This window comes from Amborella trichopoda, chromosome 8 (assembly GCF_054954075.1).
Source record: "Amborella trichopoda isolate Santa Cruz 75 chromosome 8, AtrichopodaSantaCruz75HAP2 v2.0, whole genome shotgun sequence".
Taxonomy (NCBI): domain Eukaryota; kingdom Viridiplantae; phylum Streptophyta; class Magnoliopsida; order Amborellales; family Amborellaceae; genus Amborella; species Amborella trichopoda.
The window spans coordinates 19,991,052-20,063,140 of record NC_142343.1 but is presented as its reverse complement, the minus strand read 5'-3'; the positions used below and the strand labels follow the sequence as shown (position 1 = coordinate 20,063,140).

General features: G+C 39.2%; 3 long non-coding RNA genes across 5 annotated transcripts; all 3 read left to right on the top strand.

The window, feature by feature from the left end:
- Positions 1–17,971: 17,971 nt before the first annotated feature.
- Positions 17,972–71,417, top strand: LOC148780943 (uncharacterized). Of its 2 annotated transcripts, none has more exons than XR_016061557.1 (2): positions 17,972–18,702; positions 71,007–71,417. It is a non-coding gene; the product is annotated as an uncharacterized LOC148780943 (long non-coding RNA). The 2 variants fall into 2 exon arrangements; XR_016061558.1 differs by lacking the exon at positions 71,007–71,417 and adding an exon at positions 46,472–46,671 and having other exon boundaries at positions 18,202–18,702.
- LOC148780945 (uncharacterized) lies at positions 19,850–26,017 on the top strand. 2 transcript variants are annotated; one of them, XR_016061555.1, is made up of 2 exons: positions 19,850–20,120; positions 25,386–26,017. It is a non-coding gene; the product is annotated as an uncharacterized LOC148780945 (long non-coding RNA). The 2 variants fall into 2 exon arrangements; XR_016061556.1 differs by having other exon boundaries at positions 19,851–20,120; positions 25,475–26,017.
- Positions 27,541–32,610, top strand: LOC148780944 (uncharacterized). Its single transcript, XR_016061559.1, has 3 exons — positions 27,541–27,622; positions 30,803–31,623; positions 31,700–32,610. It is a non-coding gene; the product is annotated as an uncharacterized LOC148780944 (long non-coding RNA).
- Positions 71,418–72,089: the final 672 nt, after the last annotated feature.

Genomic DNA, 72,089 nt, shown 5'->3' with positions numbered 1-72,089 from the left:
CAGCGCCGGCTGTGTTCTCTATGATCCAGCGTCAGCTATGTTTTCAATGACTTAACATCGGTTGTGTTCTCAAAGATCCAGTGCCAACTGCGTTTTCAAAAATTAGCGACCGCTATGCCTAGCGCCGACTGTGTTCTCAAGTTTAACTGCCACGTGTGTTGCCATTGCGCATGCTAGTGTGTTGCCACTGCGCATGCTAGTGCCATGTGTGTTTTCTCCGCCTGTGCTAAACGCCGCATGTGTCAATGCTTCTACTTCTCAAGTCCACCGTCATGCGTGTTACGTTCCCCATGCTAGTGCTGCATATGTTCTAGTGCTACACGTGCTAGAACCTGGTCATCGTTGTGTGTGTCCTATCACTATCCCTAATGGAGTTGCACCCAGACCATGCCTCATGTTCTCCAGTAGAGTTGCACTCAGGCCGTGACTCATGTTCTCCAGTGGAGTTGCACCTAGGCCATGACCTGTCATCCCCAATGGAGTCAGGAGGGAGCCACTATCCCTCTTCCCTAGAAGGAGTCACACACCCGTACTACAGCCCATTATCCCCAGTGGAGTTAGGAACATTCTTACCCCTTCAACCCCAGTGGGACTATTTCTCACCAAGTCCTTATTATTTTACTGTCTTATCCCTAAAAGGAGTTGGATTACCTTTAATAAGCTTATGGAGTCTCACTTTTTACCCCTTGGGAGTCACACTCACACCCTAATCCCTAGCAAAGTCTACTTCTGTTAGCCACTCCCCGTAGGGCCACCATCTCAACTTAAGCCCTCTGCTTGTGTATGGCTTATCCTACTTTATCCCTAGGGAAATAGATTACCATCCACAGATCTATTCCCCATGGCGCTTCACCTACATGGCGACCCACACAATGGTTTGTACTGTATGACCTTAAAGTGCATAGCCTCGGTCCATGTTGCATGACCCTAAATTGCACAGCCATGGTCCAAACCATATAACCTTAAACTGCATAGCCTTGGTTCATGCTACGTAACCTTAAACTGCATAGCCTTGGTCCGTGCTGCATGACTCTAAATTGTACAGCTATGGTCTGAACTATATGTCCTTAAACTGTTGTGCACGACCCAAAATTGCATGGTCCTAGATGAATGACTTTAAACTGCACAGCCCTGGTCCAAGCTATACAACCTGAAACCATAGTGCATGTCACGGCCGCATGATGATAAAAATCTTAACACCACGGTCTGAACTATATGATGTTAAACTGTAGCGAAGGTCTAGTTGCATTACCCAAAACCGCATGGTCTTTGAAGTATAACTCTAAACTGCATAACCACGGTCCAAGCCATATGACCTTAAACCAAAGTGCACGTCCCGGTCATATGACAACAAACTGCTTGCACAGGTCCTGGAGGCATGTCCTTAAACACTCTCCCACTCACGCACACACCCCCTACGTGCATTTTCACGCACATCTTCTCTAACTAACCCGTCCATGTGCGTGCACCACCTTCATAATTCCCCAGTGAATCCGTTCATTACCATTTATCATTCCCTAGTGAGTTTCACCCATGCTCACAAAACAACAAGCCATCCTGGCATCCATACTCCCCGTCAGCTAGTGGGTCACCACTTTTCACCCACCATTCATTCGTCATCCCATTCGTAGGTAGCCTCATGCCATCTCCCCAAAGTGAGTCAAAACCACTACCATACTCCCTCCATGGCCTCAATAGCTGCCATTCATCACCACCATGGTCTAGCTGTATGACCTTAGACTGTAGTGCATGTCCTAGCTGCATGACGTTAAAAGGCTTCGCACAGGTCTCGAAGGCGACCTTAAACATGCCCTCACAAAAAAACGCAAAGAGAGAAAATAACTGATATGGTGTATACCTGAACAAGGGAGCGCCATGAGTAAAAATGACGGATGAGCATGGTCACAAACCATGAGTAAGAGAGTTCTGTAAATAAAAAATCTAGGCACGGTGAAAACCCCAAAGGGCACCATGAGTAAATATGGAAGATAAAGGGGGACATGGCCAAAAGGTCATGGGTAAACGAGCCCCAAATAAAAGAAAGTTGATGAAAACCGTTTCTACGGTGCCACTTCCCAAGACCAAGTGAAAAGCCACAAAGGGCGCTTGAACTAATAAATAAGTTGATGCAGCACTCGCCTCAACAGGCGGCTTCAGCCCACATTCAAAGAAAAATCCCTGGTGTCATAATGCTTGGACCAAAAAATACGATCTTCAAGGAAAAGATTCCGGCAGCTTCAGTCCATTCGCAAAAAAAAACAAAAACAAAAGACTCGAAGGACAGAAAACTCGCCAAGAAGTCAAAACAAGTCTCATGAAGAAGAGCATGATTATCATGAGGTCGCTAACGCACTCCAAGATGTTGAAGACGCCTGAAGAAGGTTAAGTCATCCATGACTTTGGACTTGTTATGCAGAAATTAAGATTGAGTCCTCATGGATCACCTCGGACAAAGAAGAGAGGTAACTTGATTGTTGAAATTGTTAGCAGTAGGCCGGCGTTATACCAAAGTCGGTCACCTCGATAAATTGAGGTACCCTACCAGCTAAGGAATATCTATTGCACAACTCAAACGGATGCCAACCAAATGCCCTTCAGCAGACCATTCAAAACAAACAACAAAACAAACAAACCCAGATTAAATGGGAAGAATTCCCTTCAGCACGACATTCGACTGCCAGACGGGCCTGATTCTGACCAACAAGGTCCATACAAAATCCTCAACTTTTAGAATCACAAACAGTCTATGCGAGGGTGAGGACTTTGATAGGATCCCTCAAAATAGCCTCTTCTCCCCCAAAAGTTCCACTGATGGACCTGTATATTGCATCCAAACGTTTGAGCATCTTAGTTACAACATGGCGTGGAGCTCCTCGGCATTCACGTCGTCCTGTGGCTAAGAAGAAAAAAGTACTAAAGCCGAAGAAAATTTTTCGAATGTTGTCCTTCTCGCTTCTCACGAAGCACAACATTTGGCGAGGCAAGCTGTTTGAACACATTTTTCAGCACCTTGAGTCCTCGATGGGAAATAAAAAGAGAAGTTGGTCAATAAATCCTCGACATACAATGAAATTCCTGACAGTCTCATATTTGCCCCATAATGGGTCAAAATATTCATAGGTACACCAAGAGGCCACTTGCCAAGTTTCATCACAATCCAACATGCCTAAGGCAGCATAGACAAAGAAACAATTTCGAAAAAATCGACCTTTAGCACCCTGAAACGGACCCCATAACTAGAACTCTATTTTTGATATATCAAACAACTATGGGACGACCACCATTAGATATGGCAAGCTCAAAAACCCCTATGGGTCAAGTTTCGGCTTAATCGGGGGTTCTAGGTCAAAGTTATGGGTGATGCATTAAAAAGGGGTAGGCTGCACACTATTCTAGTGCTGCCTCCCTGCATCAAATCACTATTAATGGTGACTATGTGCACAGTCCTTAGCAACAACTTCGAAGACCCGCATCTCACTCATTCCAAGTCAGATCCCACTGAAATTTTGTGAACCCATTTATCTCATCAAGACGAGCATTTCGATATGTGGCAAAACCCATGATGATACCCGAGAAGGGAGAAAAATGGAAAGAAGTTGACCATTCATGAAGATAGTTGTAGAAAATTTAGCAGCGACAGGCCTCACTCAAGCGACCATATCACGACGCTCGCGTACCAGATCAACGTATAACCAATTGCAGTATATGCGTAAGGTCCAAGGCTATGTCTAGTCCAAACATCGTGTACGATGAACAGTTGGATTCGGCACAAGAAGGCGTCAAAGTTGCTGTAGATTCTGGCCGCTGGATTTTTAGATTTCCGCCAAAAACCCAAGATGACGAAATCTTCATCCGAACAAGAAATCGAGCTGCGTTTGTTGCAACATGATCATGACGACATGCTCAATGAAATTCAGCAAAGAAATCGAAGAAAAACATTAAGAAATAAGCACACTATTGATCAGAAGTTTTCAAGATCTATACAAATTTCGAGTCGCATGATCGTGGTCTAAAAACATGATCTGTGGCTCGAAGTTGGTATCAAATCAATCGTCATGACGAGACTGACAAGCAATCATCTTTCGGTCAAACGGACGTTGGAGCAACCTCGAATCATCCATGGAAGATCATGCAAGTTCTAGGGCAGCATAGGGATTGATTTGGAATTTCATCTATTATTGGGCTGAGGCAAAACAGTCCTTTTGCACCCATTTTTAGAATTTCTTTTAATTCAATTAAATTATAATTATCATCAATTTAAACTAGTTTTTGGGTGTACACCTATGTTTGGGCCCAATTCTATAAATACATGCTCAACACAATTGTTAAAGAACCCTTGATTTTTCAATCTCATCAATAAAATTTGAGAGTTTTCACATTGAAATTATGGGCACGTCTTGGAGAGAGAGAGAGAGAGAGGAGAGAGAAAAAAGGTCTGATACCCTTTAGTGAAGGTAATTTTCTCTCTCCTCCTCTCATCTTTCTTTCTCTCTCCTCTCGCTTATCTCTTTTTCTCTCCTCTCATCTATCTCTCTCTCTCCTCTCTTTTATCTCTTTCTCTCTCCTCATCTTTATCTCTCTCTTTCTCTCTCCTCATCTCTCTCTCTCTTTCTCTCTCCTCTTATCTATATATCCCTTTCTTTTATCTTCTCCGATCTTTATTCATTTTCCTTCTCTCTCTTTATCTTTCCTATCTTTTTCCTCTCTTTCCATCTCTCTCTCTGTTCTCTCCCTTCTCGGTACATGCATGGCAGAGTCCATCGCCTGACATGATGGATTCTTTCTTCAAGGACATAAACAGTGAGCTAGGCCTTAACCTAAGTGGCAGGCTGAGCCTCTGTCAAAGTTCCCTCATCTCCCCTTGTGTCATGGACAGTGGAAGCTCATCGACGTCCACATTTTCTCTCACTTCTTAATCCCCTGTCATGGACGATGGAAGCTCATTGTTGTCCATGCTTTCTCTTTTTTCTTATTTCTCTGTCATGGACGGCGGATGCTCATCACCGTCCATGTTTTCTCTCTCTTCTTACTCCTTTGTCATGGACGACGGATGCTCATCATCGTCTATGTCTTCTCGCTCTTCTTATTCCTCTATCATGGATGGCGGCTACTCATCGTTGTTCATGCTTTTTCTCTCTTCTTACTCCTCTATTATGGACGGTAGATGCTCATCACTGTCCATGTTTTCTCTCTCTTCTTATTCCTCTGTCATGGACGGTGGATGCTCATCGTCATCCATGTTTTCTCTCTCTTCTCGCTACTTCGTCATGGACAACGGATGCTCACACCATCCATGTTTTCTCTCTCTTCTTAATCCTCTATCATGGATGACAGAAGGTCATCATCGTCCATATTCTCTCTCCTTTTATTCCTCTGTCATGGACGGCGAATGCTCATCGTCGTCCATGTTTTCTCTCTTCTCAGTCCTCTGTCATAGACGGTGGATGCTCATCGTTGTCCATATTTTCTCTCTTCTTAATCCTTTGTCATGGACGGCGGAAGCTCTTCTCTGTCCATGTTCCCCTTCTCTCTCTCTTTCTCCCTCTTCTTTCTTTCCCTTCTTTCTTTCTTCTTCCCCCTTTCTCTACTCTCACGCTGCTCTTCTCTTTTTCTTTTCCTCTCTCTCTCTTTCCTTTCTTTCTCTCACATGCATGGCATCGATAGTACTGTGCATGCCATCCCCTCTCTCTTTCTTATCTCTTTTCTTTCTTCTTCCCTTCTCGTTTTACCAAGGGAGGCTAAGTCAAACACGATGTTAGTCTCATTGTCTAGTCGTATTGTTGTTGTGTCGGTCTTAGTTACCGTGCATACCTTACTGCCACGATAGGCTAGCCATAGTACCAGGCTGGTCTGTGATCGTTCTGTCGTCTAATAGCATTATCGTTGTGCTGGTTTGGTTACCATTCCCTTCTTGCTACGCAGCTGGGTCAATCACTTGCTGGTCTAGCTACCGTATTAATCTAGCCACCAAGTCAAATTCTTATCTTCCCCATCCCTCTATTCTATCTCTTTCTTCTCCTTTCATCTATCCTCTTACCCTTTTTCTTCTTTTGAATGTGCATGCCTACGTGCATTCGCCCAAAGACAAGGAGGGATCACTTAACCCACTCATGTGTGTGTGTTTGAAGAAATAAGAGAGTACAGGCTAAGGGAGGTGATTCCAAACTAGTTGTAGGACTGAGGGGCTTTCCATCATGATTTACGAGGGCGTCCGCGTGAGTCAACTCAAGTGAGTCATGGACTCAGGTGAGGTGTGACCCTGAGATATACCTACCCTTGTCTCCTAACAATGTTCTTGAGAGAGCGATCTCAAGTCCCGGGTTCCACCAAAACCCGAGACACATGCCACCTAGTCATCCCGTCCCGGAGGGTGAGATCGAGGCACCTAACCACCTCATACCCAGCACATGTGAACCATAGATTAACTCGAAAAAACATCCCCAAAATGGTTCACTGCAAAAAATAAAAGCCTCACGCACGGTATCTGTTACCCCAGTGAGCCTTCCGCAGATATAATCCCTCTGTCCTATGCATTGTCAAGGAGGAGGATTTCTCTAATAAAAAAAGAAAGAAAGAAAGGAAGCTGAGCCTGATGAACATCAGATGAGGATAATCATGAGCAAAAATGAGAGCTTCAAGCAGACATAACTACGAAGCTATGGGTAAGATCGCCAAAAAACAAAAAAATGGGCTGGTGAAAACCTGCAAGGGCACCATGAGTAAAAATGACAAGCAGGCATGGCCATGAGTAAGAGTGTCTTGAAAATAAGAAAACCGGGCATGGTGAATACCTGAAAGGGCACCGTGACTAAAAACATAAATCAAAGGTGGACGTGACCTCGAAGTCACGGGTAAAAGAGTCCCAGTAAAAAGAAGTTGGTGAAAATTATTCTTATGGCCTCGCTTCTTTCCAGTTCAAGTGAAAACCCAAAAGGGCACTTGGGTTAATAAATAGGTTGATGCAGCTTTCAACCAAAGGCGACTTCAACCGATCACATCAAAAGTTTAATGGTTTAGGAATCAATACCCCTCGTGGGTATCTTACCACCAAAACCAAAAAGTGCTTAAGAAAATCCTACAGCTTGGGTTTAACTTGAGCAAAAACCCTAGCTTGAACGAAAACTCCATGAAGATCGGAAAATCATGAAGATGGCAAGTCAAAATAGCCATTTGTGGAAGAGATTCTTCAATCCAAGACGTCAACAAAAAAAAAAAAAAGAAAAACAGGAAGAACCTGTTGACAGCTCGAGAGAGAAGTTCTTATAAGGCATCCATTGTCGACAGGTTTAGACTTTAGAACAGGCTATCAAGATACCCCTGATTAAGCCCGATACATCAGCTGTAAGCCCCCAAAGAGACACCCCATGTGCCATCAGTCCAAATCCTGGTGAAGTAGTTTTGCACCACATTAAGGGTTCCCCTCGATTGTCTATCCAAACCAGCATAGACATACCCAAGGTTCAGTGTACATGAGGAAGGAAGCCCTTAAGCAAGGCCCCCCACCACTAGCCCTTCAAAAGATGGATTAAAAAAGTTCAGTGTAAACGAGTAAGGAAGCCCTTAAACAAGGCCCCCCACCACTAGCTCTTAAAAAAACTAAAAATTTTTGACGGATTGAGAAGGAAGTCTCCAAGCTAGGCCGCCGACTGCCAGACATATCTGGATTATGATAACAATGGAAAGGAAACCCTTAAGCAAGGACCCCAGTTGTTGAAACAAAAAACACCAGCTAGATTGGGGCAAAGCCCACTAAGGGAACCCACTAGCTGAACCATTAGGAGACCTTGTTGACATGGAATGGTAAGCCCTTCATGCGGCACCCTATCTGTACGCTCTCTCAGAAAACAGATTTCAATAGTATTGGCAAGGAAGCCCTTAAGCAAGGCCCCCGATCAATAGAATCCACTTCGGTCACCCCTTCAGAAAAAATCTTCGTATGGTCTCCCCCTCAAGGATTGATCGAGAAGAAAAAGATTATTAAGATGCAATAGAGGCATCGTAGTAATGAATGGAAAGATGAACTTCAACGACGAATTTTGTTCTGAAAGCTGCAGTTCTCACTTATCTCGAAGAGAGGAATTCGACGAGGAAAGTTGTTATACATCATTTTTGACGTACTTTTATTCCCAAGTTGTGTAAGTAGAAAGCCAGTAACAACCTGGTCTTGTTGATACCCAAGACACCGCCAGACCATGGGAACACTTCAAAATAAGCCTAAAACTAGGGAACCTCTAAAAAATTATTGAAACGAAATCAAAAGGCATGAAACGGGTAGTTTAGGATGCCCAAAGGACACTCACAAAGTTTCTTCATATTTCGATAAGTTTTGATATGATCAGGACGAAACGCGGCTCTCAAATCCAGCTCCTATCATGCTAAAAAGGGACCTTATAACTACAACCCAATTTTTGGGGTTTCAAAACAATGTTAGACTACCCTCATTAGATTAAGAACGTCACAAAAACTCCAAGGACAAAATTTGGTCTCAATCGGACCTTCCAAGACTATTCTGTACCTAAATTACCATAAATAGGTAGGTTTCACACTATTACGGTGGGGCCTCAGTGAACTAGTTGCCATTTTTGGAAACTTCATTTTTACTCATCGGGATGATTTTAGTGTGCTCATAGATCGCTCTTTCAGAATCAGAACAAGCTCAAATTCGGACACAAGCTAGGTCTTGATGACCTGGTCATTTTTACATATGGCATGCGTCATGGTGCGCCCGAGATGAGAAAGTTTCTAGAGAGAAGGTGAGCATGAAACCATAAAAATCAAAATTTTAAAAGAAGACATCCCATACTTTGTGAAGCAATAACTTGAGATCCGTAAGTCGGATCGGCACGAAATCGGAAACGTTGCGACCGCATCGCGAAGGACTACAAATTTGGTATAGCTGTAATCTTCAGTTAAAGCTTGCATAGTACCAATTTTAAGGTTGAAGATGACAAGGGTTTCCCGGTAGCCGAAATCCCATTTTCTGGTGACTTCCCAATTTGGGGATATTGTCAAACGAAAACCAAATTAGACGAAATTTGGTGCAAAATGATTGTGACAATGGCTCCTTTAATTTGTGATCAAATGAGGACTAGAAACATCGTGAATCGCACTAGATCGGTGGTTGAAGTTTATTGATTTGGTCGGATTTTCGCCCATTCATGAAAAATTTGTTTCAAGGCGATCAAATGGCATCAAAATGTTCGTGATAGATCAAGCATTGATTCTACAATGATCTATCGCCCAAATCACCACCGTAAGCATCCAAAAATGCTCCCAAAGTCTAGCAATAGCAAGAGGCCCCTCCTGTAGGGATGATTTTGTCATTTACTTGAAAAAACTAAGGGCTATTTTGCTAATTTTGTAAAAACAGGATTTTACTTTAATTCCATTAAATTATAATTTTCTACAATTTGGCTTAGTTTTAAACATTCCACCCACGTTTTGTGGTTCCTCAATATAAGTGAGCTTAAGCCATTTATAAACCTAAGTTGAGAAGTGTAATAAAAATGGGGTTTTTGCCCCTTCAAGTTTTTTATTGTATATAGCTTCCAACTTCAAGAGAGAAGAGAGAGAAAACTTTACCACCTTGGGTAATTGCCCTTGGACCTCACACATCCAACTCTCAACTTCCAAACCTATCACTTTTAACTCCCAACTTCCAAACCTACCACTTCCTACTCCCAACTTCCAAACCTCTCACTTCCAACTCCCAACTTCCAAACCTCTCACTTCCAACTCCCAACTTCCAAACCTACCTCTTCTGACTCCCAACTTCCAAACCTTCTACTTCCAAACCTCTTATTTCAAACTCCCAACTTCCCAACCCCCCCACATTCAATTCCCAACTCCCTAGAACCTTAAAGTTCTTATTACCTAGAACCTTAAACATTCTACTCCCTAGTCTTCCCAACTTCCTACACCTAAACTCATACACTACCCTAACCCACTTAGGTCTATTTATCTTAGACTTAGACCCCAACCTTAACCGCAAAGGTCAAGACATCTTTCTAAGGAGCGCTCAAAGGGATCTTCAAAGGCATGCACGAATCCAAGCTGGCTTAGGTCCAATCTCTCTCTACTTATTCCTTCTTCTCTCTCTCTATCTTTTATTTCTCTCATCTCTTATAAATCTACTTCTCTCATACTCTATCTATCTTTTTAAACTTGGACAGATCTCACAAATCTCTTCAGAAGTGATTTCGCGATAGTCTAAATTTGCAAACTACACTCTCCAGCTTCGGAGCTGATTTCTAAACAGCCTAGAACTACGAACCTCACTTTCTAGAATCCTCCAGAGTACTCTTGACTTTCGCCTCGAAGTCTAGGGACCTTTCTGACGTTCTCAGTTACCTCTTTAAAGATGTCTGAGTTTTGAGATGTCTGCTCTTTCTTATATTCTCATTCCTTTCTCATAGCATCTTTTATTTCTCTATTCATCTTCTTCTCAATTACCCATTTAGGGGGCCCATACGAAAGTGAGCTCACGATAGTCTGGAACTGCAGACTTCACTCTCAAGCTTCGGAGGTGATTTCTCGACAATCTAAAACTACAAACCACACTCTCCTAAATCCCCTGGGATACTTATGGCCGCCAAGCCCAGTATCTTTCTTGTCTCCGGTCATACCTCTTAGGAGGGGTGACACCGGAAGGCTGCCCAATTCCGGAGCCTTTAATTTCTCTCTTCTTTCTTTTTTATTCTTTTCTCTCTTTGTATCTTTGCATCGTCTTTCCCATGCAGTCTCAGAACTGCAGCATCTGTTGTCTTGTCTTTCTCTGAGCCCCTTTCTCTCTTTTTTATGTGTTAAAGTCTCAAAGCCGCAACATTTGTTGTCCAGTCTCTCTCTTAGCACCCCTTCTCTCTTTTCTACGTGTTAAAGTTTCTCAGAGCAGTGGCACCTACGGTTCGATCTCTCTTCTGCACCCTTTCTCTTTTTCACACGTTAAAGTCTTGAAGCCACGGCACTTGCAGTCCCGTCTCTCTCTTTGTGCCCCTTCTCTCTTTTCAGTGCATGAAAGTCTCGGAGCCGCAGCGCCTGCAGTCCCGTCTCTCTCTCAGCGCCGTTCTCTCTTTTCTGCTCGTTAAAGTCTCGAAGCCACAACACCTGCAATCCCATCTCTCTTTGCGCTCTTCTCTTCCTTCATCGCATGTTAAGTCTCGTAGTCGCAGCACCTACGGACCCATCTCTCTCTTCGTGCTCTTCGCTCTTTTCCGCATGTTAAAGTCTCGGAGCTGCAGTACCTGCGGTCTTGACTCTCACTGCGCTCTTCTCTTCCCCATAGCAACCCGGAACCACCAATCAACTTCTCCTTTCCCTTCTCTATGTCTTCTTCTCTATTCATTATCATCCCCTCTAACCCTTGGACTAGACCCCCAAATCCACCATGTAACTATCATTAGGAGGAGAACTCAAAAGGTATATCCTGAAGGTTTTTTAGTATGTGGATCCAAGTACTGCGCAAGAAAGCGAGGGAGCCAAATTCAAACCGCACTGCAAGGACAACCGGAGGGGTTTCGAGATGATCTAAGAGGGCGAATTTCCCGAATGCATGCCCCAAACCCAACACAACAAGGAAGGTGTTGTAGCCCTTCTTTATCAATTAAAATCTTTTTCTTTGTTGGTTCCTATCTGCACCACAAGCACACGTAGGCACACACACGTTAGCCCCACAATTGTTTGAGAGAGGATTCCTATGACCATATCGGGCTGACCCAAGAAGACGAGAAATCAAATCCAACCACATCTCGTGATCATACATCGTTTGAGGGGAATGTAAACTTTGAGACCATCTATTTTTGGTACAGAAAAGTATAAAAAGATAACATTTACTTTTAGTACAAGGAGGTCCAATCATTTTTGTCCTTTAGATTCCAAATCCAGTGGTAGTGAGCATGTCATCAACTAGTCTTGAAGTTCAAAAAAAAAAAATTCTTAAAGTTTGTGACACATCCTAAGCCATCCAGTTTGACATCTAATGGCTAGGAGTTATTGTGACCTCATTATATAAAAGATAAATAATCTCATAGTATGCAATTTCTTTTTAATACAATAAAGTCACAATCATCTTTAACTATTAGATTTGAAATTTATACACTAAGAACAATGCAAAAAGTTAAATAAATTTTTTATTGAGCACTATGGTTACAATGGCACACGAGAAATTTTTTATTGAGCACTGTGAGCTCCTTGTGTATTATATATATTCCACGAGAAAATATGAATTGTTCTTCACGTATAGGCATTTTCTTCTATAAATATGTAACCATTGATCAGAAAAAAAAAAAAAGGATAAAAGAAAGGATGAGTTTATTTTTAGATCTTGTGAACAGGTCTTTTATGGTGGACTCCCTTGCAGATCTTGAGGGAGGTATATTCTTTTCTTTCCTTCTTTTTTTTTAATGATAAATTGCTGATTTTATTAATCAAATAACAGTTACATAGTCATAAAAGAGATCAAATCATCAACACCTATTAAATTTGGAAAAGAAACTCCCTGATTGCAAGCATGTCTACCACATCATTAGCTTCTTTATAGATATGTGTAAGAAAGATCTCCATAGAGTCACAAACGTCCAAAATTTCAAGTTTGTTCTTAGGTTCCAATATATTATTTGCTCCTTTTTACACCAACTAATCACTTTAAGTGAATCCCCCTCTACAAACAAATTTCTCCAACCTGTTTTTCTATGAAAATCTTTGAATCCTTGAATAGAGAAAGAAGTTTTGCCTGAGTTCCAATAACACACCCACACAGTCCCATGTAACAAAAGATCATATTCCCATTTAGATTTCTAAAAACTCCAATTCCTACAGGTTCTAGATCCCTTCAAGTCCCATCAAAATTCAATTTAACGCTTCCTGGTAAAGGAGGAGTCCATCTTCCTTTAGGTCTAGTCTTTAAGAATCTTTGATTGACTAAATTTACCAAATTCACCGCCACATCCACTTTTAAAATACCCCAGCCTTCTTTGGATACCAAAAACCAACTCCAAAGTGTATAGAAAATCTTACTTTTGAGCATATCACTGTCCAATAGAATGTCTTGAAAGGTTTTGTTGTTTCTTTCCTTCCAAATTTCCAAATCGTCCTACCCGCCTTAGGAAAACCATGCAGATTGAACTGCTCAATACCGTCTTTGTAGCTCCTTGGTTGCATCATTACAACCCCCATCATGCAAAAGGCTTATTCCTAAATATTTGAAGCAAATGGGTAGTATAAATACAAATGATCACCGATTTTCTCTTCTTCTTTATATATTAAACAAATATTAACAAGAATTTTACCTCTTTTTTAAAAAAATTATCAATAGTTAGGGCCTTTTTACATTTCTCAAATGATATATCGTCATTTTACTTTCAGGTTTTAGTTTTCTAATTTAGTTATTTTATTTTCCCTTCTTCCCTCATTAATTGGTATCAGAGCTATTCCCCACATCAACAATATCATAATTAAAGTGGCCCTCTATCAACTTAGTGTTTTGGTCATAAACATTGACGGTCCATAGAAATTCTAATGTTTGATGATACACTTTCTCATAAATAACGTAAAAATCATATATAAAGATATCCATTTTGTATTGGAAAAAGTTATTTAAGACCACAACTGAACTCTCTTTAAAAATTGAGGATGGGAAAACAGGGAAAACAATCAAATTGATTATATCAACCTCGATAATTGTGGATCTAAAAGAAAAAAATAATGGATGTTTTTTTAACCCCTAAAAATAGTGTCTATTGTTAAACATTATTTGTAAGCCACATTTTAGGAGGTTATGCGATATTCTTTCTATAATGGTTTTATCCTATTGGCACATACAAGGTAAAAACGTGAGGAGGTTGAAGGCTTTATTCTAAAGTGATATTCTCATGTGGTCCCCACATGAGATATGATAAGGATAAATAAGGTGATCAAAGATTCCACCATATATATCCTAGAGAGAGAACACACCATAAAAGGGCCTCACATGGGTGGGTTGTGTTTGCTCTTGGGTTTAAACCAAAGCCACATCTTTGGGTAATTTTTTGGCATGTAGCTCTCTTATATCATTTCTTTGGACTGATTATTCTCGGTGTATTAAAAAATACAAGTTATCATTCTCTGAAAGAGAAAAAGAAAAGAGAGCAAGTTTGCAAGTTTTTTTTATTTATACACAAACATATCGGCTTTCGCTTATTTTTTTGTGTCTCATATATTTGCATTCCACTGCGTGCATCCGCATTCGTACGAGAACGCTCTAATTGGGTGAGTCCAACAGTGTTCACAGGTCCAACAGATCCACATGATTTTTAGAGCTTTAAATTTGTCGGTCAAAGAAGGAAGTAGATTTTCAAGTCATTAAAGTGATTTCCAATGCCAAAACTTCATTGTTTTGTGAGGTTTTGAGTTGTTATGTTGCATTATTATACCATACCCTTTCGTGTCCTAAGGATTCTATACTACACAAACAATGCGTAAGTAACTATTAACCAAACCATCGATTTAACTTCTCCGCATTCTTGACGTAAATTAATTTCTCCTTATTTACATTTTTTTTTTTTTTTTTTGTTGGGAGTTGTTGCCTGAGTAGTTGTTGAATAATCTACCCATTACAATGGGAGGTACAAACGTAATTTGGTAAGTCTAACTTTGTACATCCCATTATAAGAGTACATCTCCTTGTTTCCTCCCCCTTCTTTTTTTTTTTTCTTGCTCATCCTTTATTTCTCCATCTTTCTTTCTTTTGTGTTTGCCTTTAGATGTAAACCTCTTTTGTAATCTTCCATTTACTCAATGAAGTCACCGTTGACAGCCATTGTCGGTAGTTCATACTCTTATAATGGCATGTGCAAATCTGATTTGGTCAGTGAATGTGCCAAATTAGGACGTTTAAATAACATTTCGGTTAAATCTAAAATTAGGTTAGGTGGTGAAAATTTAGAAGAGAAATGTGAAGCATGTTTAAAATCAAAAATAACTAGAATGTCTTTCCCTCTATTAAATGGAATTTTGAATTTTTTAAATTTGTGCATAGTGATATTGGTGATTTAAATAGGCGTGCAGTTTGTATGGAGCTGAGGCCCTAACAATCAAAGTAAAGTGCACATTTAAATAGTCTTGAAAAATGTGGTTTTAATATTGAAAATATTTGTGATGGCCTTAAAATATATTTTTATCTTTAATTATAAAATTTAAAGCTTATAAAATAATGTAGATCGAGCAAATTATGAAAATTTGAAAATCTTGAAAATTGATGGTCTAAAAATGCGTTACAAGATGCACTATTTCTAAAACTTGAAATCTATTTTTTTCTTATGTCCATGTATCTTGATGTCAAGATCGTCAATTTGAGAATATTTGGGCATCAAAACAATGTCTTCTAGTGAAATTTTTTAGGTGGGCTCTAATTTGATTGTTTAGAGCCTCCGCTCTATATAAATTTTTTCCTTTAAATAATATTGTTATGGTAAACAATTTTTTTTTGACAATATTACTGAAATTTTATTCATCAAAAGAAATAGATATGATTGTCATGACAATTAGATCATTGGAAACAATAATAGAATCCAAATAAATTCCAAGCTTGGCCATCCCATCTGCCAAATCATTACCTCTCTATAAACATGATAAAAAGATAAAACCACTCCTTGGCACAAATTTATAACTTCAGTCCAGATTGATAATAATCTAGATTGTTACAAGAGGTGGTAAAAAAAAATCTGTAACTTCTATTGATGAGCTATCTCAATACACAGTGTATATTTGTTAAGGTATAACAATGAAGCTTTTGAAAAGTTTAAAACAAGTTGATAATCAACTTATAGAACAATTAAAATTTTAAGAAGTGAATGGATAATAAATATCAAAATTTGAAAAGTCTAAAACAAGTTGATAGTCAACTTGATAGAAAAATTAAAAATTCTAAGAAGTGATTGAGAATAAATATCAAATGAGTTTTCTAGTTTTGTGACAAGAATGGTATTATTCACCAAATAACTACTCCTTATACCGCTCAATAAAATAATTTAGCAAAGAAGAAAAATAAAAGTTTGTAAGAAATGATTAATACAATGATTATTACTTATGGTTCGTTTGTCCAGAAGTGAAACATTACATTCTGCGTGTTTTGTTATTAAGGGGATGCCTTGTAAGAAAGTAGGAAATAATCCATATAAATTTTGGCTTAATAAGAAATCATCGTTAAGTTTCCTCAAACTATGGGGATGCTTAGCGCATGCAAAAAATCTGGCGATATAAATATATATATATATATATAAAGAAACTAGGACACTATACTTGTAGATGTGAATTTAAAGGATTGAACAAGTTATAATACCATTGTTGAAAATCTAGATGTTGAGTTTTTTCATAATTCCATCTCAACTAGTCAAAGCGAACTATAAAATTTAATTAAACTATGAACAAATTGCGAACATGATAGTTATGATGAGCCTTTAAATGAAATGTATATGGTTGTAGAACCAATAATAAATAAGAGAGCAAAAAATAATCCATTATATACTTTTGGTTGTAGAACGAAGAATAAACAAGAGACCAAAAATAATCCATTATATACTTTTGATAGAGATTTTTATATCCACAAAATAAAAGTAACCAAAACAAGGTACTAGAAAATATCCCAATAGTCTTAATTAGGGAGGATGATTCCACTACATTAAATAAATCATTAACTAACATTAATAAACCTTTGAAAGTGGTTGATTTGTCCTCATGTTCCAAATTAATTGGATGTAAATTGATATTTAGAAAAAAAATTTAAAAGTAAATAGTCCATGAATAAGACTAGGTTAGTGGAAAAGGGATTTCGACAAAAGTTAGGCAAATGCACATTTTGCTAGTGTGTACATTGTAACTGCTGCCTATAATTACTGCAGCTGAACATCTACTTGCTTACCAAATGGATATTAAATGTGCATTCTTCAATGGTGAATTAAATGAAGAAATTTATACAAAATAACCTAAACGTCAATCCATAAAAATAAAACCAGTAAGTTAGTTAAATCTCTTTATGAATAAAATATGTATTCAAGTAATTGCATAACATAGTTGACAAAGTATTATTAAGTGACTAAAGTATTATTAAGTGCCTAAAGTCGCAATGAGGTAGATGAATTTTGGTGAGAGTAACGTGATACTCGATATCATGATAGTTGGGAAATATTATGTGTCAAGTGTTAGCACAATCTCACTGTATAGAAAAGATGCTCAAAAATTTGAACACAATGCTTGTAAGCCAACCTATACACCAATAAGTCCAAATATAAGGTAGCACAATGCTTGTATAGAGATGGATTTGTTGATCCAGTATGACCCTGGAGTCATCAATAAAGTTTTGAGATCTAAAGGTAATTTTGATCCTTAGTGATTTTCAATCCTTAGCGGAGCTTCATATACTTAATCCCCATTGGGAATATATTACGATATACCCTTGCATTCAAAATTCAAAACCAAAAACTCAAGCCTACCATGGGAACAAACAACCCTTGTCCATTTGGGCTTCAATTTTGAAACTCAATTGTTCCCATGGAGCTACACTCAAACATACCTTGCTGCCGCACCATTTTTGATGGTCCATCTTCCTTAGTGGGTTCCAGACCCAAAACTATATATATATATATATATATATATATAGCGAAAATACTAAAAATAGTAATATATGTATATAATAATGATAATAAAAAATAAAATACTATATAAAAAACTAATTTTGGATGATAGTTCATTGTGGCAGTAATATACTATAAGGATCATTTATTTTTTTAACATTCCTTAAAATATTTCAAAAACCACGATGTTAATACAAATTAAGATGGTTCAATTTTATTTGGGTGGACCATAGGTTCAACATAGATTTGCTTTTAACTTGATCCTTATCACCTCCTACGTGGCTTACTATAACGCCCCTTTTAATTTTCTTTTGACCTCTTTTGATGAAGTAATACAAAAGTCTCTCTGCTCCCATCCTTTTTGGTTTCTCTTTCTAAATTGTGTGCCCTTTCCCCTTGTTTCTCTCTCTTTTCGTCCTCGAGTGCAGGAATAGCAGGTGACGAGCAGGATGGGGCTTTCTTCTCTAAGTATTAACCCATGGATTATAGCATACGGACACGTCGGTTGCTGTCCTCAGTTTTGAATGTTTTCCTCCATTAAAGTGGTAGATCTCCCTCACCTCAGCGTGCTGTCCACTTACTCTAGCTGAGTTACAAAATTGTTGCATATCTCCAAGTGTAAGAATTCCTATAAGAAAGTCATCACTATCAACTATAAGTGCACAAGGTTGCCTCTCTATTAGCATGAGAGATATTGTTTCTGTGGACAAGGATTGATATATATCTTATTCTCATCGCTTGTACAATAGAGATTCTCTCCGCAAAATTTATTACTTCACTACTGAAGTCCTCTACACAGAGTGAACTCTCAAGTCGCATAGGTCCGAAATAGATGAAACTTGTGTAGAAGTAAAACAGAGGTCAAGGGATCATCACAACCAGGAATCCTTTTTAAGGATTTGAGCACTGTCCTACGAGATGTTGTGATTTGTTATGACGGAACAGTTAGAAATGTTTGCAGCAGTCTTCTCGTTCAATTTGAGTATGGAGGGAACCATAAAACTGTTGATCTCTGCCTCAGCCGGTAAACAAGTTGGTGTTCCTCTTCTTGGGGTAATCACGTCTATACCCAATTCGTCAAAAGCCGGAAGGGTTATAGGTATGTAACCTCATTGTCTTGAAAAATAATTTTTTTAATAAAATTATGATATTTTGTATATCATTTTTATCAGTGTTATGCGTAAATGATTTCATTTTTTTATAAAGTAGAACTGGTAATTCTTTTTTTAGTAAAATTGTGAGATTTCCTTCTATTGTTTTGAATATTCAAAATCTGTAAAATTCATGTGTGAATGACTGCATTTTCTTGAAAAATGGTCATCTGAAAAATGGTATTATTGCTTTCAATAAAATTGTGATGTTTCTGTTTACTATTATGAATTTTTAGATGCCATAAGTTCTATATGTAGGTGACTTCATGTTTTCATTATTTTGAAAAACTAATATTACTGCCAGGGATATTTAGGTATTTAATTGTAATATTTCCAGCATAAATATTAGTTATGGTAAGTGGCTTCAATTTCCCTGATACAGAAATATTTTTGCATTGAATTGTAATATTTCTGGTACCAAAATGTTTACATATTTCTGTATGCATTCCAGCATAAATGTCAGGTGCGATTATTGGCAACTGTTATGCACAATTGATATGTACAAGTGTTAATGTTTCTTGACATATATTTGTGGACACTCCATTTTAAATATGGTAAATTCTGTGGTTTCTTGAACCCTTAGGACCACACTTAACCTAGTAAACCCAAATCTATAGTTCACATAGCCCACCTAGTGATCTGGAACCAGTTTGCCTACCCGGAACCCTGCAGAAACCCTGTTTGACCTCGATTTCTGTAAATGCTCTGTTTTACCAAAAAAAGCATTTAAAAAAGTAAAAATATCCGTTTTGACCCAAGTTTTCTTTGAGAGCTTCACAAGAGGCTGAGGAACGCACCTAAGAAAAAAAATTTCGATTTGGAGCATTTTTTGGTTGTGCGGTATGGGGCGTGCCGCCCAGCCATTGGCTACAAATCTCATGCCACTCGGGCGACACGACCCGTGCCGCCCAGTCCAGATCGCTTATCTTCATTTTACTTGGGTAGCATGCCTTGTGCCACCCAAATCTGCCTCCCCAAAATGGTATCTTTGACTGGGGGGATTTGTTTGTTGCGTGAGTTGATTCTCCCTAACAAATTTGGCCCCCTTTTGAGGATCTTTTGGGGGATAATTTAAAGGGGGACAGAGAAAGAAACTGTGAGGAGGCTTGAGAAGAGAGTAACAACCCTAGAGATAGAGATGAGAAACCCTAGAGAGCTGCATGAGATAAAGATCTGAGAGAAAAAACTCACAGAGAAAACCCTATATAACCTAAGCCTAGAATCCTTGTTCTAAGCCATTTTCCAGGGCACAACTACCACCAAAGATTTGCTGATTGATATCTGAATCAGAAGGGCAAAAGGAACCGATTCTGATATGGGCGAGCCCTCGAGGGCTCGGGAATCCTGGGCCAACCGGCTCGTTCCGGTATTTTCTCTTCTCTTCTTCCTTTCTTCTTTTACTATTCTCATATCATTTCTATTTTATTTTGATCTAAATATTGTTTTGAAAATCGTGTTTTGAAATGCTTTGGATCACGCTGGTTCCGCCACAGATCTGAGAGCAGATCTGCTTGTTCTGGGCAGATCTGATCTCATATCTGAATTCGATTGTTCTCACTTTCTCTACCATTGGTTTTTCATTTCATTTTATCAGTTTAAAGTGTCAGATCATAGTGATCTACATCTTCAGATCGTCCTAATTTTGCGCTGTAAACAGTTTGGCGCCCACCATGGGGCATCATCAAGCATGATCCGAGCATAAAAATTTCAAAAAAATCAAAATCTTTTGAAACTTTGTAGGCATGTTCTAGGTATCATTTTGTGATTGTTCCTAAGACAAAGCTTTCAATGCAAAGCACTCTAGTACAAACAAGTACTTGCAAGTTCCAATAATATTGCACAAGCAAACCTTGAGGATGAAGACTCCTAAACCCTACAGGTTCCCAATAGAACCAACTCAAAAAGATGTAGGAGGGTGACATGAATGGAAAACTGAAGTGATTTTGACGAACCCTGGAAAATGTCGAGGCCCCTCCAAGATGGAAACCCGGCAAGAATCTAGAGAACTCTTCATGAATCCGTGAAGCATAGGATGAAAGCTCCAAAGGTAAAAAGACAACTTCAAGACTTTTTAGTTCTCACAATCTCACAAGAAAACCCTTTCATCATCTTTGGGTAAAACATAATAAACAAAATAACCACCAAAGGGGCCACAAGTGACAAAACTGTAAGGCCCATCCCTTGCAAAAATGTTGTTTCAATTTGATTGTTAAAATCATCCATTTTCAAAAGCTTTTTACTTTTATAAGGGACTTCCTCCATCACTACAATAGGCTAACCTATTAGTCACGCTGGCCTCACTCTCGAAGCCAACTTCCTATGCTTGTTATGAAGGCTTGGAACTAGCTAGACACTCCATGGTTATATGAGTATAACTACCAACTATCACATATCAGAGATGGGCGAACATCGCCAATGACGATATTGGGTAGTCTAGGAGCGTTTTTCTCTCAACTGGATCCCCTGAGGCAAAATGGGGCAAGCTCATCCCTGTGTGTGCGTGCAAGACAAAACCCTACAACTAGGGAACTGAATGTGTAAAAATTCAGCTTAAAGAGGTGTGTGCGACGAAGGTGTCTTATTTTGTATCATTGATCAATTGCACACATGCAAGTTAAAAACAAAAAGGCCCCAACAAGGGTAACAACAACAATAGAGAAAAAGAAAGATCAATCAAAACAAAAAGTAAAATTCTGATCCTGATTTCATTAATTGAAATGGGCTTATTACAGGCTTTCATGCCATCAAATTTGGTATTGTGACTAAAGTTCCTATTGTCCCCACGGACATTAACAAAACTACAAAAAATAATGGTGATCGTGAGATCAACCCATTTTCAAAATATATAAAAAAAAAAAAAGAGAGAAGAAAAATAAAAAAAAAGAAAACGGGGTTTTATTTTAAGGGGGTGTGACACAATCTTTCTCCCCTAAGTGGGGTAAATAAAAAAACAATTTTTTGTTTTTTTTTGGGTGACACTTAGTGTCACCCAGGCTACACCATTGGTGTCGCCCATGATCTTTTTCTTCTTTGTTATCTTTTGATAAAAAAAATATTGGCGGCACTCCTCGTGTCGCCCATCCATGAGTAGCACAAGACGTGCTACCCAAAAACCTCATTTAAAAAAAAAAAATATATATTCGCCCGCACTCCTAGTGCTGCTTGGGCGACATGATCCATGTCGCCCAACCCTGAGTGGCACAAGACGTGCCACCCAAAAACCTCATTTAAATAATAATAATAATAATAATAAAATATTGGCAGCACGCGTCTGCTGCCCGGGCAACACAGTCCATGTCACCCAACGCTACCCAAAAACCTAATTTTTTTAAAAAAAAATTATTATTGCATGTCGCTCGGGCAACACAGTTCGTGTCGCCCAACCTTGGGCGGCACGAGACGTGCAGCCCAAAAACCTCATTTAAAAAAAAACAAATATTTTATTGGCAGCACGCCTCGTGCAGCCCGGGCGACACGGTCCGTGTCGCCCAAAAACCTCATATATATATATATATATATATATATATATATATATATATATATATATATATATATATATTGGCGGCACGCCTCGTGCCGCTCGGGCGACATGGTCCGTGTCACCCAACCCAGGGCAACATGAGACTTCCTCCTAAAAACCTCACTTAAAATGACTTTTTGAAATAAACTGTCTTCAAATGATTTTGAAGGACATTGGTTTCGGACATTCTGTCAGATGCTCCATAGTGGCAGGAGCCTAAATTGCCAACCAACTTTCCAAAAAATTTCAAAAAAAAAAAGAAAAATTCAAAGAAAAAATAACGCTCCGCGGTGGCATGAGCCTAAACTGCCCAACCAAGTTTCCAAAATTTCATAAAAAATAAATACTCCTCGGTGGCATGAGCCTAAACTGCCAACCAAAGTCCGATTCAGGGCCCAACCACCATGTTTCAATGAAAAATTTCAAACTCCTATGACGTTAAAGAGCCGAGACAGGAAAAATATGAAACTCGTGCGAGGTTAAAGAGCAGAGAAAGGAAAAACGTCAAACTCGTGTGACGTTAAAGAGCCGAGACATGAAAAACGTCAAACTTGTGCAACGTTAAAGAGCCGAGACTAGAAAAACCTCAAACTTGTGCGACGTTAAAGAGCCGAGACTGGTAACGTCTAGCCCCGTAGGATGTAAAATGTCGGATCTGTTCAGGGCACAACCACCCTGTTCAATGTCTTCAGGGCACAACCACAGTGTTCAATTGTCTAGCCACGTATGACGCAAAAGTTCGGGCATATCCAGTTCAACGTCAAACTCATGCGATGTAAAAGAGCTGAGACAGGTAACGTCTAGCCCCATATGACATAAATTTCGGATGTGTTTAGGGCACAACCGCCTTGTTCAATGTGTTCAAGGCACAACCACCTTGTTCAGACGTTTATCCTTGTATGACGTAAAAGGGTCGGGTGTATGGTCCATCGCTGCATGATGCTAAACTGCTTAGAGGACTCTATGGTTGCAGGATTTAAAACTACTTGCCAACTTGTTTTTTCAAAATATCTTTCTCTTTTCAAAATTTTCACTATATGTTAGTGATTTCAAAAACTTTAATTCCTTTTTTAAAATCATAGTCTTTCCCTGCTCCGGGTTCTATTTCAAAATATCCCTAGACTTTCAAATTTTCTAAGAAGTATTTTAAAACGAAGGAGCTTAGACACCCGTATATGATGATCACCACGTTTGCCGCGATAGTCGCGTTGCTGCCTCATCTCTCACTTCGAATTCGGCCAGACAAGTCTCTTCCTATAGAAAGTCTTTCCCTATAGGCAGCCTTAGGAAACCCTAAGGAGATCAAAGAAAATGTCAGGGATAAAAATTTCAAATTGTAAAACCCTTGAAGTTAAGTGGCATGGCCAAAAAATCCAACTCGAGTTTTAAGCTTGTGTAACTCATCGACATCTCACGCCGAAAACCCTAAGAGGAAAAAGCCCTAGGTGGGTGAGTTCGGTGTCCCCTAACCACGTGATTTCGGGATGAAATTTAAAAAGTCTGCTTTATCTTTGACGTTTACCTGCCCCTCAAGGGACAAAAAATGCCATAGTGTCTACTGCTTTGCCACTCAACTATCCCCCGAAGGACATGGAATGCCAAAGAGGGGCAACTGTAGATGCCGCATTTTAAATCTGGAAAATTATGTGGTTTCTTGAACCCTTAGGACCACACTTAACCTAGTAAATCCAAATCCGTAGTTCACAAAGCCCACCTTGTGATCCGGAACCAGTTTACCTACCTGAAACCCTGTAGAAACCTTGTCTTGACCCAGATTTTTGTAAATGCCCTATTTTACCCAAATAATCATTAAAATTAGTAAAAAAATCTGTTTTGATCCAAAGTGTCTTTGAGAGCTTCACAAGAGGCCATGGAACACACCTGAAAATAAAAATTTTGATTTGGAGCATTTTTTGTTTGTGCAATAAGGGGCGTGCCGCCCAGGTGCCGCTTAGCCTTGGGCGACACAGAGCGTGCCACCCAGCCAATGGTGGCACATCTCGTGCTGCCTAGGCGACACAATCTGTGCTGCCCAGTCTATATCAATTTTTTTCATCTTACCCCGTGCCGCCCAAATCCGCATCCCCAAAATGGTATCTTTGACTGGGGGGATTTGTTTATTGTGTGAGTTGATTCTCCCCAACAAATTTGGTCCCCTTTTGAGGTTCTTTCTGAGGACCATTTAGAGGGGGATGGAGAGAGAAACTGGAGGAGGCTTGAGACGAGAGAAAAACCCTAGAGATAGAGATGAGAAACCCTAGAGAGCTGCAGAAGATAGAGGTCTGAGAGAAAAACTCAGAGCGAAAACCCTATCTAACCTAAGTCTAAAATCCTAGTTCTAAGCCAATTTCCTGGGCACAACTACCACAAGAGATTTGCTGATCGATATCTTAATTGGAAGGGCAAAAGGAACCGGTTCTGATACGAGCGAGCCCTCAAGGGCTCGGGAATTCCGGGTCAATCGACCCGGTCCAGTATTTTCTCTTATCTTCTTCCTTTTCATCTTTTATTGTTTTCGTATCATTTCTATTTTATTTTGATCTAAATATTGTTTTAAAAATCATGTTTTGAAATTCTTTGGATCACGCTGGCTCCGCCACAGATCTAAGAGCAGATCTGCTCGTTTCTGACCAGATCTGAATTCTATTGTTCTCACTTTCTCTACCATTGCTTTTTCATTTCATTCTTATCAGTTCAAAGTGTCAGATTAGAGTGATCTACATCCACAGATCGCTCTGATTTTACGTTGTAAACAATATTACATTGATATATAACCTGCAATTGACATAATAATGTCCTTTAATTTATATGCATAATTATTAGACATAGTGACGCCACTCGTTACTATGTCTTTAACATAGACCTGGTTACGCTCTTGTGATTACATATGAGACATGCTTGTGATGAGATATGAGTGATAAGATATGTGTGCACAATAATAAAATACGTGTATATTATAACATGCTTCTGATAAGATATGTGTCTGCATGGTAACATGCTACCGATGAGATATGTATGCATGGAAACCTGCTTATGATAAGATGTGGGTACATGGCAATATGCTTATGATGAGATTTGTGGCAATATGCTTCTGATGAGATATGTGTGCAGGGTAACATGCTATGTGTTATGTGCATGGGCACCTACTGTGTGAATGATGGTGTTGCCAGCTAAGATCTCATGCTATGTGAAATGTGTAGGGGCACCTACTGTGTGAATGATGGTGCTGGCAGCTGCCTGATGGGAATGATACCTACTGTGTGAATGATGGTGCCTACAGCTACGATCTTCCCCTGACTTTTCATGATAGGACAAGAGTTAGGATGTGAGTGTTTGGGACGATCTCACCCCTAAATCTTTGGCACTACGCATTGTATCCTCCTTTGGTAGTGTAACGCTCTCTCATCAGAAGGGCACTTGAGAGGTTCGCGTCTTGCAAGGCCACCGCCTATCAAAAATCCCCAAAGCGCATTGGGGACTGTGTGTGTGTGTGTGAAAGCATCATGCAGTGGGCCATCCACTTATCATTGTCTTCCCTCTTGAGAGATGATAGAAATCCTAAGTAATGGGATTGGCTTGGCCTGATGAATTGGGCTTCTACTTAAGGAGTAGGTGAATTAGGGAGTGAGTTGGTTAATGCCTGCTCATGCTGTTGTGAATGCTTATCGTCGGACTTCTGTTGTTGTGAATGCTTATCACCGGACTTATATTGTTGTGAATGCACATCGTAGGACTTCTGTTATTGTGAATGCTTATTGCAAGATTTCTGTGGTTGTTAATGCCTATTTGATGATATCTGATACATAATGTTGATCTTAATATGAATCGTGCGCATATGGTATATCACGCTTATTTTCTTTGTCTAATAAGGAATACAACATATGTGTAAGATCGGAAATGAACGTATATAGAATTGGGCCCAAACATGGGTGGACGCCCAAAAACTACCTAGAATTGAAGATAATTACATCTTAATTGAATTAAAAATGGGTGCAAAATGATTGTTTTGCCCTTGCCTAACAATGTGTAGAATTTTAGAACAGTCTCTGCTACTGCCCGAGAACTTGCGTGATTTTTCATGACTGATCCGTGGTTGTTCTGATGCTTGTTTGACTCGAAAGACGATTATTTTCTTGTGGGGCTCGGCATAGCGATCGATTTGATACCAATTTCGACCCATGAATCATGTTTTTAAGCCATGATCATGAAACTTAAATTTTGGATGAATCTTGAAAACTTTGGATCGATTGTGTGCTCGTTCCTTGATGTGTCTTCGTGATTTCTTCACTGAATCACAGTAAGCATGTTGTTACGATCACATCGCAACAAACATAGCTCGATTTCGCATCTGGATGAAGATTTGTTGTCTTTGAGTTGTTGACCGAAATCTTGAAATCCGGTAGCCATAATTTACAGCAGCTTTGACACTTCCGTGTGTGAAATCCAACCGTTCATCGTACACGAGGTTCGAACTAGAGATGACCACAAACCTTACGCACATAATGTAATTGGTTTTGTGCCGATCGGGTATGCGAGAGTCGTGATTTGGCCGTCGGAGTGCGACGTTCTGCTGCTGAATTTTCTGCAACTTTCTTCACGGATCAGCAACTTCTCTCTAGTTTTTCTCCCTGCTCAGGCATCGTCACAGGGCATACCACCTATCAAAATGCTCGTCTCTACGAGACGAACACACTCACCAAATTTGAGCGCGATCCGACTAGGATCGAATGAGATATATGCCCCAAAATTCACTGCCCATGACTGTGAAAACAACTACTTTTAATGGTCTTTTGGTGCAGGGTAGCCACACGGGAATAGTGTGCAGCCTGCCCCTTTTCGGTATTTACCCATAACTTTGTCCTGGAGTGCCTTATTAAGCCGAAACTTAAACCATAAGGCTTTTCGACTGTGCCGGATCCAATGGTAATGGTCCCACAGTTGTTTGATGCATCAAAAATATAGTTCTAGTTATGGGGTTTAGGGTGCTAGAGGTCAATTTTTTCGAAATTATTTCTTTGTGTTCACTGCCTTAAATATGTCTGATCGCGATGAAACTTGACAGGTGGCCTTTTGGAGTACTTATGAAGATCTGGACCAATTCTAGGGCAATTCTGAGGCATCAAAATTTCTACTTATTCTGTAGGCTTTATTGACCTGCTTACTCTTTATTACACATCAAGGACCAAGGTGCGGAAAAATATGTTCAAACAATGGCATTGGTTCTCTCTCTCTCTTCACTTCACCCACAGTGTTACCCCTCTCTTATCAGACTCCTACCGACGTGCGTGTTTCCATGGCTGGAAAATCGTGGTCCTTACAAATCTACTTTGGGATGTTGGTTTACTAAGGTAGCTTCTTTTCTCGTTTTTCTCCTTTTGCTCATCTCTATCTCTCTTTCGTTCTCCTCTTTCTCATCTCTATCTCGCCCTATCACTATCCTCTTGCTCATCTCTATATGTCTTTTTCTCTCCTCTTTCTCATCTCTATCTCCCTTTCTCTCTCCTCTTTCTCATCTCTCTCTTCTTCTCATCTTTATCTCTCTCCCAGCTCTCCTTCTAAACACAACCAGCGATGCTAGCGCGTACTGTGTCTTTTTTATTCTCTCTCTTCTCCATTTAAAATAGTCAGTGAAGCTTAGCACCGACTACATCTTCTCTCTCTTCTCTATCTAAAACAGTTGGCGAAGCCTAGCGCTGATTGCATTTTCTCTCTCTTCTCTATCTAAAATAATCGGTGAAGCCTAGCACCAACTTGTTTACAATGCAAAATCAAAGCGATCTGCAGATGTAGATCACTCTGATCTGATACTTTAAACTGATAAAAATCAAATGAAAAACAAGTGGTAGAGAAAGTGTGAACAATCGAATTCATATTTGAGGCCAGATCTGCCCAGAAATGAGAAGATCTGCTCTCAAGTTTGTGGTGGAGCTAGCTTGATCAAAAACATTTAAAATATGATTTTTCAATCAAAACAAATCAAAATCAGATCAAAACAAAATAAATGCAATAAAAGAAATATAAATGAAGGGAGAATGAGTACCGGACTGGGCTGGATGGCCCGGGACTCTCGAGCCCTTGAGGGCTCGCTCGTATCAAAGCCGGTTCCTCTTGCCCTTCTGGTCCATATGTCGATCAGCAAGTCTCTGGTGGTAGTAGGGTGGTTGTGCTCGGGAAATGGCTTTGAACTAGGGATCTCAGGCTTAGGTTTGGTTTGGGTTTTCTCTCTGATTTTTTCTCTCAAATTTCTAACTTTTGTAGCTCTCTAGGGGTTTTCATCTCTATTCCTAGGTTTTTTTCTCTCTAAAGTCTCAATCCCCTCAAATGACCATGAAAAGAGGTCTTATGGGGGTCTAAACTCATTGGGAAGGATAAGCACGCGTAACAAGAAAATCCTCGATCAAAAAGTCAAAGTTTGAGGGTCCTGGATTTGGGCGGCACGGGTAATGTCGCCTGGGCGGAACAGGGGGTGTCGCTTGAGCGGCACGGGGCGTGTCGCTAGGGCAGCATGGGTCGTGTCGCCAGGGCAGCACGCCCCATGTCGCCCACACCAAAACTTGTCGAATTTGAGGTTTTTCTTTTCAGGTGTGTTCCTCAGCCTCTTGTGAAACTCTTAGAGAAAATTTGGATTAAAACGATTTCTTTTACCATTTTTAATGATTTTTTTGGTAAACCAGGGTTTCGGTAGGGTTCCGGGCAGGCAATCTGGTTCCAGATCATAGGGTAGGCTATGTGAACTATGGATTTGGGTTTACTAGGTTATGTGTGGTCTTAAGAGTTTGGAAAAATATAGAATTTACCAGATTTAAAATGGGGTGTCTACAATTGCCCCTCTTTAGCACTCCCTGTCCTTCGGGGGACAGGTGAGTGGCAAAGAAGTAGACACTCTGGCGTTCCCTGTCCTTCGGGGGGGAGGTGAACATCAAAGATTTCTTCCTGAGGTCAGAGGGCATACCAATTATCACTCCAAGTCATTGCGCTCCCCGAGCTCACCTACCTAGGGCATTTTTCCTCTTATGGTTTTCGTGCGTGAGATGTTGGTGAGTTACACAAGCTTGAAACTCAAGTTGGATTTTCTGGCCATACCACTTAACTTCAGGCATTTTGCAATTTAAAATTTTTAACCCTGGCATTTTCTTTGATGTCCTTATGGTTTCCTAAGGTTGCTTATAGGGAAAGGCTTTCTATAGAAAGAGACTTGTCTGCCCGAATCCGAAGTGAGAGATGAGGCAGCAACGCGGCGATCACAACAAATGCGGTATTCATCATATATGGGTGTCCACGCTCCTTCATTTTAGACAATGTTTTAGAAAATTTGAAAGTAGGGGAAGATTTGAAAATAGAACCTGGAGCAGGGACCAGTTACGATTTTAACAAAGAAGATAAAGTTTTCGAAATCACAGACATATAGTGAAAATTTTGAAAAGAGAAAGATATTTTGAAAAACAAAGTTGTTAGTGGTTTTAACCCCTGCAACCATAGAGTCCTCTAAGCAGTTTAACATCATGCAGTGATGGACCATACACCCAACCCTTTTACGTCATACGGGGATAATCATTTGAATAAGGTGGTTGTGCCTTGAACACATTGAACAGGATGGTTGTGCCTTGAACACATCCGACATTTTACGTCATACGAGGCTAGACGTTACCTGTCTCGGCTCTTTTACGTCGCACAAGTTTGACGTTGAACTGGATATACCCGACCTTTAGTGTCATACGGGGCTAGACGTTTGAATAGGGTGGTTGTGCCCTGAACACATTGAACAAGCTGGTTGTGCCCTGAACACATCTGACATTTTACATCATACGGGACTAGATGTTATCTATCTCAGCTCTTTAGCGTAGAATGAGTTTGGCGTTTTTCCTATCTCGGCTCTTTAACGTCGCACGAGTTTGATGTTTTTCCTGTCTCGGCTCTTTAACGTCTCACGAGTTTGACGTTTTTCCATTGAAATAGGGTGGTTGTGCCCTAGATCGGACTTTGGTTAGCAGCTTAGGCTCATGCCACCGAGGAGTGTAAAAACAGTTTATTTGAAAATAGTTTATTTCAAAAATTCATTTTATAAAAAAGATGACTTTTTATTATTAAAATGTCCTGGGTCAGACCGGGACAATTTTTGAAAAACATTTGAGAGGCACGTGATGTGCCACCCACCAAAAAAAAAAAAAAAAAAATTATTTTTTTGGTAATGGGATAAAAAAAAAGATTTCTCAAAAAAAAGTGGGCGACATGGATTGTGTTGCCTGGGCGGAACAAGGCGTGTCGCATGTGTCTAGGTATGGAATTGGGTAACACTAGGCGTGTCGCCAAGACCTCAGACCCTCAAATTTTTTTTTTTTTTCTTGATTTGAGGGTGATCTAAACCGCTGTTGGTGAAATGGATAACCATAGGACACGTTTTGGGTAGGATTTCATTTCTTTTCTATAAAATCACTCCCTTCCCATTCTTCTCTCATCTTCCAAACTCAATTTTCTTTCTCCCATCTTCATCTTCCTCCTTCTTCATCATATCCCCTCTGATTTTACAGGTTTTTCTTTCCCTCATCTTCAAGTTTTCATGGCTCCTTGGAATGACAACACGATCTCAAAGGGTAAGGGGAAGGTTTTCGAACGGGTTGACAACGGAAGAGAGGAGGAGGATTCCCCCCTTTTTCCTAAGGTTAAGCACTTCCTTGAAGGTCTACCCTCTCATATCTTGCAGGGCCTTTGATCGGGTGAGGTTCGTCGATGCGTCAATGGCGTTCCTATCATCGGACCCTGGTTTTGAGATTGGTTTCTTTCCGCTCGGCAGTGGCTTGAGCTCATGGCCATTCTGGCTTCAATTTCGATGATGGACATCCTGAACATGGCCTCTTTCCATGTGAACTTTCCACTCCTTGAAGCTCTTGCTGAGAGGTTCAACTATCAGATGAACACTTTCTTTCTTCGTACAGGCGAGACAACTCCAACTTTAGAGAAAGTTGCTAGGATTTCTGGCTTGAAATTGGCCGAGATTGCATATCAACCCTCCACTGCCACTGACGACCGCTCTATCATGGATGCGCGACTGTTAGGGGCTGCTTATTCTTCTCGTGGTCAATGGGTTGATATGGAGTTGCTTGTCCAGAATCGCGAGCAATCTCGAGCCGCCGAACATATCCGTATCTTTCTATTTGTATTGTTGGGCTTCGTTCTCTTTTCGAGTGGTCGTAAGATGGTTCGCAGTTCCCTTATTCCTTTAGAACATGCTTTCTGGGAACGAGCGGGTTACACTATTGTTCCGAACATGTTGGCGGGCATATACCAAGGTCTTCATGACAAGGTCACGCGAGGTGACTGATTTATTGAGGGCAGTGTAATGATTTTGCAGGTATATTTTTTAACATAATTTTATTTATTTTCCCCCAGGAACTCGGTTTTGAGGACAGTCCCCTGATTTTCTGCAGATTTGAGCTTACAAACACGTCGTTGTTGTCCGGCCTCCTAGATCAACGATGGCTATATATGCTGCTCTGGGACTGGCATATGTCAATGACACCTCTCGACCCCAAGATGCCAATTATTATTGTAGGATTCTTGACGAGTTGTCATCATTCGATTGGGTGATCAGGGGTCTTGAAAATGTGTCTCTATTGCTTCTTGTTATGGGGCATTCATGCCTTATTCTGGCAGGGCAGGACTTCACAGAGGGGTACCTCCCTCAGAGGGTGCTTCGCCAGTTTCGCCTTACTAAGAAGTATTCCTCTCCAGGAGAGGCGATCGATCGTCGCCCTATCTTTCCACTTCGTCGAGATTCTTCCACTCTTCTAGTCAAGGCAAGTTTGTTGCAGAAGGGAAAGAAGTCCTTTTCTAGAGAGGGGCTGGCTAAGCAAGACAGACCCACAACTACTTTGAACTATGATTCTTAATGGGAACGTGTCTGCTGTCTTCCACTATGCCCTAAATTTTTGAGACTTCGTTGTGAGTCTTCTACTTCAGCTCAAGATCTAGTGCCCCATCGGAAAGATAGCGCCTCTTGTTCTAATAAACGAATCAAATCAAATGAGGACGTATCTGACATTAGTTTGGAAGATGCTAAAGCTGAATTGATCAGATGGGTAGCTTTCGTGGCGGAACTCAAGGAGAAGGACGTTGATCCGAAGCTGAAGACTGAATAGCCAAACATATTGTCTTTTCTTTTTTTTATTTTTATATTTTTGGCATGAATAATTTGATCTCATGATCAACACTATTTTTAAGTAGTTTTGTTGATGTTTATTAGGACAATAGGAATTTCGGTCTCAAGATCAGATTTGATCATGAGAATGCATGTAATGAAGCCATTTTCAAGGGATGAATAAAATAAAAAATTCTGACCTATCCAGAATTTTTTTTTACATTCTGATTGATTTCTTAGAATTTTGGAATCCTCTTTTATTTTTCAAAATTTTATAAAAAATTTTTTGATTACAATGGGGTGGGCGGCACGAGGCGTGCCCCCATATATATATATATATATATATATATATATATATATATATATATATATATATATATATATATATATATATATATATATATATATAATTTGTTATTTTTGTTAAAAAAAAAATAGGGTGGCACAAGGCGTGCTGCCCAATGGGCGAAATGGACCATGTCGCCTAGGCGACATGAGAAGTGCTACCCATATATATATATATATATATATATATATATATATATATATATATATATATATATATATATACATTTTTTTCTTTTTTCTTTTTGGTAAAACAAAAATAGGGTGGCACGAGGCGTGCTACCTAGTGGGCGACATGGACCATGTCGCCCAGGCTGCATGAGATGTGCTACCCATATATATATGTGTGTGTGTGTATATATATATATATATATATATATATATATATATATATATATATATATATATATATATATATATATATATATATATATATATTATTTATTTATTTTTTATTATAACAAAAATTGGGCAGCACTAGGCATACCGCCCATGTATGTATATATATATATATATATATATATATATATATATATATATATATTTATATATATATATATATATATATATTTATATGTGTGTGTGTGTGTGTGTTCTTTTTTAAAGCAAGTTTTTGGGTGGCATGTCTCGTGCCTCTCAGGGTTGGGACTACTCTGGAACTTCATACATAGATATTGCTTCGATTTTTATTCTACCCAGGCTTCTTTCTCTTGCTCGATATCCTTCGTCTTTTTTTTTTTTTTCCGTGTGAGATTGATTCATCGAAGTAGAGGGGAACATGTTATTTGCACACACTTTTTAAACTGAATTTTTTTTTTGTTTACAGACTCAGCCCCCTAGTTGTAGGGTTTTTGTTTCGAATTCCTAGCTTTTGTGTCATCGCATGTAGACACAGGGACAAGTTTGCCTCATTTTGCCTCAAGGGATCCAGTCGAGAGAAAAATTCTCCCAGACTAGCCAATTTCGTCATTGGTGAGTTCACCCATCTCTGATATGTGGTAGTTGGTAGTTATACTCATACAACCATGGAGTGCCTGACTAGTTTCAAGCCTTCATAATAGGCGTAGGAAGTTGGCTTCGATAACAAGGCAAGATTGACTAACAGTTTAGCCTCTTGTAGTGACGGAGGAAATCCCTTATAAAAGGAGAAAGCTTTTGAAAATGGATGATTTTAACAATCAAATTGAAATAACATTTTCAAAAGGGATAGGCATTACAGTTTTGCGACCTATGGCCCCTTTGGTGGTCGTTTTCTTCGTTATATTCTACCCAAAAATGATGAAAGGATTCCCTTGCGGGATCGTGAGAACTCAGAAGTCCCGAAGTTGTCTTTTTACCTTTGGAGCTTTCATCCTTTGCTTTGCATATCCATGAAGAGTCCTCTGGATTCTTGTTGGGCTTCCATCTTGGAGGGTCTCGATGTTTTTCAGGATTCGTCAAAATCACTTCGGTTTTCATTCGTGTCACCCTACATCTTTATGAGTTGGTTCTGTTGTGAACCTGCAGGGTGTCTTCATCCTCAGGGTTTGCTTGTGTAATATTATTGGAACTTGCAAGTACTTGTTTGTACTTGAGTGCTTTGCATTAAAAGCTCCTTCTTGGAGATCTTTTTATTCCTTTTACTTGTGGTGCCTTTTTAGGTATTCACGACGTCCATTTTTTTATTTTTTTATTTTTTTTATTTTTCTTTGTGATACCTTTTCAGGTTTTCATCACGTTTTTTAGCCCATTACGGGTAGTATTTTCTGAGATACATTGCATTAATGGGGTCATTGAGTTCATACCCCTCCTGATTTTTTATCTCATAAGAATGCCTACATGCACTCTGGTAACCATGAATGGCCCCTCCCAATTAGGTTTTTGGTGATTTTATTCCAATGATATCAAGACCCCACAAGGTGAAGGGCCTCAGGGGCGGCGTTGAGTTGAGTGATACGGACGGTGCATAGATGAGGTCTCAATAGAGTTGACATTTGGGACACCTCTTAACAAACTTCCAGCAGTCTTCAGCCATGGTGATTCAATAATAGCCTTGGCACCTGATTTTCTTAGCTAAAGCGGCTGCCCCAGAATGACCTCCTTCATTGTGCAACTCTGTTAGTACTTGGTCAATTTTTGGTTGGTCGAGGCACCATAGAATGATGTCATTGAAGGATTTCTTGAACAAGAGGTCACCTCTTACTAAGAATCCCATTGAAAACCTTCCAAGGGCTTTTTTATCCTTTTTGATGGATCCTTCAGGGTATTAACCATCTTTGAGCAGGGACAGAACATCATGGAGCCATGGTTTTTCCTTATCTAGCGCATCTGAAGCCACATAGACACTTCGCCATCGTTCTCATTTTCTTGCTCTATTTCTTTTTTGATCCTTGCTGGGAAGGGTCATGTTTGTTCCTGATGTAGAATGGGAGCGTGGTGATTTCTGGGGGAATATGGACTATTGAGGCAAGCGTTGCAAGGGTGTCGGCGAACTGCTTATTTTCCCTAGTCACATGCTGGAAGGTGATTTTCTTAAAATATGGGATCATCTTTTCCACCTTTTCTTGATAAGGTTTAAGCTTTTCTTCTTTCACCTTCCAGATCCCTTGAAGTTTGTTTATGACGAGTAAGGAGTCACCAATCACTCGTATTTGTTGGATTTTCATTCCCATGGCGTTCTCGAGCCCAGATATCAAGGCTTCATATTCAACAATGTTATTGGTACTTGAGAAATTCAACTTAATGGCTGTTGGCATTACAATATTCTCAGGTGAGCATACTATGACTCTTATACCTGACCCGTATTCGTTATTTGCACCGTCGAAGTATAGCTCCCAAATCGAGTCCTCAATTGTGAAGAGGTTCTCATCGGGAGATTTGTGTTATTGAGAATATTGTCTGGTAGTGCGTGTTCAGCTAAGTGGTCAGCAATGGTTGGTACTTTAACCGATTTTTGAGTGACATACTCGATCTCGAACTCGCTCAATAACATTCTCCATTTCGCCAAACGTCCTTTGAGGACTGGCCTCTCCAATATGTACTTGAGTGGGTCAATTTTTTATATGAGCTTGACTGAATGAGGTAAGACATAATGTCTTGGTTTCTGCATGGCCCAAACAAGTATTAAGCAGTGTTTCTCCACATCCGTGTATCTTGTCTCATAGTCGACCATGGTTTTGCTGATATAGTATATCATTTGTTCTTTTTCATGGTCGTTATATTGTCCTAATATTGCCCCCGTGGTCTTGTCCTTCACTTACATGTATAGGAATAGGGGTTTATCTGGACAAGGAGGACTAAGGATGGGAGGTTATGTGAGGTACTCCTTGATTTGATCGAATGCTTCGTGGCATTCACTGTCAAATATGAATGGGGTGTCATTCTTATGAAGTCTATTAAATGGTGCGCACTATCCGCTAGTTGTGAAATGAAACACCTTATGGCTTCTATGCGACCTTGAGGCCCACCGATTTCTCTGATGTTCTGGGGATGAGGCATTTCAGTGATGGCTCGTATTTTGGACTGGTCCACCGCAATACCTCTTTGGCTTACTATAAAGCCTAGTAATTTTCCAGATTCAACTCCAGAGGCACATTTTTGTGGGTTGAGTTTGAGTTGATGTTTTTGGAGTCTTTCGAAAATGGTTCTCAGGTTGGTGAGATGATCAGACCTGGTCTTTGACTTGACCAGAATGTCGTCGACATAGTCTTCCATAATGGTATGCATTAGATCGTTGAAGTTGCTAGTCATTGCCCGTTGATAAGTTTCTCCGGTAGTTTTAGAGCATGACTTTGTAGCAATAGGTTCCCCATTGTGTTATGAATGAAGTCTTAGTTTGGTCTTCTTCTTCCATGAGGATCTGGTTGTAATCAGAGAAGCCGTCCATGAGTGATAGCTTCTCCTGCCCTGCAGTGTTGTCGACCAAGGCATCTATGATTGGTAACGGGAAGTTGTCCTTTGGACATGCCTTGTTGTGGTCTCGGTAGGGTTAACTGACACGGTTCGAAGTCATCTAGGCTTTTGCCTATCTATTTCACCGTTTTCATAGGGCATATATTCAGGGACACCCCATTATCAACCAGCACTCTCCTTATCTCATATCCTTTCATGAAAATTGTGATATGAAGAGGTTGGATGTGAAAGCGATTGACATTAGATGTCATCGGCCGTGAATATAATTGGCATTGGTGCCATTAGTTGGTTGATCATCCTGCACATCTCATCCGATTATGTGTTACTCAGGATGTGGGTCTTAGCAAGAACCATTTCAATTGCACTCTATGTGCCGGAGAATTCGTAAGCAGCTCCAAGATAGAGATTTGAGTCTGGATCTTCCCGAGATGAGCCAGTATATCATAGGTGGTTGCGGATCCTTGAGTTCTTTTATTAGGTTCATGATCCGCAACCCCAGCTGGTGGTTTGGCTGTTGAAGTGGCTCCCATTCTTTCCTCAAGAGTGTCCACCATCAATTGGATGGGTTTGAACACTCGACCTCTTCAAGTTAAGGAATCAACTTCGTCATCCTAGAGCTCGATAGGGTCAGCCCTAGTGAGAGTAATGGGAGACCTCGAGGTGTTGGCCCCATATTTGGAAGATGATCCCTTTTCATTAGCTTTGACCATGTCAATCTCGAGGGCATCATCTTCATCATACTCGTCCCACTTAGAAGGATCATCAGAGTCTGGGGATGAAGAGTTTCCTCTAAGAAGACTCAAAAGATCTTCTTCAACTTCTTGGATATGATGATCACAAGCAATTATGAATTGGTTGGGATCATCTTCTTCGTCTCTGTTTTCAATCATGTGAATGATAACCTCCTCCTTTGAGTTACTCCGACCTCTTATTTCTTCAGTCGTTGCTGCCGTATTTTTTGGGAGACGGTTTGTGAAGATACCCATCTTTTGATTAGGTTCTTCAACATGTTGATTTCTAGGTCCGACAGTGATGTCGCCCTTATTAATCAACCCTTTAATCACCCGCTTCAAGTAGAAGTAGTTTTGGGTATCATGGGCATGGTTTCTATGCCACCTACACCATCTGTTCTTATCCTTAACCTCAAATGGTGGTTCAGATGGTGGCAGGAGTTGAACCATGTTTTTCTTCAAGAGTAACTCCAGCACTTTTTCTAATGGGTCTTTGAGAGGAGTGAAGTTGTCCTCTCGCCTTTGATTGTTATTTTGAGTGTTAGCTTTAAGCTGACCCCTTCTATTTTGATTATTATTATTGTGCTGGGTGGCTGAAACCTGAGCCGGTCTGTTAATGACACTTTCATTAACTTGACCGAAAGCTTTCCCCTTGCCATTGCTCTTATTTTATACTAGGAAGTCATGATGGGTTTGTTATCAGGCCAAGTATTGAGGGGTGTCCGTCTCGCCCTTTAATGTCACGCCACCCGCTTGATCATGGAATCAAAAGAGTGGAGGATAAGTCCCTGACTAAAGAAGGTCCTGCATTCAGGAGCTGCATTTTCTAAGGCCATGGAGATTTTAGTTGGGTCTGTAAGTGGACATTCGATGACCCACATCGCCGCCTCGCGGAATCGACAGATAAAATCCTTGAAGGATTTTCTTGGGTTTTCTTTGGCTGCACTGAGCTCGCCTAGGGAAAGAGATCTTGGTTTCGACCCACGGTAATGAGATATGAACTAGTTGAACATTTCATCTGGAGTTATGTGTAGTTGAATGGTCATTATTCTCTGATGCCAGTTTAAAGCCTCACCAGTCAAAGTTTGTGAAAACAAGGCCTTCCACTGGTTAGGCCCGTCTCGTAAGGCTCGGACGGAGAGGAGGTACGCGTTGATGTGAATAACCGAGTCACTCTTCCCATTGAATTTTTTTTTAAACTATGGGATGATAAACCCAGGGGGAAGGTCTTCCATGCCTCCAAGGGTCTCATGAACATAGGCCTTTGGGGGTAGGATTTCATGCAACCCATCTTTACAAGCATATGTTGTATCGCTTTAAGGTGCCTTCTTGTTAGGTATTCGGTATGGGAGTAGGCCCACCGGTCGGTGGGTTCCCAAGCACAAACTGATGAGTCAAGACATGGGGTAGATGTTGGCATGCTTGGGTTTGTGGTGGATGACCTGCGGTTACCGGAACGGTTTGATACATTTTTCCTTAAGGGGTGTACTGACCCATAGGCATCGCCACCGGTTGCAAAAAATACACTGCTGGTTGGACTAGATACACAGGAGGGACCGATTGAAGAATCGGCTGACTAGGCTGTGCTATGGGTTGACCTATGCTATTAGGTTGGTTTTGGATCGACCCATGAACTGGGGCATGAACTATGTAACTTAAGTCAACTAGACTTTTGCGAGTAGCCTGGATGCTTATCTCGCCTAAGGGTTGGTCTAGATTGACGCCTTGGCTGCGTACAATATTCAAGACATCGTGGGCTTTACTACGGTGGCACGAGGTTGGGTTAGATCCACTAGACCTAGATGGTTATTTATTTTGAAACCCCTGGGCCCCAGGGTTATCTTAGTGTGACTTCTAGGCATCATTAGATACAGTGTGAACTTCTTTCCTCACATGGCTTCTTCTTTGGTTGCCTAAGGTCACACGTCTCCTACTGTGGCTACGTAAGGTTCCCTGTAGGATAATGCCCGGCCGGACCCCTTGGCTATTCAATGTTTTTCAAGCGGAGCAAACTTTTTGAACCATACAGAGCTTAGGGTTAGGAGTGGATCCCTAAGACTCAGCTTCTAATTGAAGACCTGAACGATGGATAATGGATTAACCCGATTTCTGTTCGTAATCCCAAGGGATTACGACATACTGGTCCCCAGGTTTAGGAAGGTTCTATTTAGAGTCAGCCGTGGAGCGTTCATCATAATTGCCTTGGGTGATTGACATAGTGATCGCCCTTGGCAGGGTTCTAGAATAGGACTTAGGTAAGATCTAGACTCGACGGCCTAGGGTAGACGTAACCTGACTCTAGGGGCCAACCTTGAGTGACAACTAGGCTAAAATTAGCTTGGAATCTAGACTCAACGGGTTTTGGTTTAGACTCTGAACTAGGGAAAGCCCAATCCAACCCTAGAGGTAACTCTAAGCATAGACCTATACTAGATACTAGACAATGATCTATACAAGGTAAGTCCGAGTCTCGGCTCAGGACAAGAGTGGGTCTAAGTTCGGACCTGGGTGCAAACCTGGTCCAGAATTGGATTGAGCTGGGTGCAAGCCTAGGCTTGAACCTAGAGGGTTATTAAAATTAGACCGAGTGTGGACCCAGACTGAATCAAAGTTGGTTTAGGCACGAGCCCTTGGCTCAAACTAAAAAGGGGCCTAAGGTCAGACTAAGGCGAAACGTAGTTCAGACCTGGGCTAGACTGGGTACAAGTTTGAACCTGGACTCAAAGAGCTCAGACTAAAAGCAGATTCAGTCTGAGACTCAAGATCAATAAGCAAGCAAACACACGAAAACGTTTGACCTAGTATAGTACTATAGGTAGGCTTGGCTTGAGAGTGGGTTCCTAACTACTGAAATGCGGCTAGGTTGATTTAGGTCATGGCCTCCTGTTATAGGATTTTACCAGGTCCTACTATACGCGGAGTTTCTTTGAGGCAAAGGATTATGGAGGAGCATTCACAGTTAAAGTTACACGAATCTCAGCTGCCCGACTCTCAAAGCAGGGTTCCCCTCACGCCGTTAACGTGGATTTTGGGGGTTTCAAAAAATTTGTTTTCTGATTTTCTGGGATTCCTGATCGATGCGTGCTAGGAGTGTGTAAAGACACACGCAATAAAAAATAATTTCAAGCACATAAGCACACAATGCAAAGAAAGAAAATAAGTGGGCACTCGGCACTGATCGTGCTTAGCAATGCGCGCTTTGAGGTAAGCAACCCCTAAGAAGGTAAAGTCAGAACAATGAGACCAGGCACAGTCTATGCTAAATCAAGCACGGCCCAGGTCGAGGATGACTCGAACGGGACATGGTTCAGGGAGGGTGCGAGCAGCCCTCGATGTATTATTTTTTTTATTTTTTAATTTGTTTTTATCTTTTTGAAGTTTGATGAAACACAGTTAAACTAAGCGTGGTGAAAGCAAGAAAAACATGGTTTTAGTCAAAATTAACAAACCAAAATAAAAAAAGAAAAAGTCAGGAGTAGGAAAGATTTATCTGAAGCAAAATAATTTTTATATTTTTAAAAATTTATTTTAAGCCAAAAATTGGTGAACAAGCACAAAAAAGGCTCTAGAACAGGCCTGTGGGGTCCTAGAAATTTTTTAGCACCTCTGTGATAGGGCGACACAGGTTGTGTTGCCCAAAACTTTTTTATTTTTATTTTTATCTTGTTGATCTTGATGAAATAAGGCTACTGAAACTTGCAAAAGCAGAAAAATCAAACTTTTTGATTAAATAAAATTAAAAAAAGTGAAACAGAAGAACAATAGAAAGAACAGACCTGTATCAAGCAAAATATTTTTTTGGTATTCTTAAAAATTTTATTTTGCTCTGAGAATTTTGTGAACAGCCACAAAGGAGACCCAGAACCCATTCTGCAAAATTTCAAAAAAAATCTGACTTGGGCAACGAGGGGCACCAGAGAGCGTGTCGCCTTGGACCTAGGCGGCACGACCCGTGTCGCCTGGGTGGCATGCTTAGTGTCACCAAAAAAATTTATTTTTTTACATCTTTTATATTCCTTTTCTTGTAGATATTGATAAAATAAGCTTACTCGACAGGAGGGGATTGCAGATTTAACAGAAAAATATTTTTTTTGCATTTTAAAATATTTTATTTTAACACGAAAAGCTGGTAGAATTCACAAAATCGTACCTAGAACATGTTCGAAAAGTTTCAAAAGATTCTAAAATTTTTGAAAATTTGATGCTCGGATCACACTCGATACGCCCCACGGTTGGTGTCAAACTGTTTACAGCGCAAAATTGAAGCGATCTACTGATGTAGATCACTCTGATCTGACACTTAAACTGATAAAAATGAAAAGGAAAACAAGTGGTAGAGAAAGTGGGAAAAATCGAATTCAGATTTGAGGCTAGATCTGCTAAAAAATGAGCAAATCTGCTCACGTATCTGTGGCTAAGCCAACTTGATCAAAAGCATTTAAAATATGATTTTTCAATAAAAAAAAATCAAAATCAGAACAAAAGAAAATAAATTTAATAAAATAAAAAGAAATGAAAGGAGAATGAGTACTGGACCGGGCCGGATGGCCTGGGACTCTTGAGCCATTGAGGGCTTGCCCGTATCAGAACTAATTCCTCTTGTCCTTCTAGTCCAAATGTCGATCGCCAAGTCTCTGGTGGTAGTAGGGTGGTGGTGCCCTGGAAATGGCTTAGAACTAGGGCTCTAAGGCTTAGGTTAGGCTAGGGTTTTCTCTCTGAGTTTTTCTCTCAAATTTCTATCTTCTGTAGCTCTCTAGGGTTTTTCATCTGTATCCCTATTTTTCTCTCTAAAGTCTCGATCCCCTCAAATGACCATGAAAATAGGTCTTATGGAGATCCAAACTCGTTGGGAAGGATAAGCACGCGTAACAAGCAAATCCCCCGTCAAAAGTCAAAGTTTGAGGGTCCCGGATCTGAGCGGCACGCCTTGTGTCACCTAAAACAAAACTTGTCAAATTTGAGTTTTTTATTTTCAAGTGTGTTCCTCAGCCTCTTGTGAAACTCTTAGAGAAAATTTGGGTCAAAATGGATTTTTTACTATTTTTAATGATTTTTTGGTAAAACAGGGCATATACATAAATCTAAGTCAAAACAGGGTTTCTGTAGGGTTTCGAGCAGGCAAACTATTTCCGGATCACAAGGTAGGCTATGTGAACTATGGATTTGGATTTACAAGGTTAAACGTGGTCCTAAGCATTCAAAAAACAATAGAATTTGCCAGATTTAAACTTGGGTGTCTACACGATTGCATATTCTCTCTTCTCTGTCTAAAACAATCGACGAATCTTAGCGCCGACTGTATCTTCTCTCTCTTCTTTGTTAAAAAACATTGGTGAAGCCTAACGCCGACTGCATCTTCTCTCTCTTCTTGGTCTAAAACAGTCAATGAGCCTAGCGTCGACTACATCTTCTCTCTCTTCTCTATCTAAAACAGTTAGCGAAGCCTAGCTCCAACTGCATCCTCTCTCTCTTCTCATTCCAACCAAGTCGATGAGGCCCAGCACCGACTGTGTCTTCTCTTTCTCTTCTTAAACACAACCGACGAAGCCTAGCACCGACTATCTCCTTTTTCTCTCTTCTGTTACCAACCCAACTGGAGATTCCCAGTGCCGACTGTGTCTTCTCTCTCCTCAGTTCTTAAGCATAGCCGACAAAGCCTAGTGCCGACTGTGTCCATTTCTCTCTTCTCTTTCCAACCCAGCCAGTGACACCTAGCACCGACTGTGTCCTTCCTTCTCTTCCTCTTTCAACATAGGCAATGATGACTAGGGCCGACTGTGTCTTTCACCCTCTTTTCTCCTTCCTTCTCTATTCTTTCACACTCTTCTCCTTCTTTCTTTCTCTTCCTCTCTTTCTTTCTCTAATATTTCTTATTCTCTTACTTCTTACTCTCTCTTTATGATTTCCATTCTTTCTGTTATCCTTTCGTTTGATTAAGAAGGGTTGAGATTAGCCTCTTATGGTAGTTCTGTCGTTTAGCCGTAATATTGGCATGCCAGAATTACTGCGCCTGCTTTATCGCCACGATAGACTAACCATCGTGTCTAGTGATTCAGTATCGGTATTGACGTCTACTAATAATCTTGTAGAGCCGGTCTAAGTTATCGAGCCCATTTTACTACCACGTTAGGCTAATTACTCACCAGCTTAATCATTGTGTTGATCTCCCCACTTGGTCAAATTCTTCTTTCCCCCATATTTCTTCTCTCGTTATTTCCTTCTTCTTTTGAATGTGAACGCTTGTGTAAGTTCACCCAAAAGACCAGGTGAGGTCCACTGACCCACCTGTCTTATAACCTTTGCCATATATGTGTGATTGCAGAAAACAGGAGAATACAAGCCAAGAGAGGCGATTCCGAACCAATTTTTGTACTAGGGGGATTTCTTCATGATCTAAGAGAGCGCACACGCAAGCTAGCCTGAGTAAGTCCCGAACCCACCTTAAATTCCTCTCTCATCGGCTGGTAATACCTGCCCTTGTTTTCGAATAAGGTTCCCGAGAGAGCGATATTAAAAAGTCCCCGGCCTCCCCGAAACCCGAGACACGTGCCGCCCGATCATCCAAATCCGGAGGGTGAGATCGAGGCACTTGACCAGCCGCAAGTGAAGAGTAACGTCGTGCATGAAAGGTCAGCACCGCGTGTGAAGCTAGGAAAGGGTCTTGTTGTCGGTGAAGTAAAGAGGCATCACTGTCTATAAAGAGAGAGGCATCGCCATGCGTGAAAGAGAGAGCAATGTCGTGGGTGTAACGTCGTGCATGAAAAAGGGGGAAAAGGCAGTGCCGTGAGTGTATGAGAAGAAGAAGAATTTCACAAGCACCAGTACGATGAAGCAAAATGGACTAACGTCGTGTGTGAAGTGTCGGGTGTGCAACGTTGTGTGTGTCACTATCGTGCATGGTTAGTGAATGCCACCTGCTAAGTGCATGCAACCACACATGCCACTTGTCCAGTTGCATGTGTGGTGTTTGCCACCTGTCGCCACTTAGATTGCCACCGCAACCACAGGTTACATAAGCCCCTCCCCTCTCACTATCGTGCCACTTCATTTTCTTCCTCATCTCTCTCTTTAAGACAAAACTTGAAGAAGCTCACTACCTCACTGTTGGAGTAGCCATTGTTGGAGTTGAAGAAGGATGGTAAAGGAGGATTTGAGGGCGCCATTGTTGTTTGTGTAAGTGGATTTACTACCCTTTGCACCAAGCTTATAGGAGCATGAAATTGAATGCATACAAATGTGAAATATGTGATAAAGAACAAATGTGTGTTAGTGGTTTATATATCATTCTACTGAAATGATGCAACTGTTTTATGGATAGTTTGATGTTAAGAATGAATTTATGACTTTCAAAAAATTTATGGGAACAAGCTTATGTATGCATAAATCAAAATTGAGCTGATTTTATGTTTCTATCTGCTGTAAATTGGAAGTCCTTAGATGACCTTTGAGGCACTCTCTGTGCACATTGTAAAATCGCAGGAACTTTTGCGTTCTTGTACCAAGCCTTTGAATAGTCAAACAAGCTCCAAATGACCCCAAATCACTGCTTTTGGAAAGATATCTGTGTCTACTAAAATGTTCATGTTTGAATCTTGCTCAAATTCTTGGTGAATGAAGAATTATGCTTCAAAATGTGCATGTAGGTCACTATTGACATATTTAGTAAATTTTCAGAACTGATGTCCCTATTGTCATGAATTTTGACTGACCAAATAGACTCTGTTTTCTTAGAAATCATGCCAATTGAAAAATCTATGAGTATTATTGAAATCACATATTAAACAAATTTCAAAATTCGTTCTAGATTGAAAGTTATGAAATTAATGTGAAGGTATGTCATTGTGGATAGTTTTCAATGAAACTAAGAACCATCACTTTAGTTGGCACGGACTTTTGAATAACCAAATGGGGTCCATATGCTTTCAACTTAACTTTTTGGAAAGATACATGTTTAAACTTAAACTTTGGTTTTGGAATGACTTTGAAATACTTTATGAATTGATAGTTACAACTGCGTTAAGTGAGACATGTCACTATCTCAGATACACCAAAGGAAACAGATGGTGAACCCCAATTGCGTTGCAATTTTGAAGGTTACAACGAAGTCCAATGGCTTTTAAGCCACCCCCATTTGAAAGATATGTGTGTCTAGTATAAAATTCGTCTTGGAACAATCTACGAAATTTAAATGAATCGAAATTTACGACCCTCTTTATGGTCGGATGTCACTACTTGAAACGACAGAAAATGTGAATTGTGATACTAAAATTGAGATATTGTTACTGTCATACTAAGATACTGTCACTTTCATATTAAGATATTGTTACTGTCATACTAAGATAATGTTATCGTCATAATGTGATACTCACACTGTGATCATGCAAATGTGATAATGTGATACTGGGATACTGATCACTACGCAATGGGACACCCATTGGTGGTTGAATACTGCTTAGTCGGCAAATTATTGACTGTACCTCGACTCCAATGATAGGAATGGGGTTGGGAAGGGGAATTGGAAATAGGATGGGTCGCTTCCCCCCAAATGTTATGGGCACTATGTATTGGGACACCCAATGATAGTGCAACACTCTCTCTCTAGAAGGGCATAAGGAGAGGGCCACTGCTTATCGAATATCCCCAAAGGGTGTTGGGGACTTGTGTGTGTGAGGGCATTATGAAGTAGGACACCCACTTGTCATTATCCGCCCTACAGGATTGACTTGACTTGAGCAATGAAACTTCTATTTCAGGAGTAGGTTTCTCTAGCTTTCACTGCGTGAAACTGTAAACTGTTAGCCTTACTATTTGCTTAAAATGAAATAATGTATGATTTATGCATTGCATGTTCCCTGTAATTGAATTGTGTTTATCCTTATACTGTGAGAGTATTAAAGGACATAATAGAGGAAACATTTTTTTGATATCTCTGTATATTAGTGAGCACTATTAATTGTTAGTACCGTTTATAGAGTTGGAATTTGACTGTAGTTGTTTACTGGGCTGTTAGCTCTGTAAATCTTCTTATTGGGTTGATAGCTCATTCTATTTTATTTCCTTGACTGTAGAGTAATAGTCTCTAACCTGAATAGCAGGAAGCTAACTTGTGTGCCAGGAGTCTGAAGCTTGGAGTTTGAAGAAAGGATTCTATAGAAGCATTTCATATGGGGTGTTTGGTGGCTGTACCAATGAAGTGTTTTACGTAATTCTGTATTTTGTGGGTCAGTAGTGCCTTAAAACCCATTATAAAAGCATTTTTGGATAATGATGTTAATGGATGGCTATGCGTTTGGATTTATATATGTCTTAATGTTTGGATTTTAGCTTTATTTTGTGGTTTTCTCTTGGTTCTTTTTTTTTTTTTTTTTATGCGTTGAGCCACTCCCACCTGTGTGACGCTTGCGACCTCCGGTCGCGATTTCGCACTCTGTTGCCCTCCGGAAAGGTACGGTAGGGGTCAAGGGGCAAGGTCGTGCCAATTACAGTATCAAAGGAACCAGGATAGGATACTTGGCCTAGGAAATTTTAGAAGTGTCTTTAGCATAATTCCTTGATAGGCTAGTAACTGGGTGCATGTGTTTTAGGTCAAAGATGCCGAGGACTCATGCCAACAATGTGAGTTCCAACAACGAGAACACTGAGGCCTTCGGTGAATTCTGTAGGACTCTTGAGGCCATGAAACAAATGATGAAGGAATCGATTCCGACCCCATCTACCCCTGCCCCCGATCAGAGTGATAGTGGTTTGATAGAGAGATTCAGGAGGCTGACACCTCCGACTTTCGTGGGGCATGGGGGAGTGAATAAAGAAGAGAGATGGAGAAGACAGGTGGAGAAGATCTTTGAAGTCTTAAATTGTACAAATGAACAAAAAGTGAGACTAAGCACTTTCGTTCTTGAAGGAGAAGCTGAGCACTGGTGGAGCTCAGTTAAGCAGTCCTTGGAGAGGGCAGGAACTGTAGCCACTTGGGAGAACTTCTTGGAAGAATTTATGAGAACTATTTTACTGACTCTGTAAGGGAAAGAAAGAAACTGGAATTCATAGAGCTACAACAGGGAAGGATGTCCATGAAGCAGTACACGACAAAGTTTGTTGAGCTGTCGAGGTTCGCGCCACACATTATGGACACTGAGACGAGGACAGTAAGTAAATTTGAGAGGGTTCGTCGACCCGATATATGAGGAAGGATCATTTTAGGAAATCTCAAGACTTTCTCTCCACCGGTGGACCTTGTTTTAAAAATAGAGAGAGCTTGCGAAGACTTTTGCTTGAGGAAAGAAGGGTGATTGAGGGCCGCGCAGTCTGGGAATTTTAAGAAGAAAGCCCGACCACCTCCAAGCAAAGAATTCAGAGGTAGGAGTGATCAGGGCGGTGTCAAGATTCAGAGGACTTTCTCGGGAGATGTAAGGGGTAATCGCTGCCTAGTCTGCCCTCATTATGGTCTGAGTAACCATATGGCAGCCGAGTGCTTCAGGAAGACCAGGGCTTGTTTCCGGTGTGGCAAGCCAGGCCATCTAGTAAAAGACTGTCCAGTTAATGGACCAGAGAACCGGCCAAGGACCCAAGGTCGGGGTTTTCTCTTTGACAGAACAAGAGACTAAGGCGTCGACCTCTGTTATTCGAGGTGCGCTTTATGTTTGTGGAATTGAAGCAAGAATCTTCCCCTTCTTTTGTTGCACCACACTTTGCATGCCACCTGAATGCTAAGCCTGCACAACTTGATTGGACTTTGATAGTGTGTATACCTATGGGAGAATATATAGAAACTAACATAGTGTTTAAAAACTGTGGGGTTATACTTGAGGGGCACATTTTACCTATAGACCCGATACTCTTAGACATCCAAGACTTTGACATTATCTTGGGAATGGACTGGTTTTCAATCCATTATGCTACAGTGAGCTTCCATGATAAAACTGTCATTTTTAGATGCTCGAACCAACCTGAAATGAGTTTTATGGGTATCAAGGATGTTTCCCCTCTACACATCATGTCAGCCCTTCAGGTTTCCTGCCTGTTGGCCAAGAGATGTATGGGATACTTGGCTTACGTAGTAGAAAATCAGGATGTTCACGCCAAGTTAGAAGAGATACCGGTGGTGAGAGAATATCCAGCGGTCTTCATTAAAGAGTTAACCTCTCTGCCCCCAATAAGGGAGATCGAGTTTCAAATAGAAGGTACTGCTTCCATCTTTAAATCCCCTTACAGGATGACCCCAGCTGAGTTAAAATAATTAGATAAATTGTAGGAATTATTAGATAAAGGGTTCATCCGACCTAGTCTATCACCATGGGGCGCACCAGTTTTGTTTGTAAAGAAGAAAGATGACTCTTTGAGGCTATGCATTGATTATAGAAAGTTTAATCAAGTTACGGTAAAGAATAAGTACCCCTTACTCATAATTGATGACTTATTTGATCAACTTCAAGGGGCCCAAGTATTTTCTAAGATTGACCTCGGGTCAGGCTATCATCAAATGCAGGTTAGGGAAGAGGATGTTTCCAAGACCGCATTCAGAACCCGGAATGGTCATTACGAATTTCTGGTAATACCGTTTGGATTAACCAATGCACCAACTGTCTTTATGGATTTGATGTATCGAGTTTTTAGACCTTTCCTGGATGACTTCATCGTAGTTGTTATCGATGATATTTTGGTGTATTCAAAGAGTATGAATGAGCATGAACAACATCTAAGGATGGTCCACCAGACCTTAAAGTCTGAAAGGTTGTATGCCAAGCTAAGTGAGAGTGAATTCTGTCTCCCAAGCATAGATTTCCTCCGGCATTTTGTTTCTATGGACGGGGTTGCAGTTGACCCCTATCAAATCGAGGCCGTACTTAAGTGGGGAAGATCAACGAATGTATTGGAAGTCCACAGTTTCCTAGGAATAACGGGTTATTATAGACATTTTGCGGAATTTGTCAATGATAACCCTTCCCTGACTCGCCTAACCCAGAACGAAGTAAGGTTTGTATGGTCATATGAATACGAGAGACGTTTTCAGGAACCGAAGAAAAGACTGACTACAACTCCGATACTGACCTAGCCTGAGGGGAATGAAGATTTTATAGTTTACACTGATGCATCGCACAAAGGGCTTGAATGTGTATTGCTGCAGCGGGAAAAGGTCATAGCTTATGCCTCCAGGCAGTTGAAGCCATATGAGCAAAACTATCCCACCCATGATTTGGAACTGGCAGTTGTTGTTTTCGCCCTGAAAATTTGGAGGCACTATCTCTATGGGACCCAATTTAAAGTATTTACCGACCATAAGAGCCTTAAATGCTTATTTTCTTAGATAGAACTGAACATGAGGCAAAGAAGATGGATGGACCTACTGAATGATTATGACTGCACCATTAACTATCACCCGGGTAAGACAAATGTCGTGGCTGACACCTTGAGTTGGAAGCCCGTTGTGTCAGTGGCTCATATGATGGTCTGAGAGATGAAATTGTTAGAAGATGCAGTAGAATGACACCCAACTCTTTCAGCGGATCCAAGTAGCACAAAAAGAAGATCCTCAACGCATGAAAATTCTCGAAGAAATGAAATTAGAAAGAAAAGAGGATTTCACTATGAGCAGTGATGAATTGTTAAGATTTAAGGGTCGGATATGTGTTCCTAACGATGATATTGTAAAAAAGGCTATTTTGGAAGAATCACACCACTCTCGTTATACAATGCATCTAGGGAGTATGAAAATGTATTAGGACCTGAAGAGGGCCTTCTGGTGGAACAATATGAAGAAATAAGTAGCGCAATTGTTTCCAAGTGCTTGACCTGTCAGCAAGTGAGGGTTGAACATCAGAGACCTACTGGACTATTACAGCCCTTACCCATGCCAGGGTGGAAGTGGGAACACATCACCATGGACTTTGTGTTTGGCCTACCTAGATCAGGCCTTGGACACGACAGTATTTGGATCATTGTGAACCGATTAACCAAAGCTGCTCATTTCTTACCAGTCTGCACCACTTATACTCTAAATAGATTGGCCCAGCTATACATCAAAGAGAGTGAAAGACTGCATGGAGTGCATGTTAGTATCCGACAGGGACCCTAGATTTACTTCAAGATTTTGGAACAGTCTGCAGTCAGCTTTGGGGACCAAACTCACTTTTAGTATTTCTTTCCACCCTTAGACTGATGGATAGTCAGAAAGGATTATTCAAAACCTGGAAGACATGCTAAGGGCTTGTATTACAGATTTCAAAAGATACTGGGATGATCAGAGATCATCTGCCTTTGATAGAGTTTACTTATAACAACAGTTTCAAGGCCAGTATCCAGATGACACCTTTTGAGGCACTATATGGGAGGAAGTGCAGGGTACCCATATGTTAGGATGAAGTCGATGAGTGGAGACTGTTAGAGTCGGAGATTGTTCAGATAACATCAGATAAAATTGCTCTAATTCAAGAAAGGCTCAAAACAGCTCAGAGTCGGCATAAGAGTCATGCCAAACAATCGGAGAAGAGATCTTGGATTTGGAGTGGGTGATTGGGCCTTTTTGAAGGTATCACCAACTAAGGGCATTATGAGGTTTGGCAAAAAAGGGAAACTGAGTCGGGGCATACTGACTGGGCCTACCACCCGAATTGGCCAATATGCACGATGTTTTCATGTGTCCTTGTTAAGGAAGTATCACCCTGACCCTTACCATGTACCCTTACCATGTTTTAAAGTATGAACCGATCCCAATCAGGGAAGATTTAACTTATGTTGAACAACCAATTGAGATTTTGGATAGGAAGGTTTCAGGTTTTGCATAAAAAAGAAATTTCCCTGGTCTGGGTTCTGTGGCAGTATCATTCACAAGAAGAATCCACATGGGAAAGAGAGGATGAAATCCGAGATAAATACCCCCATATATTGAATTGACTAAGTTACGATTTTGAAGAAAAAATCTTTTAAGGGGCGATGATGTAAGGACCGCGATTTCCCGGCCATGTAAACACTCACGGCGGTAGGAGTCTGATAAGAAAGGGGTAACCTCGTGCATGAAGTGAAGAAGAGAGAGAGAGAGAGAGAGAGAGAGAATCAACACCGCACGTGAAGAGTAATGCAGTGCTTGAAAGGTCAGCGTCGCAGGTGAAGCCGAGTAAGGGCATCGCCGTCTGTGAAGTGAAAGAGGCATCGTCGTCAGTAAAGAGAGAGAGGCATCGCCATGCGTGAAAGAGAGAGCAACGCCATAGGTGTAACGCCGCATGTGAAAAGGGGGGAAAAGGCAGCACCGTGAGTGTACGAGAATAACAAGAATCTCACAAGCGGTAGTAAGATGGAGCAACATGGACTAACGTCGTGCGTGTAGCGAGGGGTGCGCAATTCTATGTGTGTCACTGCCATGCATGGTCAGTGAATGCCACCTGCTGAGTGCATGTAGCCACACATGCTACTTGTCTAGTTGCATGTGTGGTGATTGCCACCTATCGCCACTTGGACTGCTACCCCAACCACAGGGTACATAAGCCTCTCCCCTCTCACTCCCATGCCAGGTAACAATCCTACACTTAAAAAAAAAAATAAAAAATTGGTCCTTAGGGACCATCATTTTTTTTCCCTTTTTACCTTCACCTTTTGTTTCTTGTGCCACGTCCTCTAGGGACATGGGCTTTAAGTGTTAATGTAACACCTTCTAAACACCTCATGTATGAGGTGGGTTAATAATATATTATAATAATATTTTTTTGTATTTAAAAAGACGAGAACAAGTCGAAATCTCTCTCTGCAAAAACACTCTCTCTTACGTTCCTCCCTCTCAGTAACATTGAGCCCTCTTTGTGAATTAAAGAAAGCAGTGAACTCCTTCTCTCTAGCCAAATTTTACCGAAAGTTCCCTCTCAAATATTATAGGTAAATGATCTCATTATCCTGAAACAATAGTCTGTTGACCATTTTTATACTGTAATTTTATGTGCATATGGTATCATTTTTTTTTGTTAAAATTATTATTTTTGTTCATTAGAAATTTAGACATTGTAAATTATTCAAAATAAAATTTCTGCCTATTATGATGACTTTTAGCCACTGTAAAATTTATGTGTAAGTGATGTCATTTCGAATAAAACCATTATGTGAAAAATTGATATTTCTGCAATTAATTATAATACTGCCAATACTGTGAGATTTACGCATTTCTGCATTTAATTGTTTTTTTGTTTGTCTATGAATTTTAGATACTATCAGTTTAACCTATTCCTGTAAAATAATTAAATATGAAATTACGTTCCATAAAATTGTGATATTTATGTGTTTAACCTTGGATTTCTATAAAAGCTCTTAAATTGATAATCGACTATCTATTGGATGCCATTTCAAATATACCTGTTCGATCTGTTACCTTTCTGCAATTTTTATCCAAATTGTTTGATTGGTTACTTACAAATATTTCAATGAAAGTAATTGTTTAAATTGCTTCAAGTGAATTCCTGTTAATGATTTCAATGATACTTTGAATATACGATGTTGATGCTTTCTGATGTTAAAGAGTTTCTGAGATAATTTAAGTATGTGTGGACCTATCCGGGACGCCGATAGGGACTATTTGGACTCATCTGGTACGCCGGTGAGGTACGTTTGGACCTGTAGGGATTGTTTGGACCTCTTCGATTATGTCGCTAGGGACTATTTGGACTCATCGGGACGTCGGTGAGGTATGTTTGGACCTATAGGGATTGTTTGGACCTATCTGGTTACGTTGGTAGGGACTATTTGGCCTCATCTGGGATGTCGGTGAGGTATGTTCAGACCTGCAGGGATTGTTTGACCCATCCAGGACGTTGGTGGGGTATATAGGTGACCTACGTCACGCCAGAAGGGTATTTTGTGAAATCCTTTGAGTTATGCATTGCTGTTAAAATATTAATATGCATTTCAATCATTTGGATTATGTTTAATTGGGCATTTCTGAAAGTGAAATTGTTATCCATAAATGCTTTTTGGCTTGCATTGTTTCTAATAGACCTCCCTTTTTGAAAATGCTTATATTTTCCGACTATGATTATTTTTAAAGACTATGAAGATCACTTACTGAGTAGCCAAACTCATCAAACTATGGTAAAAACTTTTCAGGGTAATTGTAGCCTCCCTAGTTGAAAGCACAACATGACCAACTTTTGAAAAAGTCATAGTTATGATGAAATTTTCTCTTTGTGACTTTTGTTCAAATTCACTATTATAAATTTTGTCCTATCAACAGATGTATATCTAAGCCTTCATGTTAATACTAGTTATGAGTAGACTTTGTACAGACTCTTAAAAATTGAAAAATCTGTTTTAGTGCAACTAATGGTGAAGTAGAAAAATACATCTTAGGGATTTCAATGTTATAAATCTTGGGGTGTGACAATTATGGTATCAGAGCAATAGGTTTAGGATTCTTAGGAAATTTGAAAATAATGTACTCTAAGTCATATTTATGGTATGTAGAGATTAGTACAAGGTCAAGATCCTGAATGGCTGAAGCTAATATGGAGGGAATTCATAAAGCCTTAGAAAATATGGTTGCCCTTATGCAACATTAGATGGAAAACAATAATACACCAAGGCATTCCGCTACGGAAATGGTGGGTGTAATATCGAACAATTTAAGAAATTAAACCCACCTTCTTTTAAAGGTGCTGCAGACCCACTAGAAGCTGAGGGATGGATCATGCAATTAGAGAAAATACTCGAGGTAATGGAATGTCCTGATGATAAGAAGGTCACTTTGGCAGTCTTATGTTGGAAGGTGAAGCCCAACATTGGTGGCGGATGTCAAAAGGAGTATTGGTCCTAGAAAATAAACTCTTGACTTGGGAAGCATTTCTAGAGACATTTAATGAAAAGTACTTCCCAGATTTTGTTTGAGATAAAAAAGAAATGGAATTTCTAAAATTAGTCCAAGGGAACGGGACAGTAGCATAGTATGAGGTCACTTTTACCGAATTGGCCAAGAGCTTGTTTCCAATGTGGGAAGTTGGGACACAAGATCAAAGATTGTCCTACCTTAAAAATGCAGCAACATTCGAAGCCTGAAAAGGCAGCCCAAAAACCTCAGATGAAGGGAAGAGTATTCGCGATCACTCAGCAAGACGTTCAGGCCTCAAAATCAGTGATCCAAGGTACTCTTACTATTTTTCAAAAAGCAACTCATGTTTTGATTGATCCTGGATCTACTCATTCATTTGTGTCACCACACTTTGTATGCAATTTAAGGGTAGAACAAGAACAATTGGAATACATTTTAGAGGTAGCCACAACTATGGGGAATTTAATATATACTAATCTAGTATACAAATCTTGTGTGATAAGGATAAAAGAAAAGGAACTTCTAGTGGATTTAATACTCCTAAAAATTCAAGAGTTTGATGTGATCAAAGGCATAGATTGGCTCTCTGCATACCATGCAAGTATTGATTGTTATAAGAAAATGGTTACCTTTTGCATTCCAAATCAACCAGTATTTTACCTCCAAGGTATCAAAGAAGCCTCCTCACAATTTTTAATCTCCTCCATTCGGGCTAATCGTCTCGTTCAAAAAGGATGTCAAGGTTTTCTTGCCTATACTAAAAAAGATAGAAAGGAAAAGATAAACTTGGACGCCATTCCGGTCGTCCGAGAATTTCCTGACTTATTCCCTGAGGAATCGCCAGCATTACCACATAACAGGGAAATTGAATTCTCTATTGAGTTACTTCCCGGGACAGCCCGAATTTCTAAGGCCCCTTACCGAATGGCACCAGCAAAATTTAAAGAACTTAAACAACAATTGGAAGAAATACTAGAGTAAGGTTTTATCAGACCCAGTGTGTCACCTTGGGGGGCTCCGGTATTGTTTGTTAAAACGAAAGATGGAACCATGAGGTTGTGTATCGATTATAGAGAGCTAAACCAAATGATAGTGAAAAATAAGTATCCACTACCTAGAATTGACGATTTATTCGATCAATTACAAGGATCACAAGTATTTTCAAAAGTTGATCTTAGATCTGGGTACCATCAGCTTAAGATTAAAAGTGATGATATTCCCAAGACATCTTTTAGAACAAGGTATGGTCATTACGAATTTTTAGTCATGCCTTTTGAATTAACCAATGCACCAGCTGCAATTATGGATTTGATGAATCGAATTTTTAAGCCTTTTCAGGATAGGTTTATTGTGGTATTCATGAATGATATTCTAATCTATTCCAAGGATCAGGAGGAACATGAACAACATGTAAAATAAGTTGTAAGTCAAACTAAGTAAATGTGAATTTTGGCTTGAACAAGTGACATTTTTAGGACATGTGATATCAAAGGAAGGCTTATCAGTTGATCCTTCAAAAGTTGAAACCGTAGTTACTTGGAAACAACAAAGCAATGTAACTGAAATTCGAAGTTTTTTGGGATTGGTAGGACATTACAGAAGATTTGTAGAAGCATTCTCTCGAATTATTACTCAATTAACTCGACTGACATAGAAAAATGTCAAATTTGAGTGGACAAAGGAATTGGAAGAGAGGTTTTTAGAACTAAAAGCTCGATTGACTTCAGTGCCTATTTTAACTATTCTTAAGGGGAGTGGGGGATTTGTGATTTATAGTGATGCTTCACATAAAGGCTTGGACTGTGTATTAATGCAACATGGGAAGGTAGTGGCATATGCGTCCATACAATTGAAAGAATATGAGAGGAAGTATCCAATTCATGACTTGGAGCTAGCTACAATAGTATTTGCTTTGAAAATTTTGAGCCATTATCTATATGGTGAGCAATTCGAAATATACCCAGATCATAAGAGCCTAAAATAGCTTTTTTCCCAGAAAGGTTTGAATATGCAGCAGACGACTATGATGATCACTTGCTGAGTAGCAAAACTCAATCAAACTATGTTAAAATATTTTCAGGGTAATTGCAGCCTCCCTAGTTGAGAGCACAACATGACCAACTTTGGAAAGAAGTCATAGTTATGATAAAATTTTCTCTTTGTGACTTTTGTTCAAATTCACTATTATAAATTTTGTCCTATCAACAGATGTATATCTAGACCTTCATGTTAATACTAGTTATCAGTAGACTTTGTACAGACTCTTAGAAATGGAAAAATCTGTTTTAGTGGAATTAATGGTGAAGTAGAAAAATTTCGTTTTGTTAAAGATAGACTGTTACATCTCAGGGATTCCAGTGTTATAAATCTTGGGGTGTGATAATTATGGTATCAGTGCAATAGGTTTCAGATTCTTAGGAAATTTGAAAAGAATGTACTCTAAGTCATATTTATTGTATGTACAGAGTAGTACAAGGTCAAGATCCTGAATGGCTGATGCTAATATGGAGGGAATTCATAAAGCCTTGAAAAATATGGTTACCCTTATGCACCATCCGATGGAAAACAATAATACACCAAGGCAGTCAGCTGCGGAAAATAGTGGGTGTAATATCGAACAATTTAAGAAATTAAACTGTAACAATCCTGAAATTTTTTACATAAAAAAAAGAAAAAAGGAGAAAAGATGCGTTTAAATAGGTGATGGCTGTTTGAGTATGTTGGTCCTTGGGGGACCGTCACTATTTTCAAAAGTTTTTATTTGGTTTAAACTTTTGCTTGCTGCTGCTTTTGCCTGTTGCTGCTTGCTGCTTGCTACGTCCTTTAGTGGACGTGGTTTTCGTATGTTAAAAGCAGACTCTTAACGCGACACCTCCGGTAAGAGGTAGAGCGTAATAAAATAATATAATAATACGTTATAAGAATTTAAATAGGGGAGGTGAGTACTCCCACCCTAGAAAATTTTGAGATCTCTCTCTCTCTCTGGTCGAAACACAGTGAACTCCTCTCTCGAACCGAATTTTTATCGGAAGCTCCCTCTCAAATATTTGTGAGTAAGTGACATCGTCTTTCTGAAAAAATAGTCTGTTTTTAATAAATAGTGATATTTCCGTCCAGGATCTTTATTTTATAAGTTTTGTGTGTAAGTGACTCCATTGTCTCGAAAAATAATCCATTCTTTTTAAAAATGAAATGAAATAATTATTTCTGCTTATTATCATGAATTTTAGGCGCGATAAATTTTATACGCACGTGACCTCATTATCTTGAAAAATAATCTTTTTAATAAAAATTGCAATATTTTATTTATGTTAGAAATTTTGAATGCTGTAAATTAGAAAAATAAATTTATTTATTTTTCTTGTTTATTGTTAGAAATAAATGTGATATTTCTGCTTTTAGTAAAATTGTGATATTTCTTTCTACTGTTTTGAATATTTAGACATTGTAAAATTCATGTGCAAATAACTGCCTTATTATTTAAAAAAATTGACATTTTTGCAATTGATTATAGTATTGTTGTGAAATGTTTATTTGTGGATTGATATCCCATAAATTGTGATAATTCCGTATTTTTTAATTTTTATAAGAGTTTTTCTATACATATTAAATTGGCAATTATGCTAGAATGCCTTTACAAACTGCTACCTTTCTAAATTTGAGCCCAAAATATTTGATTGGTTATTTTTGAAATGTTATAGAGAGTGACTGTTATTAATGGTTTAAGTGAAATTCATATTAATGATTTCAGTGATATGTTGAGTACATGATATTGCTGCTTTCGAATGTTTAAAGAGATTTAGAAATAATTTAAGTATGCAAGTGGACTCATCCGGTTCGCCGGTGAGGTATAAGTGGACCTATCTGGGACGCCGGTAGGGATTAAGTGGACTCATCCGGTACACCGGTGAGGTATAAGTGGACCTGCAAGGATTAAGTGGACCTATCTGGGACGCCGATAGGGATTAAGTGGACCCATCAGGACGTTGATGGGGTATATAGGTGACCTACTTGAGACGCCAATAGGGTATTTTGTGAAATCCTTTGAATTATGCACTACCGTTAAAGTGTTATATGCATTTCAATTATTCGGATTATACTTAATTATGCATTTATTGAAAGTGAAACTGTTGATGCATTTCTGTTAATAGATCTCATTTTGGAAAATATTGATATCTTTCAATTATGATTATTTTTAGGATTATGATGATCACTTACTGAGTAGCCAAACTCATCAAACTATGGTAAACATTTTTTCAGGATAACTGCGAATTCATTTTGAGTGCTAGTCTAGATCAACCTTGGAAGATACTGTTGTTGTGCTAGCTTTCTTTATTTACTTTGTAAGACCTCGCCACTGTAAACTTGTCCTATCAATAGATGTATATATGTTTTGTCTGTCACATCTCAGGAATAACAGTATTGTAAATTCTTGGGGTGTGACAATTATGGTATCAGAGCAATAGGTTTAAGATCCTTAAAAAATTTAAAAAGAATCTACTTAAAATCACATTTATTGTGTGTACAGACCGGGATAAAGTCAAGATCCAGAATAGCTGAAGCCAATATGGAAGGAATTCACAAAGCCTTGGAAAATATGGTTACTCTAATGCAACATTAGATGGAAAACAACAATCCACCCAGGCAGTCAGTTACAGGAAATGGTGGGAGTAATATCGAACAATTTAAGAAATTAAACCCACCTACTTTTAAGGGTGCTGTAAACCCACTGGAAGCCGAGGGATAGATTATACAATTGGAAAAAATATTCGAGGTTATGAAATGTCTTGATGATACGAAAGTGGCCTTGGCAGTTTTTATGTTAGAAGGTGAGGCACAACACTGGTGGCGAATGGCTAAAGGAGTATTGGTCCAAGAAAATAAAACCTTGACTTGGGAAGTATTTCTAGAAGCATTTAATGAAAAATATTTCCCAGATTTTATTCGAGACCAAAAAGAAATGGAATTTCTAGAATTAATCCAAGGAAATAGGACAGTAGCACAGTACGAGGCCAAGTTTACTGAATTGGCCAGGTTTGCACCACATAGGATTAACAATGAGGCAAGAAAGGTGAAGAAATTTGAAAGGGGTCTCAGGCCAGCTATTAGAAGCAGAATATTAGTCTTGAAATTAAGAACTTATGCTAAAATAGTGGATCGTGCCCAAATTGTCGAAAAAGATTTTGAAGATTACCAAAAGATGAAAAATCAGAACAGTCATGTTCGACCTACATCATCTAATCGACAACAGTTTGAAAGGCCAAACAAGAAGCCAAGGCCCTCGCCATTTCAAAACCCAATAGAACCATGTAGAAAATGTGGGAAAAATCATGGATCAAGCCCTTGTTATTGGAATATCGGAGCCTGTTTTAAATGTGGAAAATTGGGACACCAGATTAAACAATGTCCTAGCTTACAGACACAACAGCTTTCAAAGCAGGGAGAGATAGCTCTAAAGCCTCAGATGAAGGGAAGAGTATTTGCGATTACCGAGCAAGACGCTCAGGCCTCAAAATCAGTGATCCAAGGTACTCTTACTATCTTCCAAAAAGTAGCTCATGTTTTGATTGATCCTGGATCTACTCATTCATTTGTGTCACAACACTTTGCATGCCACTTAAAGGTAGAACCAGAACAATTAGAATACATTCTAAAGGTAGCCACACCGATGGGAGATTCAATTAACACCAATATAATGTACAAATCATGTGTAATAAAGATAGAAGAAAAGGAACTGTTGGTTGATTTAATACTCTTGAAAATTCAAGATTTTGATGTAATCTTAAGCATGGATTGGCTTTCTGCATACCATGCAAGTATTGATTGTTATAAGAAAATTGTTACCTTTAGTATTTCGAATCAACCAGTATTTTACTTCAATGGTGTCAAAGAAGACTCCCCATCATATTTAATCTCTTGTATTCGAGCTAATCGCCTCCTTCGAAAAGGGTGTCAAAGCTTTCTTGCCTATATCAAAGAAGATAGGAAGGAAGAAATAAATTTGGATACCACTCCGGTTATCCGAGAATTTCCCGACGTTTTTCTTGAAGAATTGCCAGGATTACCGCCTGACAGGGAAATTGAATTCTCCATTGAATTATTGCCAGGGGTAGCACCAATTTCTAAGGCACCTTACAGAATGGCTCCTGCAGAACTTAAAGAACTGAAACAACAATTGGAAGAATTATTAGATAAAGGTTTTATTAGGCCCAGTGTATCACCTTGGGGTGCTCCAGTACTGTTTATCAAAAAGAGAGATGGGACTATGACATTGTGTATAGATTATAGACAGTTGAACCAAGTGACAGTGAAAAATAAGTATCCATTACCTAGAATTGATGATTTATTTGATCAATTACAAGGATCACAAGTGTTTTCAAAAATTGATCTTAGATCTGGATACCATCAGCTTAAGATTAAAAGTGAAGATGTACTCAAGACAGCTTTCAGAACAAGGTATGGCCATTATGAATTTTTAGTCATGCCTTTTGGATTAACCAATGCACCAGCTGCATTTATGGATTTGATGAATCGGATCTTTAAGCCCTTTTTGGATAAATTTATTGTGGTATTCATCGATGATATTTTAATTTATTCCAAGAATCAGAAGGAACATGAGCAGCATGTAAGAATGGTATTGCAAATATTAAGAGAGAAGAAATTGTATGCCAAACTTAGTAAATGTGAATTTTGGCTTGAACAAGTGACATTTTTAGGACATGTCATATCAAAAGAAGGTCTATCAGTTGATCCTTCAAAGGTTGAAGCCGTTGTTAATTGGAAACAATCAAGTAATGTGACTGAAGTTCGAAGCTTTTTGGGATTGGCAAGATATTACAGAAAATTTGTAGAAGGATTTTCTCGAATCGCAACCCCATTGACTCGATTGACACAGAAAAATGTCAAATTTGAGTGGACAAGTGAATGTGAGGAGAGTTTTCAAGAACTAAAAGTTCGATTAACTGCAGCACCTATTTTAACTACTCCTGAGGGGAGTGGGGGATTTGTGATTTATAGTGATGCTTCACATAAAGGTTTGGGCTGTGTATTAATACAATATGGGAAAGTAGTGGCATATGCATCCAGACAGTTGAAAGAATATGAGAAAAAATATCCAATTCATGATTTGGAGCTAGCTGCAATAGTATTCGCTTTGAAAATATGGAGGCATTATCTATATGGTAAGCAATTCGTAATATACACGGATCATAAGAGTTTGAAATACCTTTTCTCTCAGAAGGATTTAAATATGCGGCAGATAAGATGGATGGATTTCTTAAAAGATTATGATTGTACAATCCATTATCATTCAGGAAAAGCTAACGTTGTGGCCGACCCTCTAAGTAGAAAATCTACGGGAGTCTTAGCTCATCTAATGATCCAAGAAATGCGATTGTTAGAGGAAATAGTGGATTGGCATCCAACTCCGTCCATTAATGGTGTGGTAAGCATGTTGCCAATATTAAGGCAGAACCCCAATTAATCCAACAGATTCGATTGGCACAAAAGAAAGACCCTCAGCTTATAACAATTATAGAAGAGGTGAAGCAAGGAAAGAGAGATGAATTTTCTATATGTAGTAAGGATTTGCTAAGATTCAAAGGTCGGATTTGTGTCCCGAATGATAAGAGTGTAAAGAAAGCTATCTTAGAAGAAACACATCATTCTCGTTATACGATACATCCCGAAAGTATTAAAATGTACCAGGACCTGAAGAAAACCTTTTGGTAGAATAATATGAAAAAAGAGGTAGCACTATTTGTGTCTAAATGCCTAACATTGCCAGCAAGTAAAAGCTGAACATCAAAGGCCCGCTGGGTTGTTGCGGCCTTTACCGGTGCCAGAATGGAAGTGGGAGCACATCTCTATGGATTTTGTCTCTGGCTTGCCTAGAACAAATTCAGGACATGATAGCATTTGGGTCATTGTGGACCGGTTAACCAAAGCTGCCCACTTTCTACCGATTCGCACGACGTACACTTTGGATCGACTAGCTCAGTTGTACATTAAGGAAATAGTGCGGTTGCATGGAGTTCCTGTCAGTATTGTATCGGACAGGGATACTCGGTTTACTTTTAAATTTTGGGCTAGACTACAGTCAGCCATGGGGACGAGACTCACCTTTAGTACTGCCTTTCACCCCCAAACTGATGGACAATCGGAGAGGACCATCCAAACCTTGGAATATATGCTGAGGGCCTGTGTTATTGACCTTACAGGAAGCTGGGATGACCATTTACCCCTGATTGAGTTTACTTATAATAATAGCTACCAAGCCAGTATTCATATGGCACCATATGAAGCCCTGTATGGAATGAAATGCAGGTCACCCATATGTTGGGACGAGGTTGGTGAAAGAAAGCTTTTGGGGCCAGAAATTGTCCAGATAACCACAGATAAAATAGCATTAATTCGTGAAAGGCTCAGGACAGCTTAGTGTCGGCAAAAGAGTTATGCCGATAACAGAAGGAGAGATCTTGAATTTGAAGAAAGTGATCGAGTTTTCCTAGAAATCTCACCAATAAAAGGCATTATGAGATTCGGTAAAAAAGAAAAGTTGAGCCCACGTTACATCGGACCATTTGAAATCCTGGAAAGAATCAGAGGTGTCGCTTCTAGACTTGCCTTATCACCCGAATTGGTAAATGTCCATAATGTCTTTCATGTATCTTCACTAAGAAAATATCAGCCCGACCCATCCCATATCTTAAAATATGAACCTTTACCGATCAGGAAGGACCTATCCTTCATTGAGCAGCCAATTTTGATACTGGATAGAAGGGTGCAACTGTTGCGTAATAAGGAGATTCCTTTGGTTCGTGTATTATGACAGTACCATTCAAGAGAAGAGTCGACTTGGGAACGAGAAGACGATATCAGAGAAAAATATCCCTATCTTTTTCAGTAATCAGGTACACAAATTTAGAGGACCAAATTTCTTTAAGGGGGGAAGAATGTAATAATCCTGAAATTTTTTACAAAAAAAAAAAAAAAAGGAGAAAAGATGCTTTTAAATAGGTGATGGTCTGTTTGAGTATGATGGTCCTTGGGGGACCATCACTATTTTCACAAGTTTTTGCTTGGTTTAAACTTTTGCTTGCTGCTGCTTCTGCCTGTTGCTGCTTGCTGCTTGCCACGTCCTTTAGTGGACGTGGTTTTCGTATGTTAAAAGCAGACTCTTAACGCGACACCTCAGGTATGAGGTAGAGCGTAATAAAATAATATAATAATACGTTATAAGAATTTAAATAGGGGAGGTGAGCACTCCCACCCTAGAAAATTTTGAGATCTCTCTCTCTCTCTGGTCGAAACACAGTGAACTCCTCTCTCGAACCGAATTTTTATCGGAAGCTCCCTCTCAAATATTTGTGAGTAAGTGACATCGTCTTCCTGAAAAAATAGTCTGTTTTTAATAAATAGTGATATTTCCATCCAGGATCTTTATTTTATAAGTTTTGTGTGTAAGTGACCCCATTGTCTTGAAAAATAATCCATTCTTTTTAAAAATGAAATGAAATAATTGTTTCTGCTTATTATCATGAATTTTAGGCGAGATAAATTTTATGCGCACGTGACCTCATTATCTTGAAAAATAATCTTTTAATAAACATTGTGATATTTTATCTATGTTAGAAATTTGGAATGCTGTAAATTAGAAAAATAAATTTATTTATTTTTCTTGTTTATTGTTAGAAATAAATGTGATATTTCTGCTTTTAGTAAAATTGTGATATTTCTTTCTACGGTTTTGAATATTTAGACATTGTAAAATTCATGTGCAAATGACTGCCTTATTATTTAAAAAAATTGACATTTTTGCAATTGATTATAGTATTGTTGTGAAATGTTGATTTATGGATTGATATCCCATAAATTGTGATAATTCTGTATTTTTGAATTTTTATAAGAGTTTTTCTATACATATTAAATTGGCAATTATGCTAGAATGCCTTTACAAACTGCTACCTTTCTAAATTTGAGCCCAAAATATTTGATTGGTTATTTTTGAAATGTTATAGAGAGTGACTGTTATTAATGGTTTAAGTGAAATTTATATTAATGATTTCAGTGATATGTTGAGTACATGATATTGCTGCTTTCGAATGTTTAAAGAGATTTAGAAATAATTTAAGTATGCAAGTGGACTCATCCGGTTCGCCGGTGAAGTATAAGTGGACCTGCAGGGATTAAGTGGACCTATCTGGGACGCCGATAGGGATTAAGTGGACCCATCAGGACGCTGATGGGGTATATAGGTGACCTACTTGGGACGCCAGTAGGGTATTTTGTGAAATCCTTTGAATTATGCACTACCGTTAAAGTGTTATATGCATTTCAATTATTCGGATTATACTTAATTATGCATTTATTGAAAGTGAAACTGTTGATGCATTTCTGTTAATAGATCTCATTTTGGAAAATATTGATATCTTTCAATCATGATTATTTTTAGGATTATGATGATCACTTACTGAGTAGCCAAACTCATCAAACTATGGTAAACATTTTTTCAGGATAACTGCGATTCATTTTGAGTGCTAGTCAAGATCAACCTTGGAAGATATTGTTGTTGTGCTAGCTTTCTTTATTTACTTTGTAAGACCTCGCCACTGTAAATTTGTCCTATCAATAAATGTATATATGTTTTGTCTGTCACATCTCAGGAATAACAGTATTGTAAATTCTTAGGGTGTGACATAACCCACCTTCTTTTAAAGGTGCTGCAGACCCACTAGAAGTTGAGGGATGGATTATGCAATTGGAGAAAATATTCGAGGCAATGGAATGTCCTGATGATAAGAAGGTCACTTTGGCAGTCTTTATGTTGGAATGTGAAGCCCAACATCGGTGGCAGATCGCGAAAGGGGTATTGGTCCTAGAAAATAAACCCTTGACTTGGGTAGTATTTCTAGAGACATTTAAAGAAATGTACTTCCCAGATTTTGTTCAAGATAGAAAAGAAATGGAATTCCTCGAATTAGTCCAAGGGACAAGACAGTAGCACAATATGAAGTCAAGTTTACTTAATTGACCAGGTTTGCACCACATATGGTCAACAATAAGGCAAGAAAGGTGAAAAAATTTGAAAGGGGCCTTAGATCAGCTATCAGAAGCAGAATATCAATCTTAAAATTAGGAACTTATGCCGAAATAATAGATCGAACCCAAATTGTTGAAAAACATTGCTAAGATTAGCAAAAGAGGTAAAACCAAAGAAGTCAGAGTAGGCCAATACCATCTAATCGCCTACAATTTGAAAGAGCAAACAAAAGGCCAAGGCCCACGCTATTTCAAAGCCCACTAGAGCCTTGTAAAAAATGTGGGAAGAAACATGGGATCAGACCTTGTTATTGGGAAATTGGAGCTTGTTTCCAATGTTGGAAGTTGGGGTACAAGATCAAAGATTGTCCTGCCTTAAAAATGCAGCAACATTCAAAGCCTGAAGAGGCAGCCCAAAAACCTCAGACGAGGGGAAGAGTATTCGCGATCACTCAGCAAGTCGCTCAGACCTCAAAATTGGTGATCCAAGGTACTCTTACTATTTTTCAAAAAACAGCTCATGTTTTGATTGACCCTGGATCTACTCATTCATTTGTGTCACCACACTTTGCATGCCATTTAAGGGTAGAACAAGAACAATTGGAATACATTTTAGAGGTAGCCACACCTATGGGGAATTTAATTCGTAGCAATCTAGTTTACAAGTCTTGTGTGATAAGGATAGAAGAAAAGGAACTTCTAGTGGATTTAATACTCCTAAAAATTCAAGACTTTCATGTGATCATAGGCATGGATTGGCTCTCTGTATACCATGCAAGTATTGATTGTTACAAAAAAGAGGTTACCTTTTGTATTCCAAATCAACCAGTATTTTATCTCCAAGGTATCAAAGAAGCCTCCTCACCATTTTTAATCTCCTCCATTCGGGCTAATCGTCTCATTCGAAAAGGATGTCAAGGTTTTCTTGCCTATACTAAAAAAGATAGAAAGGAAAAGATAAACTTGGACGTCATTCCGGTCGTTCAAGAATTTCCTGACTTATTCCCTGAGGAATTGTCAAGGTTACCACATAATAGGGAAATTGAATTCTCTATTGAGTTACTTCCCGGGACAGCCCGAATTTCTAAGGCCCCTTACCGACCGGCACCAGCAGAATTTAAAGAACTTAAACAACAATTGGAAGAATTACTAGAGTAAGGTTTTATCAGACCCAGTGTGTCACCTTGGGGGGCTCCGGTATTGTTTGTTAAAACGAAAGATGGGACTATGAGGTTGTGTATCGATTATAGACAGCTAAACCAAATGACAGTAAAAAAAAGGTATCCACTACCTAGAATTGACGATTTATTCGATTAATTACAAGGATCACAAGTATTTCAAAAGTTGATCATAGCTCTGGGTACCATCGGCTTAAGATTAAAAGTGATGATGTTCCCCAGACATCTTTCAGAACAAGGTATGGTCATTATGAATTTTTAGTCATGCCTTTTGGAATAACCAATGCACCAGCTGCAATTATGGATTTGATGAATCGAATTTTTAAGCCTTTTTAGGATAGGTTTATTGTAGTATTCATCGATGATGTTCTAATCTATTCCAAGGATCGGGGGGAACATGAACAACATGTAAGAATGGTATTGAAACACTAAAAGAATGGTATTGAAACACTAAGAGAAAATAAGTTGTATGCCAAACTAAGTAAATGTGAATTTTTGCTTGAACAAGTGACATTTTTTGGACATGTGATATTAAAGGAAGACTTATCAGTTGATCCTTCAAAGGTTAAAACCGTAGTTTATTGGAAACAACCAAGCAATGTAACTGAAATTCAAAGCTTTTTTGAATTGGCAGGATATTATAGACGATTTGTAGAAGCATTCTCTCGAATTGAAACTCCATTAACTCGATTGACACATAAAAATGTCAAATTTGAGTGGACAAAGGAATGTGAAGAGAGTTTTCTATAACTAAAAGCTCGATTGACTTCAGGCCCTATATTAACTATTCCTAAGGGGAGTGGGTGATTTGTGATTTATAAGATGCTTCAGATAAAGGTTTAGGCTCTGTATTAATGCAACATGGGAGGTAGTGGCATATGCATCCAGACAGTTGAAAGAATATGAGAAGAAATATCCAATTCATGACTTGGAGCTAGCTGCAATAGTATTTGCTTTGAAAATTTGACGGCATTATTTATATGGTGAGCAATTTGAAATATACACAGATCACAAGAGCTTGAAATACCTCCTTTCCCAAAAGATTTGAATTTGCAGTTGATAAGATGGATGGATTTCCTAAAAGACAATGATTGTACAATCCATTATTATTCTGGAAATGCTAACGCTGTGGCTGATGCTCTAAGTAGGAAATCTGCAGGAGTTTTAGCTTATCTAATGATTCAAGAATCGAAATTGTTAGAAGAAATAGTGGAGTGGTATCCTGCTCCGTCCTTTAATGGTGTGGTAAGTATGATATCCAATATTAAGGCAGAGCCCCAATTAATTCAACAGATTCTATTAGCACAAAAGAAGGACCCTCAGCTTATAAAAAATGTAGGCGAGGTGAAGTTGAGAAAGAGAGACGAGTTCTCTATGAAGAATGATGATATATTGAGAAGGTCAGATTTGTGTCCCGAATGATGAGAATGTAAAGAAATTTATCTTGTAAGAAGCACATCACTCTCGTTATACTATACATCCCGAAAGTACTAAGATGTATCAAGATCTGAAGAAAACTTACTGGTGGAATGACATGAAAAAGGAGATAGCACTATTTGTATCCAAGTGCCTAACATGCCAGCAAGTAAAAGCTAAGCATTAGAAGTCTACTGGGTTCTTGCAGCCTTTACCCATGTCAGAGTGGAAGTGGGAGCACATTTCCACGGATTATGTCTCCAGTTTGCCTAGAACAAGTTCAAGGCATGACAGCATTAGGGTCATTGTGGACCGGCTGACTAAAGCTGCTCACTTCCTACTGATTCGTACGACTTACACTTTGGATCGACTAGCCCAGTTGAACATTAAGGAAATAGCACGGTTACATGGAGTTCCGAGCAGCATTGTATCAGACAGGGACACTCGGTTTACTTCTAAATTTTGAGTTAGGCTACAGTCAGCTATGGGGACGAAACTTACTTTTAATACTACCTTTCAGCCCCAAACTGATGGACAATCGAAGAGGACCGTCCAGACCTTGGAAGATATGCTATGGGCCCGTGTCATTAACTTTAAAGGAAGTTGGGATGACCATTTATCCCTGATTGAGTTTGCATATAACAATAGCTTCCAAACCAGTATTCAAATGACACCATATGAAGCCCTGTATGGAAGGAGATGCAGGTCACCCCGTCTGTTGGGACGAGGTTGGTGAAAGAAGGCTTTTGGGTTAAGAACTCGTCCAAGTAACCTCAGTTAAGATAATATTAATTTGAGAAAGGCTCAAGACAGCTCAGAGTCAGCAGAAGAGTTATGTCGATAACCGACGGAGAGATCTTGAATTTGAGGAAGGTGATCGGGTCTTCCTAAAGGTGTCGCCAATAAAGGGCATCATGAGATTCGGCAAGAAAGGAAAGTTGAGCCCCCGTTACATCAGACCTTTTAAAATCCTGGAGAGAGTCAGAGGCCTCACATATAGACTTGCCTTACCGCCTGAATTAGCAAACATCCATAATGTCTTCCATGTATCCTCGTTATGAAAATATCAACCCGACTCATCCCATGTTCTGAAATATGAACCTTTATCAATCAGGAAGGACCCGACCTTTATTGAGCAGCCAAGCTTGATACTGGATAGGAGGGTGTAGGTATTGCGCAACAAAGAGATTCCTTTGATCCGCATTTTGTGGCAGCATCATTCGAGAGAAGAGTCAACTTGGGAACGAGAAGAGAAAAATACCCCTATCTTTTTTAGCAATCAGGTACACAAATTTAGAGGACTAAATTTCTTTAAAGGGGGAGAGAATGTAACAATCCTAAACTTAAAAAAAAAAACGTTTTATTTTTTATTGTCCATACAAATAATTTGGTCTTTAGGGACCATCATTTTTTTTTCTCTTTTTACCTTCACCTTTTGTTTCTTCTGCCATGCCCTCTAGGGAGGTGGGCTTTAAGTGTTAATGAACACCTTCTAAACACCTCAGGCATGAGGTGGGTTAATAATTTATTATAATAATATTGTTTTGTGTTTAAAAAGAGGAGAACAAGTTGGATTCTCTCTCTGCAAAAACACTCTCTCTTAGGCCCTTCCCTCTCAGTACCGTTGAGCCCTCTTTGTGAATTAAAGAACGCAGTGAACTTCTTCTCTCTAGCCGAATTTTACTGAAAGTTCCCTCTCAAATATTATAGGTAAATGATCTCGTTATCCTTAAAAAATAGTTTGTTCATCATTTTTATACTGTAATTTTATGCAAATATGGTATCATTTTTTTTCTGTTAAAATTATTATTTTTGTTTATTAGAAATTTAGACAATGTAAATTATTAAAAATAAAATTTCTGCCTATTATTATGACTTTTAGACACTGTAAATTTTATGTGTAAGTGATGTCATTTCTGGTAAAATCATTATGTGAAAAGTTGATATTTCAGCAATTAATTATAATACTGCCAATACTGTGAGATTTAAACATTTTTGCATTTAATTGTATTTTTGTTTGTCTATGAATTTTAGATACTATAAGTTTTACCTATTCCCTGTAAATTAATTAATTATGAAATTACGTTCCATAAAATTGTGATATTTATGTGTTTAACCTTGGATTTCTATAAAAGCTCTTAAATTGATAATCGACTACCTATTAGATTCCATTTCAAATATACCTGTTCGATCTGTTACCTTTCTGCAATTTTTATCCAAATTGTTTGATTGGTTACTTACAAATATTTCAATGAAAGTAATTGTTTAAATTGCTTCAAGTGAATTCATGTTAATGATTTCAATGATACTTTGAATATATGATGTTGATGCTTTCTGATGTTAAAGAGTTTCTGAGATAATTTAAGTATGTGTGGACCTATCCGGGATGCCGATAGGAACTATTTGGACTCATCTGGTATGCCGGTGAGGTACATTTGGACCTACAAGGATTGTTTGGACCTATCTAGTTTTGTCGTTAGGGACTATTTGGACTCATCGGGACGCTTGTGAGGTATGTTTGGACCTGCAGGGATTGCTTGGATCTATCTGGTTACACCAGTAGGGACTATTTGGACTCATCCGGGACGCCAGTGAGGTTTGTTTGGACCTGCAGGGATTGTTTGGACCCATCCAGGACATTGGTGGGATATATAGGTGACCTAGTTGGGATGCCAGTAGGGTATTTTGTGAATCCTTTTAGTTATGCATTGCTGTTAAAGTATTAATATGCATTTCAATCATTAGGATTTTGTTTAATTGTGCATTTTTTAAAGTGAAATTGTTATCCATAAATGCTTTTTAGCTCGCATTGTTTCTAATAGACCTCCCTTTTTTAAAATGCTTACACCTTCCTACTATGATTATTTTAAGGACTATGATGATCACTTATTGAGTAGCCAAACTCATGAAAGTATGGTAAAAAAATTTCAGGGTAATTGCAACCTCCCTAGTTGAGAGCACAATATGACCAACTTTGGAAGAAGTCATTGTTATGATGAAATTTTTTTTTTTTATGACTTTTCTTCAAATTCACTATTGTAAATTTTGTCTTATCGACAAGTGTATATCTAAACCTTCATGTTAATACTAGTTATGAGTAGACTTTGTACAGACTCTTAGAAATGAAAAATTTTGTTTTAGTGCAATTAATGGTGAAGTAGACAAATTTCGTTTTGTTAAAGATAGACTGTTACATCTCAGGGATTTCAGTGTTATAAATCTTGGGGTGTGACATGCCACTTCATTTTCTTCCTCATCTCTCTCTCTCTCTCTGTGGCAAAACTTGGAGAAGCGAAATTCACTACCTCACAGTTGGAGCAGCCATTGTTGGAGTTGAAGAAGGACTGTAAAGGAGGATTTTAGGGCACCATTATTGTTTGTGTAAGTGGATTTACTACCTTTTGCACCAAGCTTATAGAAGCATGAAATTGAATGCATACAAATGTGAAATATATGATAAAGAACAAATGTGTTAGTGGTTTATATGTCATTCTACTCAAATGATGCCGCTGTTGTTTGGATAGTTTGATGTTAAGAATGAATTTATGACTTTCAACAAATTTATGAGAACATGCTTGTGTATGCCTAAATCAAGAGATGATTTTATGTTGTTATTTGCTGTAAATTCGAAGTCATTAGATGACCTTTGTGGCACTCTCTGTGCACAATGTAAAATTGCAGGAACTTTTGTGTTTTTGTACCAAGCCTTCCTTTGGAAAGATATATGTGTCGACTAAAATCTTCATTTTTTAATCTTGCTCAAATTCTTGATGAATGAAGAATTATGCTTCAAAATGTGCACGTAGTTCACTTTTGACAAATTTAGTAAATTTTAAGAACTGGTGTCCCTGTTTCACGAATTTTGACTGACCAAATGCACTACGTTTTCTTCAAAACCATGCCATTTGAAAATCTATTGGTATTCTTGAAATCATATGTTAAACACATTTCGAAATTCCTTCTAGATTGAAAGTTATGTAATTATATGTGAAGGTATGTCACTGTGGACAGTTTTAAATGAAACTCAGAACCATCACTTTAGTTGGCATAGACCTTTGAATGACCACATTGATTACAAATGCTTTCAAACTGCCCTTGTTGGAAAGACACATGTTTAAAATTGAACTTTTTTTTTCGAACCACTTTGAAATACTTTATGTATTGAAAGTTACAACTACGTTAAATGAGACATGTTACTGTGTCAAATACACAGTAGGAAACAGATGGTGAACCCCCATTTGCATTGCACCTTAAAAGGGTCAAACTGGGTCCAATGGATTTCAA